Source organism: Moschus berezovskii, chromosome 21 (assembly GCF_049115385.1).
Source record: "Moschus berezovskii isolate FMDL1 chromosome 21, NW_MosBer_1.0, whole genome shotgun sequence".
NCBI lineage: Eukaryota > Metazoa > Chordata > Mammalia > Artiodactyla > Moschidae > Moschus > Moschus berezovskii.
In genome coordinates, this window is record NC_142480.1 from 59,730,746 (window position 1) to 59,802,834 (window position 72,089).

At 46.3% G+C, this 72,089-nt stretch overlaps 1 long non-coding RNA gene across 1 annotated transcript; it reads left to right on the top strand.

Annotated features, from left to right (window-relative positions):
• Positions 1-4,336: 4,336 nt before the first annotated feature.
• Positions 4,337-43,217, top strand: LOC129550237 (uncharacterized). The gene is made up of 4 exons (XR_008684795.2): positions 4,337-4,489; positions 37,919-37,980; positions 40,334-40,480; positions 40,900-43,217. It is a non-coding gene; the product is annotated as an uncharacterized LOC129550237 (long non-coding RNA).
• Positions 43,218-72,089: the final 28,872 nt, after the last annotated feature.

The following is a 72,089-nucleotide window of genomic DNA, read 5'->3' on the forward strand; positions in this document are numbered from 1 at the left end:
CATTGTTAACAACAACAAAACAGACAATGCCCTGAGCTCTGCCTTGATTCAGAGCTGAGCTACTTTCAAGATTTTTTAGCAGCACTGTTCATTTTGATGGGGTTTCTGGGCCATTTGAAATTCAACCTTTAGCCAGCCTGCTCATGGGGTATGGTTACAGAATTCATTTTCTGATTTACTATCCCTCCTCCTGTATTTTCTTTATTTCCTGATGGCCTCCCATGGGGCTAATCTTTTTTTTTCTTTTCTTTTATATTATACAGTTTTGTTCTCCCCACAAACGACTCAGTGTTTTTCCTGTTTCTAGTGATCACTCATTTGCTTCCTTTTTCTCTTTCCTTCCTTAAGAGACAGAGGAAAATAAAGAGCATGGGAGGGGGATTTCCAAATCATTCCTAAGTGTTATTAATTACTGTTACAAGGCAGGCGATTCTTAACTAATAACAAAGTTGTAAATTATCCCTGACTTCCAAATATTTCTCATTTGTCAGCTCTGATTGATGTGATTAATATTCCGTCCTTTGAAATAATTTTAGCCGCACTTACAATCAGCTCTACTCATGAAGCAGGGAGCAAATCATCACTCTCACAGGACCTTGCCCCTCTGCTTTTACTTTACAAGTGAAGGTTTGGTATCCATCCTGAGGTCCATGATTCTGGCTGGAAAGCACGCTGGAAAAGCTCATAGGCAGTTAAACTGCAGAAATGGAGTGGATGGGGGGACGGTACCTGTGTGTGTTCAGTGATTTATGTGTAATTTTGAAAACACTGTTGAGGAAATTAATTTTATTGAGACAACCAAACAGCTTCATTTCCTAGTTCTCCTAAACATTTTCCCCCTCCAGACTGAGGCTGAAGGAATGGATTTTTATAGGATTCCTAAACACAGTACATTCACCCAGGCCAAGCCCAATTTCTCCTTATTTTCCTCTACACCTTTTCTCAGAAAGACCTGGTCTACCCCCCGTCCACCCAATCAGAGATGGGGATTGCTGCTGGGGGGTTAAAGGTGTATGCTGAGCGTTGGGGGTCGAAAAGGTCAAAAGGCCTGCCCAGAGGAGAGCACCCTGAAAACCCCACCCTTTGGGAAGGGGGTTTCTATTTTCCAAAAGTCCTTTTCCCTTCCATCATCATATTCAGAATGCAATTTTTGAAGCTATCAATACCCGCTGCCTCCAATACCTCTGGACTTTTCATCTTAATTATATTATTAAGTGAAGTACTGTGCTGTCAGGGAATTGAACATGATTTATGACGTCTGCCTATTAAAGGATCGATTGTGAATATCGCTACTATCATCTATCAATATTCTTAGGCTGGGGGTATTTCTCGCTCCACGATTGTTACTTGTAATACCAAAATGATAGACTGCAGGATAAGACTATTTCTTCTTCGCAGGACTAGCTCTCCAGGTGCGGCGGTGAGTCAGCGTGGGGAGATCAGAAGCTCAGCGCGGCCCACCACGTCTCGCACCCAGAAAGGGTTTAAAGTTTTGTTTTGTTTTTTTTTTTTTTTTCTTAATGTGAATTTTCCCTCGGGTCTAGTAGAAGAAGCTAGAGTCGTTTTTTAGAGAAAGAAGTAACCTCTGCTGGTCGATATCAGGAGCCGGTGTTTCCGAGCTGCCCGGTGATTCGCAATGAGACCAGGAGCCAAACAAGAAAAAGAAAAAAGAGCGAATAAGGGACCCTTTTATAGGAGGGTGGCTGGGTGGGGGCAATCGAGGCGGGCGGGAGCAGTCTGAATATTTTGGGAGCAGGTACCCGGGTCCTGTCGATGCCCTTGGCCCAGGAGGTGTTCCGTTTCGGGGATCAGTCGGGGCTCTCTACCCCGACCACCCCGATTACCTGCCCCGCCTCGATGGAGGCGGGTGCGAAACGTGCTCCGGCCGAGCCTGCACGCGGAGGCCTTTTGTCTGCAGGCAGAGCGCAGCTTCTGTTTTCTTCCACCCTTGCGGGGCACAGCACGGGGTCACCGGCGAGTCTCACCCCTGGTTTGGCGGGGTGGGAAGGGAAGGCCGTGCAGGAGGAAGCCAGAGCCCCCTTCCCCGGCGCCGCCTGGGAGCGGAGGCCGGGGCGCCCCGGCGGGGTGGGGCGTGGAGAGCGGCCGGGCCTGCGCCCCGCTCCTGCCCCGGGGCGCGCCTGGGGCCGAGAGGAAGGCGGAGGCCTCGGAGCCAGTGCAGCGCCCGCGGCCCCGCGGAGGAGGCGCACCTCGCCCGGAGCTCCGCGGCGCCCGGGGCCTGGGCGGCGGGAGGAGGCCTCGGGCCTGATGGCGGGCCTAGTCTCGGCGCGCCCCGCGCTGGCCCCGGCCCTCGCCAGGCCTTCGCCCTCCTCACGGCCCAGTCGCCTTGCCTCCTGAATTCCAGCAGGAAGAAGTGGGCACATCAGTGGAACTCCTAGCCCTTCTTCTCCCCGGCTGGAGGTTGGGGGCCCCGCACAGTTCGTGGCCGCGCGGGGCCGGCCGAATGAGGGAGAACCACAGGCAGGGCGGGAGGCCGGCTGGGCCCGGGGCCTGGCTGCCCCGCGCGACCCCTCCTCTCCGGGCAGAAGACGCCTTGGGATCCCACCTCCCAGGCTACCTGCCTGCTCCCTCCCTCCGGGGCCCCCTGCTCTGCGGCCTACCCCTGACCACTGCGGGGTGTCCCAGAGGAAGGACAGTGTCTGGTACACAGCAAGCACTCAGTAAATATTAGCTGTGGCTCTTAGCATTATCAGGCACTTCTGGTTCCTCCGTGAGCATCACCTCTCTCATACACGTTTATTCCAGATCAACCACAGCACAGCCGCGGTCCCCCAGGCCTCAGCTTGTACCTAGATGCCCAACAGCTGCTTCTGAGCCCAAAGCCACAGCCCTCCACCCCTAACACCCGGGAAGAACACCCGGGGGCCTCCGCCCTTCCTCCCTCTCCGAGCGTGTTTGTCCAGGTCTGAATCACTGTGAACCCAAGAAACTGAGGCCAGAAGCAAGTGTTACCCGATTTCTATTGAACTCTGCCCGGGTCAGCGCCAGGAGATGGGAACTTCTATTAAATAAGAACTTCCTGGAAAAGGTGGTGTGGGGGGGGGATTTTTAAAGCAAACAAGAAAAAATGACGACCTTCAGTGTGGGGTTTGGGGGGGAGCAGGGGCAGGCCGAGACAGGAGGAGCAATAATAGTTGAGTCAGAAGCATCGGAAGGACACCCTTTTCTTCCAGAAACACATTCTTGGGTAAGCCTTTCATCGGCCTGGGCTGAGCTGTCGGAGACCTGCCACTAAATATACATAGGACACTTTCAGGCCGCATTTCATCTTACGACCTCAATTAAATATCACTCCGCCTTCCTGATTCTCCTTATTATCAATAATACCTCTAATATTCTTGTTATTATTTGCAAACGACGTTTGGGCGGTGGACGTCCCCTGGAACTGCAGCGGGAGCCACGCCCAGGAGGGCGCTCACCTGCTGCGCGGAGCCCGGGACCTTGCCCTCATCCGCGTCCCTTGCCTCCTCCCCACTCCCCCTAGGCTGATGGATATCCTTGGATGTGGAGCCCTTTAAAAATGACAAATGCCTTGTCAACACAGACCATCCCTCTCCTCCTGCTTTCTAATTTTTTTTTCCGGAGCGAAGAGGGACCCAGGCGCAAGCCCGGCGGCGCGGATTACACGGCCTGCGTTGTACCGTAATCGCCAAAACCTTGGCCCAATTTACAGCTAATAGATCTCAAGCGAGGGAGTCGGGAAGAAATCAGTGGCCTAAGGAGCTAGATTGGGGCTTTGGAGGGATCGGAAATTAAGGGACTGGAAGGAGGATGTGATTCACATTATTCACCGCTCCCCCCAACACACACACACACACACACACACACACACACACACACACACACACACACACACACACACACACACACACGCGGGACCAGGCGCCTCCTGGCTCGGCCTTCGCGGATGAGGCCCTTGGTTCTCCGCGGCCTGTGTCCCTGTCGCTCGCTTCCCTCGATCGGGACCACTGAGCGTCAGGGGCGCCTGCGATGCGCTCACACCGCTCGCCCACCTCCCGGCTTCTCCCAGCCCCCGGGAGGAGGCGCTGGCGCCCGGGTCGGCCTCTGGTACCTCCCCGCGGCGTCCCCGGAGCCCCCATTCACAAAGCCCCGCTTGGAGGAGGCCACACACACACACACACACATATACACACACACACACCCCGAAGAGGGGAGCTTGATCTTGTCTCATTGGTGTCTCGGGCCTGAAAGGAAAATCGTTTGGGTAAACAGCCAAGCTTCCAGGCTTAGCGCCCGCTCCCGCCCCCGCCCCCCGCCTCCCCACTCCCCTTCCACCCCGCCCGCCACCCACACTCCGCGCCGCAGCCGGGCCCCGAGCGAGCTCCGCGCCGCCGGCCGGGAGCCCGGGGCTCACGGGTTCAAAGGGCCGCTGCCCCGAGGGGATGCCCTCCTCGCTGTGCCCCGGGGGGCAGAAACGGACCGCAGGGCGGTGGGACCGGCCCGGGCCACGGTAGGAACCTCGAAACCTCCCGCTTCCCTAAGTACAGCGGGTCTCGGGGGAGGGCGCCGGGGAGGACTTCCGAGCCCGGAGGGACTGTTTGGTCAAGACTGAGCGGAGGCTAAGCCCCAGGCCCGGGCGAGCAGTCCCGGGCAGGTGTGCAGGTGTGTGCACGATCGCGGGCGAGGGCGGTGAGCCTCCGCAGGCCCCGTGGCGGTCCGCACACTGCGGGGTGATTACCGGGTCCCCACCTCCCTCCAACCGGGGCGGGGGGGCTCCTGGAAAAGCCTTCAATCTGATATTACGGGTTTTCCGAAGTTTGATACTTTCCAAAGGAGAGTTCTTCACGTAACTGACTGTGAACATAATTAATAGTTATTTAACATGAAAAAAAAGCAAACTTTATGGTGTTTAAAAGGATATTGCTCTGTCTCTGGTTCACACTCTTAAAACCTCGAAATCTGAAAATATCCTGATGAGATTATTAGACTTGATTATATGGTGACACCCCTCCCCTTTCCTCTGATGAAATTCCTCTCTCTCCTGCTTTCCTTTCTTTCTCTCTTGCTCTCTCGCTCTTTCTCCTTCTCCCAGTCTCAATCTCTCTCTAATCCAGGAGTCATTAGCAACACCCTCTGGCTACATGTTTTGCATCAGTGAAACATTGTGACATAGTTGTAATACAAACTCTGCCGCCTTGCACTGCATCTTGCGGTAGGAAGTGTAATAGCAATAAAAATCATTTTTCATCTCCAGGCATTATTCGGTGGGGGGGAAAAAAACCCAGAAAATCTGAATGTGAGAAGCCGAGGGGGAGGAGAGAGAAATGAAGAGAGGGAAGATAAAAGGAGGGAAGGAGAAAGAAGAAAAAGCTTTCCAGTTTAGAGACTTCCCAGAATTAGAGGCACATAGATTCAAGCCTATCATTTTCTCTGCTTTCCTTTCCTCTGTTTTCATCCTTGTCCCTCGGTGGACCCCTAAACCCTGATAGGAATTGTCTCCTAGTTCCCAGGGTCTCACAGCTACTCCCTTCTACCCCAGTGTAGCATGCCTCCCGATGAGAAAGCCCCAGGGGGCCCAGGGGCTGGGCCTCCCCTTCTCAGCTGGTTGGGGTGAGGAGTCCTCATTCAAGTCTTGCTAGGAAATTGGGGCCTCTTTCCCATTGGGTCTCTCAGGAATCCTTCCTGGCCTGATGGAGAAGGAACAACCACCCAGCAAGCCAACGTGGCTATTTTCCTGATGCAGCCCTATAATTTGCGAGCAAGGGCCCTCAGAGAGCCCCCTAATCTTCACTGAGGAGTGCTGGTTACAGGGAGAAGGAGCATTCCCTCCTTTGCCTGCCAGCCCTTAAAGAACTCACCCTGCCAACTCAGGGAGGGCAGAGTTTCCGGGAAAGGCTTTCTATGTTGCCTTTGCTCTGGGCAGGGAAATGCCGGGGCTCACCCACCACCACACACACGGTCTCCCCCTACACATAGTCCCCAGGCCAACCATCATTCTATGTGGAAGCCACCGAGTTCCTTTAAACAAAAACAAACTTACAGTCAAAACTAAATTAGAGAAAGGTCTGTACATGCCTTAAAACAAAGAAACCACACAAATCTTCACGGGGCCCTAAAGTAGATCCCCTCTACTTTTAACAGGAAAAAATCTTGTTTTGTGAAATATTTCACTAATCACCCTGTGTCTGGGGCTGTGCGCTTTGAAACAACAAATTCAACAAATACATGTGTAAGTGAGTTAAATTTTCTGTGTATTTTTAGTCGTGTGATCTGAAGAGTAGGACAAAACTCTTAAGTTAACAACCGGATAAAATAGGGTCAAACTTGCACCTTGAAGAGAAATGCTGTGTGATTTGCACTTCTTGCCTTTCCTGTTTTCACTGGCCTACAGGTGTACAAGTTAGGGGCGGCATTTTGTAGTTATTTTGTCAGCAGAGCCGAGGGTTGGGTGGGGGGCGGGGACAAGGTCCCAGTAGGCTGGCGACAGGCATGGCACAGCCCCTCTTTATGTCCATCTGATGAAAATGAGTGGATATGGGTGGAAATCGTAATTGGGAAGATCTGACTTCATAAGCACCCGCCTCCTGGGAGATATTCGCAACCGCCACAGCTGAGTGGCCCTGGAACACACGACGGCCCAAATCCGTGGCCTCCGAGAAGACACCGCTCATTTATTTCCTGTTTCCAATGAAAGCAGCATCACCATTTAGACTCGATGATGCTGTGTCTGTATATTTGCTCCCCTTCCTCCTATGGTTTCCCCTTTCACCCAGTGCAGAGATTGTCACAGATCGGTGGGAAGAAGGCCTCTGCGTTTCGGCTTGTCTTCAGGTTTAGATGATGCAGGGAAAACTCTTGGCGGTCCAGGGAGGCGGGAGGCTGCGCGGAGCGGCCGAGGAGTTCCCGTTTCCGCAGCGAGGTGGCGCTCCAGGGCGCGGCAGAGCGCCCGGCCGTCCGCGCCGAGCGCCGCGCGCCGCGGCCTGGCTCCCGCAGAGACGGCGGCCTGCGAGCGTCACTCCCGCCGCCTCCCTTTCGCCTCGGCGCCAGAAGGCAGGGAGCGCTCAGACCCGCTCGGCCTGCGGGTTCTCGGGGTGGGCGGAGGCCCGGGGCCGCCACCACGAAGCTGGCAGGGTTGGGGAGCGCGGCGGGGCCCCGCCGGGGCGCGTTTAGGGCGCCGTGGTCCCGGGAGCCCGCGAAGTTCGTATTCGCCGCGGGACCCGTGCGGGGCCGGCGCGGCGGCGCAGGGTCAGCTGGCCCGGTGAGCGCGCGCGGGGTCGGCCCGGCCCGGACACTGCGGAGGGTTAGGCAGCTCCTCCCCGGGCTCGGGAGCCTTCCTTTTTTCTTTTTCTTCTTCTTCATTTACACAAATACATATATTTTAACAAACAAACAAAAACATACAGGAAAGAAAATCTAACGCACTCCTTATTGGTTTGTCTCCAAACTAGGCAGTTTTCCAGTTTAATAGGTTTTTCCTTTTCCTGTCTTTTCCTTCTCTTTTTAAAAAAACTTTTCCCACCTTTGGTGTCCCCCCCCCTCCACTTTCTGATTTCCCTTCTTTCCCCCACCCCCAACCTATTATACTTATGAGAGCTGGTTCCTTGTGAGTTGGTAGGTGAGAGAGAGAGAAACACTAGCTCCAGAAGACCCAGCATTGGGCAAATAACAGCAAAATGGAAGAAAATATTTCAAATTATGTAACTATTTCCATCCGCACGATTTCGTTTCCACACTTGCTTTCCGTGGGTATCTCACAGCTCTAAGTCAAAGACGACGGGCAGGAAATGCCTTTCACCCTGTCACTCTCAACCTGCGGTTGTGGGGCCCATTAGAACAAGTTTGGAAACAATGTCAGAAATAATCATAGTCATAAATAGTCACGGTGAACAGAAATTCTATCCTGCCTGAACTTCCTCTGTGGTTTGCCCCCGGCCCTCTGGGACTCGGGCTCTACTCACAGACGGTAGGCTGGGCCCTCTTTTCAGCATTTCGATTCCCGGGAACCCTGCCCCGAGAGCTGCCCCCTTACCTAGGGGCTTTGGGTACCTGGCCTAGGCCCTGGCCCTCATCGGGAAGATTCTGTTGAAGCTGCACCCGGTCGCCAACTTGTCGCCAGATACACTTCTTTTAGTCTGTATTTCCGGCTCCCTCACCCTCCCTGACATTCTCTGGTATAAATGCAGGAAATTTCGGTCCGATTAAGGAGTCTACAGAAACTCAGAGGGTCAGGTCATTAGAATGTTAACGTGGCGACCAAGAATTATAAACATGATCTAAAAGTCTCTTCCAATTCATTTCTTCAAGTATTTATTTGAGTTAAGCGATGAAAAGTGACAGTTGTGAAATAGACAGCTTTTAAAAGTAATGAAGTCAGATGAAGCTTTAACCTGTCCATTGCGATAAATCAACTTTGAAAAAGACGAATGAAGAATATTACTTGGGCGCCTAACCACCAGCGTTTGCTGGGCAGGCTGCAGATTCTGAAATCGGCCTGCGATTGCCCTGGGAGCCATAGCCTGGTGCGGCCCTGAGACTGAAGCTTGGCCCTTGGGTGGCCCAGCAGTCCTGGCACCCACGCTGCCTGAAGGCAACACTTTGACGGGAATGGGTCTCTCTTTCCGCTTAGACTTGGACAGATTTCGCCACCGCGGTTTGTCTGGGCAGGTGACTTCAGCCCTCAGCACGGTTAGAAATTCAGAGGGGCCACCACCCAGGGGACTAAACGCTATGTATGAGAGAGATGGGTACTCAGCCCAGCTCCCCACCCAGCTGAGGGTGTCAACTTCCTCCAGCCGCGGTGTAGAAAGACCAGGGCCTGCCTGACCCCCGATATTACTAACCCTTTGGAACTGGTAGCAGAAGTTGGAAGGTGAAGAAGAGCAGAAAACTAAATTTCCAGGGGCCCTGGGTGGGTGGCGCTGGGAGCACTTCCGGTTCTCACTGACATCAAATGCCCTTATCTAGAAGGGAACCCGGAAGAGACAGTGACCCCCGGACAGGCATCCGGTGGTCTTGCGATGCAGAGAAAGGTCTTAATTCTGCACCTCCCCCAGTTAGCGGGTTGGAGATGCGGTTCTAAGGAAGGTGAACTGGTAGGGTGTTTTAAAAGAAAGTTGCCACATTTTCTTGGAGATCTCAAGTTCCCCACAACTGCAACTTTGGGCCCAGGCTTGGGGGGACTGGTCCCCTTCCCAGTGACTTCAACCCCCGAGTCCCTATCTTCCCAAAGTCTGAAGGTCATGCCGGGGGGCTTCCAGCCCTCTGGGTCTGCCAGGGTCTCTTTCCCCCAACAATTCTCCCGGGCGAGGAGGGCCCAGAGGTTTCCCACGTTTCCTTAGCCTGTCCTCTGCTGCTGCTTGGAGAAGAAGCCTGTCCCCCGGGGAGAGGCGCCACTCTGCTGGAGCGCCAGCAACAGGTCCCTGACTTTGGCCCCAGAACCCTCCTCCATCCTCAACTTCTGAGGTCAACTGGGAAACCTGGGAGCACCTCTCCCGTCTTCTGTCTCGGGGCCATCAGGAGCAACTCAAGGCAAATGAGGAGACAACGCCCGAGTTTGCGGGCAAGCGCCGGGCGGGGCGGCTCTTAGACATGTCCTGTGCTTCCCCCCTCCCCAGCCTTCACCCAGCTCCAAATTCCGACTCTAGTCCGGAGGCTCCGACTCACACGACTTTGAGGATGAGACTCAGGGGAAGGGAGAGGAAAGGGACCACGCGCTTCCCGGGGACAGTCACTAGCGACGTGGGGGCCACGCTGGGCTGGTGTTTCCATGCTGCCCACCCGGGCCTGAGACGCCCCCGCCCTCCGCGGCCAGGGGCCCGCTGCTGACCCCGTGCAGCGTCCTCTCCCCGCCTTCCTGTCGCTTTTCCTTCTCTGCAGACCACACCGTGGGGAAGGAGGTGCCCCACCCGAGCGCACAAGTCTCCCGCTCTCCGCGCGCTCGGCCCGCCCTCCAGGTCAGCCGAGCTGGAACCTGCCGGCTGGGACCCCGCCGGCCGCCATGCGGCCACCGCCCCCTGCCCGCCCCGCTGGCGCCAGGGTTCCCAGCGTCCCAGGCTGGGGCTTCGAGGGGCGCGGGGGCGCCCGGCCTCGCCGGGGTTGGAGGGTGGGTAGCGGGGAGAGCAACTCCCAGTTTCCGGCCGGGCGGAGGGGGCCGCTGAGACTCCTCCTTCTCTCCGCCCCGAGGCACCCGGCCGCGGCTCGCCGCGCGTCTCCGCCCGCCCGAGCGTTTCCATAAATCAGGCCGCTGGCAGGCTGCTAATTAGCTCGAGCGGAAAAGAATAGGCAGAGGGAGAGTCCAGGAGCGCTGAGGGGGGTGGGGGTGCCAGCTCGGTAGGTGGGAGATCAGAATTTCCCCAGGGCCAACCGGAGGCTCTGCGGGGCACGCCAGCAGCCCCCGAGGAGGACCCCTCACATAGCTCCTCCCGCCCTCCTCCACCCCCTCAAGCCGAGGCCTCCAAGCTGGGCCCTCAGATCACAAGCCCCCCGCACCGAGCGCATCCCGGCGTTCGACCCGGCCCGCCCACCCACGCCGCCGCCCGCTCTCCCACTCGCTGAGCCAGCCCCACGTTAATTAACTCTCCCCTCACCCCCTGCAATCTCACAAGACTTTTCACAACTCATCCCGAGTGTTTCCTCCTTAAACCCGCAGCCTCCGGCGGGAAACAGCTGCCGGGCAAAGAGGGAGCTGAGTCTGGAAGGAGGGTCAGCCCCCCTCCAGGCTTTTGGGATGGCGGGATGCTCCCAGGGATAGAGGATGTTGTGTGGCCTTGGACCAGTTCCCCCTCCCCCAGTGACTAGGCAAGGCAGGCCTTTCGAGATGAGAAGTAATAACTAAAGTTGGAATATTGATGGCTGTGTAAATTCAGAGCAGAGCACGCGGCAAGAGAGAGCTGCTGCTGTTTATTTCTTTCCTCCCCCACCCGTCTCCCAGGCCGCCTGGCTCCGCTCGCCCCCGCCTCCCCCCAGTCCTCCCCGCCCTCGGCCGGGAAGGGACTCTGCGATGACATCAGCCTCCCCGCCCCCGGCCCCGGGACCCCGGAGCGGAGATTGACAGGTGTCGCTCGCAAGGACAATGCCTTCCAGGTGTCACCGTCGCCGTCTCAGCCCTCCCCACCCGCCCTCTCTGCCCCCTTCACTTCCAAGTCGCCTGCCCCCCCTGTTTCTCCTCCGAGGGAAGCGCTCTCCTCACCCCTCCCCTAACTCCGCGCGTCTGGGCCTCGGGGCCTCGGTCTATACGGGCGGGGGGTGGCGGAACTCCGCCTGCTGCCTGCGGCGGGGCGGCCCGGAGATTGCCCCGAGCCCCGGGACGGGTCCAGGCTGCGAGAGGCGGCTCGGGCAAAGGCGGATCGGGCTCTGCTTTCCATCCCCATCTTCTCCCCCACCCCGAGACTCTCCACACGCACACGCACACACACACATAATGTAACAGACGCGAAGATAATCCTGCCATCTGGCAAATCCCAAATTTGGCGCCCAAGCTCTGAAAGCCACGGCAAAGTGACATCCGGGAGTAGGTGGCTGGCTGAACCTGCCCTACGCTCTGAAGCCGAAACGGGGGCACTGAGTTCCTCGCCGGCACCTCGGCTGGATCCCCCATCTCTGCCCTGACCCCTCGATTTTGTGAGGTTTTGCTCTTACAGTGGACAGAGGCTCTGGGAGTCGGGAATGGGGACACAGGAATTGCGAGGGGGGGGGCGTCCCAGTTCCCACCAACACTGCCTCAATGAGCTAAAACCCAAATTCAGCTTCATTATGTAACACCAAATGTAATTTATAGCTGGGCGGCCTGTCGGCAGCGATTTAGATCATTTGGCGATAAGGATCACACTTAGATTTCTTCAAAGCCAATGGGGGTTTTCTGTGTGTGTGTGTTTTAAGGAGGGCATTTGTGCTAAATTGCCCAGTGCTGGTGTGATAACTGTCAAAAGTTTGACATCAAAGGAGCTAATATTATTCAGTTACTAGAGACACTGTCTATCTAAATAAGAATATCTTAATTACTGCATGACAAAGGTAGGAAGGGGTCGGATCTGAAAAGGGGAGGACATTCAGACACTCCTTTTGATGCGCTATCTATATTAGACCGATGCGGGGCTCTTAATCAGGCTTCCCCCGATTTCCTTTCCTCTCCCCCGTCGGTCCTCTGAACTTTATAACTATATGTAAACACGTTGTCAGTGGGGACATAATCTTCTCGGGTTCTTATTAGAAGAAATTTCCATCCTTTCTCGTTCTAGATTAGCAGTGGAGTCCGCTCCATCAATGAAGGGACTAAGGTTTCGTGGACAATAATGTAGCAATTGTTGATGGTTTGTGACCCATAAAATGTGGAGGTGACTGTTCTGGCTTTGGTATGTAATTATGCAAAACACTTTCCATAAAGACTTGCCATTCGATCTAATGGCAGTCCCTGCGGTCTATTTCAAATAGGGAGGGTCTCTGTACAGAGAGAGAAAAGTAACATTTGTTTTAACACAGGTTTTATGGGGGGGATGGATAAATACAAACACATCGCAACTTCAGCCCAAAGTAGTTTTTCGAGTCGAATTAAAATAATTACGAGGGGGTTTAATAAGTTAATCATAGCAACAGGGCCTATCCAAACACAGAGGGAGGGGCGTTCAGGCTCCAGCCCACCACCTCCGCGACCTGGGACTGGGCTTGTGGGTGGCGACTGAACCTCCTGCTTCTGCAGGGTAGGGTGAGTCTCCATGTCATCTCGGTCCACCTGCGTGCAGGGCTGGGCTCTAAAGCTCACTCTGGGGCTGAGATTGGGGGAAGGGTGGGTAACGTCCCCACCCCAAAATCTTGTCCGCGGAATTATTCGACAGAGGGAAGTTTAACAAAGCAATCGTCTCCCAGGAAGCCCTCCCCCACACTCCCTCTGCCTCTAGCGCCCTCGGACCCCCAGGATCTGGGGCCCACAGAGAGCCTGGTGGGAGGGGGTGCGGGCCGGAAGGAGTGCCCGCATGATAGGGGTGAGATGTCTAAACTTGGCGCCCTGGCTCAAGACACAGCTCCGGGCCGACTCCCAGAGACTGAAAGCAGCACCTCTCCATGCCACCTGAGGTTTTGTTTTGTTATTCAAAAAGGAGAAGAAGAATCTAAAAAGGCTTGAAGGAGGAGAGGTGGAATGAGACACGAGGTGGTCACCGGTCCCAGCCCAGCCCGGCTCGCCGGCTACAAAGCAAACGTTTCTCTGTAATACCGCCGCCCCCAACCCGGCCTGGAGAGGCGCCCCCCAGACTCCTATCGGCTCTGCGTCCAGCTTCGCGGCCTCCCGGCCCGCCGCGCAGTGACGTGGCAGTGTGAGTTCCGCAGACGCAGGCGACAGGGGATTTTTTTTTTTCAAGGGGGAAATGATGATTAAAAGAGAGAATCATCTAAATATCAAAGTGACACATGGGGAGACCTGGAAAAAAATATTTAAGCTAATGAAAAGCAAATAAAGAAGCAGGCACTTAGGCCGGGAAATTAAATATTATGTTTAAGATGGTGCTTTTGTGCGGGCTTGAAGATTTCCGACTCATGTACACATAATAAACACTCAGGTTTGTCATCTGGAGGTGCAAATCTGAAAGATATTCCAACAAATGAAGTGCCGGCAGAGAGAGGAATAAAGAGATCGGCGCCTGTCAGGGGTCAGGCAGCCTGAGATTGCTTCTAGAGATCTTTTGAAAATTTCACACGATTGAAGGCTTAGGGGCTTCACTGTGCTTGCATTTCAAACTCAGATCAGTGGGATCACAATCAAAAATAGAGGTCTGGAAAAATTTGATGCAAAGATGGCCACGGGCTGCAGCGTTTCTCTCACTGGCTCACTCTTTCTCTCCCCACCCTCCCTTTTTTCTTCCCAAGACAGACACCCTGACATGGCTGTGATCCTTTGGATGACAGAGTTGTCAGAAAAGAAAGAGAAAATTTCATCTTGTCTCGTAACTTCTTTTCAGTCAAAAGGAATTTAGGATCTTATTTCCAATAAAAGAGAGAGAAAATGACCATTTTCTGGCAAGCATAGGACTCTAGCTCAAAAGAGTTTTGGATTTCATAATTAGCGATTTACTCCTAGACGTTTAGGTCTGGGTCTCGTCTTCATTTATCCAGATTATTAAGATGATTTCTCATTCAGCTTGTGTCCCTACATTACGTTAAAATTTCTTCCCACTGTCAATCTTATGCAAGTTCGGGTGGATAAACATAAGTATACACTCACACATATACATGTATGTACACACAGAACTTTGTTAAATCTGGAGATTGGCCTGGCCACTTCATATTCTGTGGAATTTCGTGCTCACTCAAGATTTCATCCAACCCGCTGGTTTGACAGTCCCAGCTGTAAAAAACTTTGTGAACAAGCAGAAGTCATGCCAGATATGCTAAAATGGGAGTCATCTAAAATGAATTTCTATTAGTTTGGCCAACTTGAGGAAGATCAAAAAAGAACGGCTAATTCATCATCAATTTGCCAGTTTTCCTATTTACCTAGCTAGCGTAGACAAACGACAAGGTGCTTTTGGGAAATAATCTAAATTATGGTTGGGTTTCATTAAGTCTGAGACCAAGATGAGCAGAAGTTAGATGCCTAAGAACTTCTCTTAGATGCATGCGTTAAGAGGAGTGACCTCACAGAGGAGGAAGAGGCCAGAGTAAAGAATGTCTCCTGTTCTCTGAATTACCAAGTCAAACCGTTTAAGAACATGTGTTCTTTAACAGGTGGGCAGAAAGGGAAAAGTGTTAAGAGTTGCTCTAACTGGTTTTACAAGTTCAAATCCTTGACTGCTCTAACTTCTGTCCACCCAAGCAGCCGCTGCCGGCCCCTTCTATTTGGAGGGCAGGGTCTGAACCGGGGTGGCAGCTGGGGAGGGGACCAGGCCTCAGCTGCGGCCACTGTCTCTCCTATACCAGGCCGAGGTGGGGGGCACTCGGCTGCGGACCCCCTGGATTTGGGAGTCCAGAAGAAAGGCGGGGGAAAGTAGAGTGCCCCTCAAATCTCACATCCAGACCCTTGGCAGACACTCAGGTTACCAGGGCAGAACCTCCCGCCCAGGAGGTTTGGGAGCCAGCCACCCTATATCTACAGGGTAGCGGCTCTTCTAGATCGGCATGTCCTGTATATATGTCTGGATCTTTTTTCCAGACCCACAGGAAAGGAATAGACAGCAGCCCTGAGTATAACTTCTAAACACTTGACCAGAGATGCAAACGAAGGGGAGCCTTCCCTTTCAAGAGGGCCGCCCCCTGGGCTCTCAATCTCGGCCATTCTCCGTCTCCTACGAGGGACCGAGGCTCCCAGTCGCGCTTTAAAAGCGGGGGTTTTGTGCCTTGAATACGTCGGGGCCCTGTCCTGGCTTCCAGGAGAAGCGCTTGAAAAAGGGCTGGCGGGCTAACGGACAGAAAGCCGGGGAGGCTGGAGAAGACCCTCGGCCGAAAGGAAACGGCGCCGCCTCCGAGCCGGAGCCGCGCCCGGGCCCCAGCAGGGCGACGGCCCGGCGGGGTGAGGGTTAGGCGGGGATCAAGGCCACGGCGGGAGCGCCGAGTGACCGCCATCCCCGCTGCACCAGGGCCGGAGAGGGCTCGGGGCGCCTTGGGTGGGACGTCGGGGGTCTTCCCTGCAGCTTGCAGAGCTGGCAGGAGGCTCCAATCAAGGAACACCACGAGGACGCGGTTTTGAGGATTGCCCGCTTTGCCTACCACAGAGGGCCTGGAGGGGAGGTGAAACTCCCGAGTGCCGGCCCCGCCAAGGACCCGCGCGGAGTGCCCCTTCAGCAGCCTATTAAACAGGGACTTTTAAGGGATGGATAAGAGGGTGGTCGCTCCAAACCACAGGCTGCGGGTGACCTCCGGATCCCCACGTTCTAAGGTCTGCCGCCCTGGGAGCTGTAGACAGGGGAAACCCGTCCTAGTCTCGCCTTGGGGGACAAAACAGGGGCGGCACAGCGGAGAACTGCAGAGTGCAGGTCAGAGGCTTCAGGGAGCGGGAAAGGAACCCGCTCTCTAGGTTTTAAAGTAAACAAAGCCGAAAACCGCCCCAGAGCCCCTGGTAGCCCCCGAGTCAGAGCTCGGGACGTCCAGGGTAGCGCGTGCGCCGAGCGGGATCATTCCGGGGCAAACTCTGGGCTGGGCCCCCCGCGCGCCTCGGCCTGTCCCGACGAGTCAGGAGACCCTGAGAGTGCACCCCTGTTCGCAGCTGCTGGACCCCTCCGGACAGGGTGGCTCTGGGGGGCGCTGCCCAGGGCAGGGAGGGCTCGGGGCTCAGAGGGGGAGCCCAGCGGCGCTGGAGGCTGCCGCGCACGACGGGGCCCCATTGCAACCCCTCTGCCAGGCCGCACGCTCTTGCCCTCTCCAGGAGTGAAACTCACAAACCTTTCCGAGAGCTGGGTAGGGCAAAGGGGAGCAACCAGAGGCATCTTCTGACTGTGTTACCACGAGCTCGGAAAACTCGGTGTTTCCACTGTTGGAAACCTCCCATGGTGGCCGGGAAAGGCCGGCCCCGCGGGGCGGCGAGAAAGCACTCGAATTCCCACGTTGCCGTCTTGGCCTTTTCCAAAAATGATTTTTTTTTAAATATGAAACTAAAAACCCCAGGCGAGGCAACGCCTTTCTTCCTCTTTTGATATGACATCCACTAAACAAAATCCGCTTTTAAGATGTCTGTACTCTAACTTCAAAGGAGCAAATGTTAATTTTACCTTTATTTAAATGGTTGCCAGGCTGACTTGTGAGGAGTTCTCCCCCTCCTGCGGCCCTCCCTCTAGATTTTAACATATGGAGTACTGTAATGATTTAGTGCCACTCCGGAAAGAAAGCAGCTCTTCCCTCCCGCCTCCTGCCTCCCCCAACACTTTGCCTCATTTTTGTTGATATTGTTAATTTCATGGACCGCTTCTTAAAGTTTAGCCGGAAATACACGGTGCCAGGACACAAATGGCGAGTGTGTGGGTTGTCTCCAGTGGCCTGTAAGTGGCGACACACCAGCAGCAGACCCCACGTCTCCTTGGGTGCCTGCAGACCATGCCATGTGGGATTTCGTGGGCACGGCTGCTCGATCTAAGCCCAGACATGAATATTTTTACTCCGCACTCGCCCGGGTGACCACACTCCCGGCGGTTCGCCACTTGCGCCTGGAACTCTGTGCCTTGAAGGCAAGGCTGCAGACTTGTAGGGAAACGCAGGGAATTTCAGGTGGTCTTTTTGATCCCACCTCCAGTTTTTGGGATCTCCTGCCAATTTCTCAGTGTGTTTCTGTCCAGATAGACTAAGCTCTTTGGAGTTAATTAACCTGTGGACCAACTATGATTAGTACACAGCGAAGAAAAGGCGGAAAGAGAGAATATTAGAAAGAGGACAGGGAGATAAATAGCGTGCGTTTAGCCCCATTCCTTTACACCGGTCGGCCACAGTTCGTTACCGACTTTCCAGCTGCGAGGACGCTGTGCGCCATTTACGGTAATTGAATTGCTGTTATAACACCTTTCAGGGGGACAGCAATGCGTTTCAAAAAAAGTTGCGCGCGGCCTGCGGCTACCTTTCCTGCTCTTGCTACCACCGGCCGCCCACCGGGTAGAGCTGCCCCTCGGGGAATGGGGACACGGGGCTCGATGTGCCCCGTAGGTGGAACAGCAGGGACCCGGACCCTGGTGAATCCAGCCCAGGCGGGGCACGTCCCCAGTCCGGCGAATACTCTGGGGTTGCCGGGGACCCTGCGAGAGCCAGAACCGAAGCCTAGTCTGAATAAAAGATGAGGACAGGACCTGGAATTGTAGAAACTGGGAAAAGCAACATGCGATCCAGAGTAATCTGGGCACCACCAAGGCCTCTGTCTTCACTCTTCCACTGGATTCGGATTCCCTGGTGCTGCCTGTGGCCAAGGGTGTTTCAGACAGCGGTCCCATGCCCTCTGCCCTCCCCCCAACCTTGGCATGGCGTCTCTGGGTACCTGCTTGCCCTGAGAAAGAGGAAAGTTTCCTGTTAGGGCTAGGAACCCGAGTTTGGGGGCCCGTGCTGAGATGCCCCGTCGTGTGTTTCCCCACCCCTACTCAAGCGACCTCCCCAGCCTCTGATTTTGGCCCCATGGGGCTGCGGCACAGCCTGGGAGGCCCCAGGATTCCTCACCTCCCTCTAGCCTCTGGCCCTCTTCCGCTTCCAAGGTGTATCCCTCCAACCCTTCTCCTGTCTCTCCTACCCCGCAGCAGCGGCCTTGCCGAGACCTCGGGGCCAGCCAGCTCTTTTCCCTGGTACCCTTCTCTCCAGGCTGACTCCTCTCTCGATTGCGATTACGACACAACTTTCCAGGTGGATAAGCAAACCTGATTCATTGGTTTTCCCTCTCTCCTCCTCCCCACCCCTTTCTGCTCCAGGATAGCCCTTGGCTCGGTGGCCTGGGCACTAGCAGGTTGGAAGAAGTGTGCGTAGGTGTGTAGAGTGAGCACAAGGGGGTCTCCCCGCCCTTACCCTCCGCCTAAGACCTCTGTGGCTGGCTTAAAAGAAACTAGGAAAAGAGAAAGGCGAGACCTAGAGGCTGGGCTGTGTTTCAGCAGGCCCCGGGAGGTGACCCCAGTGCGGCTGGGAGGGACTCGAGCACCGGGCTGCTAACCCAGGGGTCTGAGCCTCCTCTACCTAGTCAGCCAGAGAAACTGAGATACCAGTGGCCATGCTACCTCCCCCCTCCAACCACCCAGTGCTGTGCGGGGTGGGAATCAGGCTGAAGGAACTGTCCAGGAGGAACTGGGACTGAAACCAGTGGACAGAACGGTGTAGAAGGAGAAACTGCTCCTGGGGCGGAGAAGCAGTGCTGTGGGGTCTGGCCCTGAGCCACTGAGTGGGGAAAGCCTTATGGCCTTAGTTTGGGATTCACGGAACAGGGGAGTGTGTGTGTGTGTGTGTGTGTGTGTGTTTGAGGTGGTGGTGGTGAGAGGGATCCGTGGTGGGGGAGGGGTGGTTGGCATCCACCTTACTCATCACTGTGGCTCCAGTTAACCTCTTTCCCTGGGACATCTTCAGCTCCGAGCACCGCTCCCCACCCCCACCCCGGGCTTGCTAGACTCAACATTTCCTCCGGAACCAAAAGTCTAGTGCTCCTGGAGGCATCCAGCCCTGGGAGCAGGAATGTGCTCTGTGGTTCCTGCAAGGTGGGGGTGCATTCGCCTGACCCTGCCCCCAGCCACACACAACCCTTAGCCGCCTACCTCTACTTTTCGGCAGAACCAAGTTCTTTGGCTCTCCTGCGTGGGCAGGAGATGGGGTGGGGGGAATGCCCTGCCTCCTGGTCCTCCATGGCCTCCTGAAGCTGAGAACAGTTTGGGGTGGAGTTGGGAAGGGGATAAAAATCTAGAAGAACTCGGTAAAGTGACTTGATGGGGAGGCCTCGGGAGTGTTGGGAGTAAATGGACTCAAGCGTCAGTTGAGGGCAGGAGAAAAAAGCAGGTACCTCCTGTATCTGTAACGGGTACCCGCTGTTCTCTGCCGAGAACTACTCGTAGGCTTGCGCTTCGGCATCTTGGAGACGGAACAGGTGCGCCCCTGCCTCCTTCCGCTTCGAAGCGAGCGCGAAGAGGGTGCGTGTCAAGGGCGCTCGTTCTGCTCACCCAGGGTCGGTAGCAAGGTCAGCGGAGCGGGGTGGTCTGGCTGGTACGAGACTCCCCTTCACCTGGGAGCGAAGCCAAGGCTGGGCTTGAGAGCGATTGAGTTCCCGCTGCATTGTTCGGCTCCATCTACTCTCGCAGCCCTGTTGAAATCCATCTCCTTTGCAGGTTTGACCCTCCCATCTCTAGACTTTGTTCAGGAGTGATTTTGTCCAGATATTGACTTTTGCGCAGTAAAGTTGATTGCCAACAGCTAGAAAGATTCTTTAGGAAAAGGCATGGACCAAAAAAAGAAGAAGAAAAAAGACTGAAGCGAGCCCTGAGCCCTGCGCGCGGCTAAACACCGCACCTTAACACTCCCACCAGCGGCCCCACCCCACCTCCCCACGGACTTAGGAACTGCTGTTGTCTCCTCTTTGCTGCTAAAGAAACTGAGCTTCAGGGAAGTTAAGAACCTTAAGTTTAGCCCACTAGCAACAGACCAGGCCTGGATGGAACCGGGCCAACTTGTTGGAAACCAGGTTCCATTCCACACTGGATTTAGGAGATAAAGCTGCTCACTTGAAGGGTAAATGGAGCTTCTCTCCAGGACAAAGTGGTGCTTGGCCGGGTGATCTGTCCTTGACAAGGGGGTCAGGAAAGGGTTTTCTAGCAGGCTCCAGCCCGTGGACCACTCAGGTGAGAGGTAGCAAGCAGGTGGGCCAGCGATTCCCCTTCAAGGCACAGCCTGCTGCTTCCAGGGACGGGAGACAGTATGCCCCTGCGCTTTCTGTGTTTCAAAGGTGAATCAGGGGTGCTTACTGTGTTATGTGTGCCCACAAAAGAAGCTTGGGATCTTATCCCTTTTAAAGAGCTTATTAAAAGAGCACTTGGATTTGTCAGGGGAAGGGGGGAGAGGGGAAAAGGGAAAAAAGCACCTGAGATACTTGGGCATATTCAACTTGGGAGTTGGAGCACAGGTTGGTGGCGGCAAACAGTACGATTTGCAACATCAGAATAAACAGTTTCATTTCAAACATTCTGATACTTCTCCCAGTTCTCATGGGAAAAGACAGTGATGTGAACACAGTCATCAGAACTTCCCTCTTGCTAAGAAGTCCCATTTCCTCATGGGATCCCAGGAAAATGTTCTCAGGGTAGAGCAGAGAGTTGTCTAAGACTCAAAGAGCGTGAGTTTGGGCAAACTCTGGGAGTCGGTGAAGAAAAAGCCTGGCGCGTTGCAGTCCATGGGGTCATGGAGTTTGCACAATTTAGTGACTGAACCACTGCAGGTTACTAAGGAAAGCATCTCCCCCATTTTTCCTTTTAGTCTATCTCCATGCTCTTTTCATGGATTTCATGAGGAATCAGACTTTAGAACTGATTATTTTTTCAGTTAGAAAGCATACTATGCCTTAAACATAACCACAACAAACTTACGCAGTAGTGATGGTGGAGAACCATTAACTTTCCTACCAGAGTGGTGTGGGGAGTATTTGACTTCACTTTTTCTTCTTTTCTTTTTCAGTTTTTGTTTGTTTGTTTCTCGGTTTTCTCAGGAGGGTGAAGTGAATTTAAGAAAATACTCTCCTTAATGTCTCTCTCTCTCTTTCCATATACACATACAAGTTACATCTCCATGAGTCTAAGCATCCAATATTTTTAAGGTCGATGTAGGAAAAAAATCAGTGTACCAAGGTAGTCATTTTTTTAAAAAAATTCAAAACAGAAAAATGACAGATAATATTCACATCTTCAGCTTATAGGAAGGAACCACCTGCGTGTGTGTTACTTATTTGGAAGGAGATGGTCAGCTTGGGTCAGCCAGTCCTAGGGAAATATTGTTAATTCAAGATCCGCTGTGCCTACCTGGTGACACTGCAGGCATTCTGCATTTACAGTTTCCTGCATTTAGAGCTTCCTGGCTTGGGAAGTGGGTCATGAGTGTTGGGAGGAGGTGGAAGCATGGGTGGGCTGTGAGTGTAGCGTGGAAAACACAGGAATCCAGGAGGAGGAGGAACAGTGATTATCTTCCTGCTCACCATGGAAACTTTCTCACTTTTGCATTTACTTAACACCCACTTATTAAGCAGTTAGGATGTTCCCAGCGTGGTATGAGGCACTTGTGGACACAAAGAGTAGTAAGTCATGGGCCCTAGCCTGGAGGACTTTTTAAGTTTGCATCAGTGAGGCAAGCTAACAGGGCATAATACTCTCTGACAATGTGAACAAGGAGCTTTGAAAGTTTGAGAGAGAAGTGCTTGGGACAGATGTCCAATGTAGGTGATTTCATTTGGTATTCAAAAACATGGGAGGTGGGGAAGAGGAGAGAGAAACGGGAACTTCAGCTGGAAAGAGGCACAGAGTAAAGGCAGGGAGGGTCAGCCCAGGGTTCTCATTTCTCCGGGGGACAGTCAGGTTCACTGTTCCTTGGATTATGGAGCTTGTATGAAGAAGCTGGAGGTTTCTCCTATAGTTCTTAAGTAGAGTGTGTCTTCTGCCTCCCTGTCACTTTCATGGGGGAGGAGTGGATTTGAGAGGATTTTAGTCTCACTGATGAGCCACATTTGGATTCCCTTCTGGAGGGCATAAATTGAGCTCCTTGTCCCTTGGGCATTTACCTGAAGGTTTAAGACAGACAGAAGGACACACAGACATGGACAAGGTTGTGGCAATATCAGAGGAGATTAGTATAAGGAGGGTAATTACCAAAAAAATCCTGCCAGAGTGAATCCCTCACTTTGCACGAGTGCCAGAAGAGTGGGTGCCACCGGCTTCTTCAGTGCTCCGCTTCTCTCAGAGCAGACGAGACATGCTGCTCTGGTTCGCTCTCTGTGTGTCTCTCCCTTGGGGCTGGAAGCCCCTCAGAGGCTGGGAGTTGAACTGTTTCACTCACGGTCCCAGCTCCTGGCACGGTGCCAGGCACATAAAAAGAGCTCAGTCCCTTCCGAATGAATGAACGCTGCAAGTGTAAGGATGTTGGCTTTTAGTCTGTGTTCATGACGGAGACTCTGACTATCTTTTTAGGTTTATCTTTTTGGGTTTTTAATTGTGATCGCACAGAGTAATCACTGGAAAACGTTCTGATAATAACTCGTTTTTATTCATGGTGGAACTAGCCTGTTGAAGTGAAAGATTTGAGCACAATAGTTATTAAACTGTGCCCCCTGCTTGACCTTGGATACTCACTTACAAGACACTCAAGAGCCACAAATTGAAAAAGCACTGTACTAGAGGCTTCACATCAGCGTTGTCCAGTTTGTTGCTCTCCTTACTCTCAGCATGAGGGTTTGGCTTAACTGTTCTCTCTGGGCTGGTCTTCCTACCGTTCAGAGTCATGGTAAACTTTCATACAACCAAAACTCACTTTTGGCATACGTTTTGCTGCTGTTTTTGTCGTTTCTTGTATAACTTGTACATTGGCCAAGATACTTTCATAGCTGGACTAAAGAAAGGTTAAGATACCTTCTTCTTCCCAAGGCTTCTGTACAACTTTTAGATGACCCAAGGAATGGCAATCATCTGGGTTCTTAAAAGTCAATATCTTATGGCCGCTTACTCAGGGAGAGGGCAAAATCTATGTTGGAAGCGGGATTAATCTAAGATGTTTTGATGCCCTTCCTTTGCACTGCTGCTCTGTGTTAACATTCTCCAACATAGGCACCAATTAGATCTTGGAAACAAGCATGAAGAAAAGCATAAAATGAGATCAAAACATGATCAGCTCCCTCTGAATTCTACCTTATGTTTTAGCCAGTCTATTGGCTCCTTGGCTTGGAGTAATTTCAAATTCCCACTGACTTAGTGGCAAGACATCTTCTCATTCTTTTCTAAATACACTCTTCCTTTAAAAAAAAAAAAAATCCTCCCCACCATCTTCTCTCTTGTGAATTCTCTTTTTAGGATTCAAATTGCAAAGAAATTCATAAGTGAAATAGAATCCATTTTTGAGCACTATGTTCATTGTTGTTCCTAGCTCAATGGAGCAGTAGAATACTTCAGTAAGGAAGTTTATAGTTTTTTGGTTTTTTTTTTTTTGCTTTGAGTTGAGGAGGCTGTGTTTTCCTTGATAATCATCTCAGGGGTACTGTGTCTTGGTACCCAGTCAGCTGAGGTACAATACAAGTATCATCCAATCTTGATTACATTGCTCATAAAAAGGCAAATTGGACCTCTCAGGGCAAAGAGAGTGTCAGACTCTCCTATTAGCAATATCAAAATACGATTCCAGAGAATCCATGATGAGAGATTCAGATACGATTATATGATACAAATGCAAAGGATGGGAAATCCAATTTTAGGTCAGTTGTCAGTGCTTGGCATTCTGGTGGCTCTGTGAAGATTATAGAAAGTACAGACTTTTGAGATTCTGAAAGGAAACCAATATGTTATAGTAACCTCTTCCATCTTGGAGAACTGTGTTCACATCCGTATGCCTACAGAGAGGAATCTAAGTAATTATTACAACTAACATATCAATTTATTATTCTCGATGTGTGCATTCCTAAGAAATAACAAGAAATTATAAATTTATAGATTAAAAAGATAAAAATCATTTGAATTTAAAACTTGAGATGCTAGTACATTTCCTTTTGTTTAAATTATGGCTGCCTCAAATGAACCTATGTCTCACAGACATAGAAAGCAGACTTGTGATTGCCAAGGCAGCTGCCTGGGGCCAGGGGCTTCTATATTTTAAAAGAATATATAAAGGCAAATTTAATTTAGAGATTTTTGTTTAATATCTGTAAAAAACTACACTCCTATGTAGGGACCAGGAGACTTCCAGCCATATTGCTTTTTGAGTTACAGCGGAATTTTGATGAAAACGTGACCTGCACTAATTTTGTGTTGCAGGATGGGGGCAGGGTGGGGGATACTGGGGAAATGAACCCATTTTCAATAGGTTTCCCATATTTGTCTACATTTGCTCCTTTTTATCCCCTTTCTGTACAGGATGGTGTTTTAAAAAATTAATGCACATTTATTAAGAAGGAGCTGAGAAGGGCTGAGATTTTGAAGTCAGAAGGTACAAAGTATTACATACAGAATGGTCCTACTGTATAGCACAGGCTTCCCGGGTGGCTCAGTGGTAAAGAATCGGCCTGCAATGCAAAAGGCACGGGAGCCTTGGGTTCGATCTCTGCATCAGGAAGATCCCCTGGAGGAGGGTATGGCAACCCACTCTGGTATTCTTGCCTGGAGAATCCCACGGGCAGAAGATCCTGGTGGGCTAGAGTCCATAGGGTCACAAAGAATCCAACACAGCTGAAACAACTGAGAACTCATTGTATAGCACAGGGAACTATATTCAGTACCCCGGGATAAATCATAACGGGAAATAATATAAAAAAGATTGTATGCATGTGCAAAACTGAGTCACTCTGCTGTCTGGCAGAAATTAGCACAGCATTGTAAATCAACTGAACTTCAATAAAAAATAAATGAAGACAAATAATAAAGTATGGCTGCCGGTGCTATCTTTATTGACGCAAGAAGGTCTGTAATAATCTTCCATGGTAGCCAATGAAAAATGTCTTCCCATGCTGCCAACTTGGTGAGCATAAATTACTGGGAACTTTATATGGAATAAATTATGTTCTTAAGCCTTCTCAGATGTGCAGCCAATAGAGATTTTAAAGCAGAAAATGAAATGCAAAATTGAGCTCGAAGGGGCATTTGTTGTGTTTGGAACCCTCTCTGGAGTAGCTTCCTCTTTAGCTCTGGGAGGGGATTATGGGCACTGCCTCCCAACCCCAGGCTTTCTCAGCCACACGCGGCTCTTTAGAAACCTGCATGTGGTTTGCTTCTTAGATTTAAATGAAGCGATGTGGACCATTGCAATGTGGATGTGGCAGTGGGCCCTAGGAAAATAAAATGAAGAACACTGCTTGAGTGACAGACAGGCAAAGAGGGAAAGTGTCACTGAACCCAAATGTGCCATTGCCTGACTTGCGTGCTTTTGTTGAGAACCCTGTGCTGCTATCTTTTTTTGTACCACCACTGTAAGTGCAATTCATGGGTACTCTCAAATCCATGGTGAGTTTAATTGATTTGTGGCTTTCCCCACTGCTGACGATGAAGTGGTGCTTTGGCTGTTGAAAGGTGAGGGGGACTTGATTTCAATGCAGAGATGAGATGAGATGCAGCATTCTGTAAACTGACAGATGGAAATTCTGCTTCAGAATTCATTATTTGACGTGGAAGATAATGGTGAAAATTTGAATCTTTGAAAGAGTGCAGTGGGTCAAAATACAATCAGACCATTGAAAAGTTAAATGAATTGCACTGGGAAATACATTTAGATGGCAGCTTCTAGATTCCCTGATGATCTTTCTGATAGCTTTTTCTATGTCATCTTAAGTTTCCCTCATTCTCTTTGAGCTGTTAAGGTGCCTAACTAGAACTTTGGATGCATGCATGTATGCTAAGTAGCTTCAGACATGTTTGATACTTTGTGACCCCTTGGACTGTGGCCCACCAGGCTCCTCTGTTCATGGGATTTTCCTGGCAATAATACTGGAGTGGGAACTTTGGGTCTGTGTTTACTCCTGACACATGAATGGAAAATGATATTTCTCATCTAAAGATCCCAGATATCTTGAGGGATTGATGCTTTCTGGGCCTCCTATGAAAAGGTTGTAACTACATGGCTATATCTAGTTTGTTAGCAGAAAATTAAGTTACAAAATAGCACACGTTAATTGTAATTAGTCAAAAAAATGAAAAAGTTATGAAAAAAATTTTTTTAGCAATTTCCTTTCTAATGAACTTCCCTCTATGGTTTTCAAATTGTATACATGGATTCTCTGATGCTTGTCTTTGAAGGATGGAACCTATTTCCCAGAAATGACATAGAACTGCTTTGGAAATTAGGCAATAAAAAGCAATGGTGGCTTCTGATTTGGGTGCCGGCTCTCTCTCTTTTGGATCTCTGGCTCTGGGAAGCCTACCAAAAAGGTCTGCAAGGGTAGGAACTGAAGTCTCTGCCAAGAGCCAGTAAACCACTGAGCCTGCCAACAAGTAGGAGAGTGAACTTGGAGCCAGATTCTGCAGCTCCCGTCAGTCTTAAGATGATCTGAGCTCCAGCCAATAGCTTGACTGCAACTTCACAAGAGATCCAGAAGTAAAACCACTTCACTAAGCTGTTCTCAGATTCCTGAGTCTCAGAAACTGTGTGAGATCACAAGTGTTTATGCAACTTGCCAAGTTTGGGGCTAATTTTATACAACAATAGATAGCTTGTACATCATTCAGAAGTAAGTTACATAGTGTCTGGTGCTGTCTAGGAGGCTAAAAAATATTTGTGGAGTGCGTGAATTAAAATGAATAAATGAAAAGTTGAATTTAGATCCTTCCCTAGCATTCCCTATTATTTAACAACCTTTTAACTAGCTTCAGAGTGTTTCTAGGATAGGGTCTCTTCAATTATTAAAAGTTCAGTCATTCAACAAATATTCATGGCTGTTTGTTTGTGAACGACTCTTCCACTGTGAAATATTGTGAGCCCACTGGAGCATTTGCCAAGCTTTTAAAAAGAAGTAGCTCTTTCTGTTTAAAACAGTTGAAAACTAGGTTTGGGGTTGGGGAGACACAAGTCACCAAGAAAAGTGAAGGATTAGGAGAAGGACAAAATTTATCTCTACACTGACAAACTCAAGGTATTCTTAGGTGAGAATGAGACCATCACTGAATCGAGGGGCATAAATAGTGTGAGACGTTCAACAGTGAGTGTGGACAGTGAGGGCACGTGTGGCCTCTCATCCTCTCTGGGGTGTGATGTGTGCCCTGAGCTGCCTTTTGGGTCAGATGACCTGGCTCAGAACCCCACCTCTTCCATTTACCAGTTGTGAGAACTTAAGGAACTCATTTAATTCTTCGAAATCTCATCCCCACATTAAGCAAGCAAAGAGTATGATGCAGGATTTTAAAACAGATGAAACTGGTGAAAGGTTTAGTCCACTTCTGGGCATGTAGTCAATCCTTTAAAAATTGTTATTTCCTTTTCTTGGGATGAGTCGTCATGTCTCCTACACGGTTAGGCCACTTTCCTGCCCACATGAACCTCCCTATGAGGTTCTTTACCATGTGTGACAAGTTGAGATCATCTGAAAATATGGAGTCACGGAGTATAATTAGGACATGGTTGGGTTCATCTACTGTTCTAGGAGGAGCCTGGTGAGATGAGATAAAGGGAGCGTGGATTTAAGGATGGACACTATGGAAGATGCGGAACACTCATGCTGTTCTTTCTGCTCCACGTGGCTTTCCACTTAGGTGTTCTTTCTTCTTAGGCTCTAGCTCTTGATTGGTTTCTTGAAGAGACCAAATGCATTTGGAGGCTCCTCCTGCACCATCAGTGTGGCCTTGATGGTTGGTCTTGCATATCTCTAAGTGGTAATTCTGAGGCTTGAGCTACCTGGGCCATTGCAGAAATAGTTCAGCCAGAAGATTTCAAGGCTGTTTACTGAGAGACAAGTCAAGAAGTGGTTCTCGCACTCACCGCTGGCTCTTTCACCTTGTCTTGGCCATGCTTGAAGTCATCTGCGTTTGCCCGCGTATTCTCTTCTTTTCTCTTAATCTTGTTAAGTTTTGTCACTTGGTCACTTACTTCTTGTGTTCTCACCCATCCCAATACTCTCCCTCAATTTCCCCCTCTCTCTTCCCCTTCTCTCTCCTCCTACTCTGGGAGGAGAGAAGAAAACCCAGAACGGGCCTGGAGGTATGCTGGTTCCTCCCTTTCTTCTCTTCTTACTCATGTTGTATGCTTCCATTGCAGAGGCACTTTGGAATTTGCCCAGCAAGTTAGTTCATAGGTAGAGGCCACTAGAATATTATTCAAGCCCTTTGGGACACATCTGAAAATAAATATGATGAACAAATTAAATGTAACATCTAATGATATTAAAGCTACATTTCTGTTCTGTTCACCATTTTTTGTTTTTTTGTTCTGTTCACTTTTGTATTAATGTGTGTTTTCCAAGTTTAACTCCCATTTGTTTTTGATATTTAGTAAGATAAAACACCTTTTAACTTTTTAAAAGTCCTGGTGGGAGGAATTGGAAAGCATAATCGAGAAAATTCTGTAGAATGCCCCCTCCTAGGGGCAGAGAAACTCCATGGAGCCTTTCCTTATCTTTATATCTCTAGCTCTCCCTGCAACTTATAAAGAAAAATATCCTAGAAGATCTGTGGGATTCATAGCTTTTTTTTGCTCTAAATCCATTATCTCAGCATAGAAAGCATATTGCATGGCAATTGTATCAATGAGAGTTTAGAGAAAACGTGGAAATTATTTTATTTGTAAGGATAAACTAGATTATGCTGCTGTAACAAATTAGCACTAAAGTATTAGTGATTTAACAGAACAAAGGCTTTTTTCTACATATCAGTGGCAGGTTGGCAAAGGGATTCTGTTCCATGTACCTACACAGAGCCCAAGATGAGGGAGACTCTACTATCTATTTCTGGACCATCCTGAAATAATCCCTGGAGAAGGGGATGGCTACCCACTCCAGTGTTCTTGCCTGGAGAATTCCATGGACAGAGGAGTCTGCTGCGTTATGGTCCATGGGATTGTAAAGATTTGGACACAGCTGAGCGACTAATGCTTTCACTTGAATTAGTAGCATCCTCTGTGACTGCAGAAGCAGGAGAGAGACTGAAAGGCTTCATGACCAGAAGCAGCATTTGGTCTTTCTTCTCATACTCTGTTGACCAGAACTAGTCGTCTGGTTAAGCATAACTGCCAGGAGTCTGGAAAAGATAGTCTTTTATGTGGTTGGAAAGCAGCAGAAAGCCAGATATGGGTGAGTGTCCATGTTGTCTACCACATTACAAATTTAATCCCTTCAGGAAAACCAAGGACTAGAAGGGGCTGTGTCCTAGGTCACAAAATAAGCCAGTGACAGAGTCAGTACTAGAACTCAGCTCTTTTGGTACTGGCTATTATTTCTGCTGTTATTTTTGCAGTAATTAACTCCTTCCTCTGTGGGAAATAATGGCACACGGATAGTGGCACTAGTGGTAAAGAACCTGCCTGCCGACGCAGGAGATGCGGGTTCGATCCCTGGGTCAGGAAGATCCCCTGGAGGAGGATAATTCCATGGACAAAGGAGCCTGGTGGGTTGCAAAGATTGGGACATGACTGAAGTGACAGTACATAGCATTGTAGAGGAAACGACCAGGTGTGAATGAAGGGTGATGACCTTGCTGTGATTTTTAAATTATCCTTTTCTATCATATGCCAGGCAAAGTTTATTTTCTGGTTGTGGCTTAGAGGAGTTCCAGGCCATATCTCACTAGCAGAGAGTTTTCTTTTTCTTACTTAAGCAAAAGTATTTTTTTTTTTTTACACTCAAGTAGTAACAATATCCTGCATGTACTTAGACAGAAACTTCTGAAGTCATTTTCAAGTATCTTTTCTCATGTGCTTTACACATAATGTACAAGAAATAAGGAGGTTGCATGTCACTGACTTAATTTTACAGATACCCAAGGCAATGAGAATACACATACAAGCTCACACAGCCAGTTAGTGGTGACCCTGGGGCTAAAATTCAAAGCTGTGATTTTCAAAACTGGTACTGAAGTACAAGCTGCTTTGCTTCCATCCTCTTTCCTAGCATTGTGGATTTCCTGGTGTAAAATAAATAGTTAGGTTACTTTCTCTAAGCTTCAACAGCTTTTCCGTGGTAGGAGGAGTAGCATAATTTGACTCTTACCTTGGATGTTTTTGCTAGATTCTTATGTTGAGAAAAATATAACACACTTTGACATCTGGAGGATGTTATATTGAGGCTTAACTTATGTCTTCAATACTCTTCTGAAATACAAAAAAAATTTTTTAGCTCTTTTTGTTTTCCTTAGTTGGGAATAATAATATAACTAAGACATGGGATTAAAAGAATGCCTCTCATATTCCATATACTATCCGCATGTTGGCTGTTCCTTATTACTCAATATTCTGGGATAATCAATAGCAAAGAGAAGTATGAAACAAACGGAGTAAACTCAGCTCTACAATTTCTCTTTTTGTATCTACTTTCTATTCCTTGGAAGATATCTGAGTACTGATGGTCAGTATATGTCACACAGAGAAAGTTTGTACAGCTGATACATCTCCTTGGGCTAATGGTTGCAACTAATAGAAATCATAATGCTTGCTTCCAGTTGCAGCTAACAGAAGCAGGGTAGAAACTGACTTGATCAAATAAATAATATATTACCTTTGGTAATGGAAAAGAAGAGGGAAAAGCTAAATGTGCAAATAATACCCCTAGGAAATTACTTTTTTATCTTTTGGTTCTGCTTTGTGTTGACATCATTCTCAAGTAGACTCTTTTCAAGTGGCAGCAAAGACGGCCACTAGTGCCTCAAAGATTATAGCTTTGTAATTTAGCTTGTTTTTTTTTTTTTCTTGGTAGTTGTTGCATCAAACATTTCAGGGATAATAACCATAGGTTTGATTGGGTCTCATGCCCAGAGTTGGAAAAGTCACCATCGTTTTGATTGGTCAGGTCTCAGTTATCTTTCAACTGCTGGACCCAGTGGTTGGAGTCAGCTCTATTTAAACCTTAAGGACTGAGATACAGAAAAGAGGTGGTATCTTAACAGAAAATCCAGCTTCTATTACATAAAGAAGGAATGGATGCTGGGCAGAGAAAAATTACAGATATCTATTCCAGTACTCAACTATATTCTCGAGTACTTAACAAATGCAGGAGAGAAAAATAGATTATTACCACCAAGGGTGTTATTTTATGTTGAAAGCAAAGAGAGCTAGAATGCTAAGGACAGGTGGAAAAATCTGATAGATGAAGTCAGATCTCAAGTTACCTTCTTCTCTTTAACACTACAGTCTCCCAGAGCTTTACACATGTAATAGAAGTTGATAATAATTTTCACAATTTTTTATAGAAAAATATATTGTGGGGGGGAAGGTCTATTAGCTATAAAACAAAATTTTTAAAGTTTGTAAGTGATCAGTCTTCTCCAGGTAAATAAACATGGAGATGCTGGTCTATTCTTTAGACAAGATCGCTTTTCAATCCCTAGGCTCCCTGTTATTCAATTGCATTTACCTTTGCTTAATTTGTAAGCAGTGCTGATCCCAAGTACAACTGCCTTCAGAAGAGGAACCTTATCTTTGATGTTCTAACTTTCTAAAAATGCCAGTTACTGGTGCCCCAAGCCTGGAGTGCAGTTTTGGGACAACCAGTTCCTTCTACAAATCATGTCCATTTATCTCTGTGGGCAAAGTCCATCATTTTCATCTGCTTGTCATATCTAGTTTTGGTGGAACTCAATTGCAACCCTCATACATAAAATATTCCCTAAATACCAACTAAATAGATATAAATCCATCAACAGGCTATGCTTGTAAATAAACTCTATCAACTGATACTTGTATAGCACACTCCTGCTTCCTAACTTCTTGCATGTAAACTATCTCACTTGATCATCATGAGAGCTCTGGAAGGCAGGAAGGACAGATAAGAATATTACTTTTCTCCTATCAAAACTAGTGAAACAGAGATGGAGTGATCTGCTCAAACTGATGACTACTGTGAGTTTTTGGAGTCCAGACCTCAGATTTTTCCCACTACATCTTACATCTGAATTTGTGTGAAGGCTGTAGTGTTCACTGGAAGGTTCGAGAAAAAACTCAGGAGTCAAATGAACAAGGGTTTTAAGACTGACCGCTGATTGTTAGTTGTATGACTTTGGGCAAGTTTCTTAGTCATTTAGCCTCAAATTATTCAACTGTATTGTTTTAACCATTCCATACTTCATAGGATTCTTGTGATGATTAAATAAAATAATACGTGGACAGAGCTTAGCAAAGGCTCTGTATGTAAATTCACGCTTCAAAATTCTAGGTATTGCTCTCATCATATGTCTCTAAATGCTTATTTAACCTTCATTCACAAAGGGAAATAAAGATTTGAATCATTCATCTGGATTGCTCCATGCTTATGCCTCTATTACGGAGAAGGCAATGGCAAGCCACTCCAGTACTCTTGCCTAGAAAATCCCATGGATGGAGGAGCCTGGTAGGCTGCAGTCCGTGGGGTCGCTAAGGGTCGGACACAACTGAACGACTTCACTTTCACTTTTTACTTCCACACATTGGAGAAGGAAACGGCAACCCACTCCAGTGTTCTTGCCTGGAGAATCCCAGGGACGGGGGAGCCTGGTGGGCTTCCGTCTATGGGGTCACACAGAGTCGGACATGACTGAAGTGACTTAGCAGCAGCAGCAGCATGCCTCTATTAACTGCATCTTCTAGGTATGGGTAAAATGTGAGAGCAAATTGCCTGAATCAGTCTTTGACCTCACCATTCTTGCATCTAATTTCTTGATCTATCTTTTTTGCCTTTCTGATCATCCACTAAAAGCCAAGTGTTTGTTATTTGTACTCAACAGATTATAAGGTTAATACTATCCTGCATATTCTAGGAGATAAGTATAAACTCTGCAATATGATTAAACAATTTAGACTAATATAAACAACCACCCATTGGAGCCCTGTTTTTCAGACTAAATAAATCTCAAAGAAAGTTATTTCTCCCCTTTTACTTTGTTTTGAACTTGTCCCAATTCAGGCTGCATTATAGATTTTCCCAGTGTTTGTTTTATAAAAGGTAGGACAATTATTTCCATGCAGCCCCAACATGGTTCTTCTGTAACACCGGCTTTGAATATGATAGCCAAAACATCCATTTCTTTTGAGCAGAGCCTCATCAGTGAGTGATTTTGGAGAGTAAACGCACAGGGAAATAGGAAGCATGTTCCTGAAAAGGGGCAGGCTTTCCTGTTGGTCCTGATGCTATCTTTCATCTCAGTGTGTCAGAACTGGAGCTCAGCAACAAGGAGCACTGGTCCATGGAGGATCCAACTTTCTGCCAAGGGGGAGTTTCTGGTCTAATGATGGGGACAGAGAGTCAGCAGAAAATAAGAGGTGGTGACTAAAACAGGGGGGCTGTGAGCATGTGGACAGGAGCATCGAGCATAGATTTGGCATGGGGGCGATTCTCCAGCATGATGACATCCTAGGACAGGGCTGGAGGATGAGTGTGAATCAGCCACATCAGGATTTGGTGGGGGAGAAAATAGGCAACTATTCTGGGCCAAGAGGAGATGCAAGGACTGTGAGGAGTGAGCAAATTTAGCAGGATAAAGGAGCTCAGAATTTAAGGAACAAGCTGGTTTCCATGGTGGCTCAGAGGGTAAGACATCTGCCTGCAATGCAGGAGACCCAGGTTCAATCCCAGTGTCAGGAAGATCCTCTGGAGAAGGGAATGGCAACCCACTCCAGTATTCCTGCCTGGAGAATTCCATAGACAGAGGAGCTTGGCAAGCTAGGGTCTATGGGGTCACAAAGAGTCAGAGATGACTGAGTGACTGCTACTTTCACTTTTCACACTGGCAGGAGAGAAGGCAGAAAAAGGGTTAGGGACCAGAAAGAGGAGAGAGTATAACCTTGGAAACTTCTCCCATTCCTACACCCAACTCCACAAAGGAAGAAATGACCTCTGATGTCCCATTCTCTCCCAGGGGAAGATAGTGAAATCAAAGTTGCTCAGTCATGTCCAACTCTTTGCTACCCCATGGACTGTAGTCCATGGAATTCTCCAGGCCAGAATACTGGAGTGGGTAGCCTTTCCCTTCTCCAGGGGAACTTCCCAACCCAGGATAGAACCCAGGTCTCCCATGTTGCAGGTGGATTCTTTATCAGCTAAGCCACAAGGGAAGCAGGGAAAAGATGATTCCCTTTAAAGCCCAGATTTTCAAGGGATTGAAAGAAAATAACACTGACTGAACACTCTGTGATACACCAGACACAGTTTTAGTTACTATAGATCCATTTAAACAATCCTGTGACATAGGCACTATTGTACCCACTTTATACATAAGGATATTGGGACAAGGGGAGTGAAATGAACTGCCCAAGGCACTCAGCTGATGGCTTCCTTGGGGCTGAAACTGAGGGAGCCTGGCTCCAGGGAATGTCCCCTCCACAAGGAGTGCTTGTAGCAGTAAGCTATCCCGTGAGTCAATTCAGGAATTCCTCTAGAGCTTCCAACAGTGCCATATCAACTATAGAAAACTCTCCTGAAATTCATATATGGCATTTACTCTTTCATTGTTGAAATTTTTGGTCAGGACAATGTTTTAATAAGACATGGTTATGAAAATAATGATGTTCTTAAGCTCAACTTATAACTACTATTGCAAGTTATGGAGGTTTATCATGAAAGAACTTCCAGACACCTTTTATCTTTACTTTTGCTTTTTTTTTTTTCTAACATGAGTAATGAAACTAGACAGGTCACTGTCTGTTAAAGTCAGTAACATTTCCCGGTTTCCAGGAGGTGACAACGATGACTTTTCTTTGCCTTTCCAGCATGGCTACACTTCATTGAAATTCAAGATCTGCTTTTATTATGACTTATTCAGGATTTTATTTTACTTTGCAATTTTTTAGCACAATTTCTCTCTCTCTCTTTTTTTATTTTTTATTTTTTTGTAGATTGTATTATACTCTTTTGTCCCCAAATGAAAATGCAGGCTCCAGCTATACTTCCAACAATGGCTTTTTGGGTGTCTTGTTCAGAAGTTTGTATGTTAGGATGTCAAAAGTACAATATGACTTTTGATACATGGGTTGTAGCAAAAAGTGAAATTCTAGAGAATACATTACAATTTCAAGAAAAAAAAGTTTAAAAAGTGAAGCAAATTTCACAAGAAAAGCTAATTTTAAACTGAGATGCCTTTATCCAGGGGTTTGTTACTGATCTTCTACACGACAACCTCAGAATTAACATTGCCTTGCTAACATTTCTAGTGCATGTATAACTTCTGACTAAACTCTATGCTCTATCGGGAAAAAGAAAGTCATGCTTGCTAACTGTTTTCAAACTTGGCAGATTTACTCTGAGAGTACTAGTCAAGCAAATCAGATTCAAAACCAAAAGCATCATGTCATATTTATAGTATCACAAAAATGTTTTTATGAAAAATATTTTAGGGATATCTAAAATTATTTCCTGGAATAGTTTTTTTTTTCTCATTGTTTTAATTTTTGTCCCTGTCAACAAACATTTGTCATATTAGATCAGATCATTTGAGCTTTGCATCCTATTTCAATGTTTCTTCTAGGACATGTGAGCATGGGCAAACAGTTTTTAATTATCCTGATCAAGTGTAGGGGACAGTTTTTTGCTGACCCCACTTGTAATCAACTGTGATCTTCTAGAAGCAGGTGAATTGATTGCTTTTATCTTCCCCAACTAGTCAGAAGAGTGGGTCATATATTATCCTACCCTTTGGAAAAATGCAACGCAGTGATTGATTTTATGACTGCCGGTGGCAGCAAATTCCTCAGAATGAATTCTACCAGGTGAAGAAGTATTTCCTCTAACTTGCTTTAAATTTCCTTAGCATTAACTTCTCTGAGTGGCCCAGTCTCTTATGGGACAATGTAATAAGGATTTATCAGTTTTACTGCCCAGTACCTATCTTTAATGCCTAAGTAAATCTCTCTTATTTTCTAGCCCTGACTCTGTAATTTTAACTTTTGAAATCTCTCGTCATGAGTGAATCTACCCTGCACTCAATTTCTTGCCCTACTCTGAAGCTCTGCCATCCCTGAACTACATACCTGCAGGTGAGAAAGTGAGAAATAGAGACAATAAGGCCGATGAACATGTAATATTCTCCTCCATAATGCTGTGGTACTGTGCTCTCTCATATCTACCTTCTCTGCACACAAAAAAGGTAAATTCATGGAAAACAATGAAAAGTTGCTTTGAAAAATTTTTATCTAGTTCATATCCACATACAGTGCAATATTCTCTCTTATAGCTTATATCACCCTGGGATATTTTTTATCCTATAGAGAATGATCTAAAGGGGCTTCGACACATCTTTGTTCTAATTTCTACATCCCAAGGATGGTGGGTGGGTGGGGGTCAAGCCTTCTTTTTAAAATGCTAGGCATCTATTTCTTTAAATAAATGGAGACCTCAAGTATTAGTTACTCATGAAATCAAATGATAATACAATGTCTAACTACTCAAACTCCACATTTTTCTCAGATTTTTGCCAGGATACACCTCATCTCCACCTGCACCCCCAAATATTATTTCTAGTGTCTTAGTTTTGTAATGCCACTGTCAAGTTGGACTTATCTGATGACAAGAAAAATTGTGTAAGACTTTCAAGCCCTAAAACATATTTTGTCATTTATTTACTGAGGTGTATATGAGAGAGACAAGATGCTTTGTGCTTGTTGAATAAACTGGCTTTGAAATTGTATATTTAAATCATGGAGGCAGGACCCAGAAGGACCAAAAAAAACCACATCAAATTGGAATACATGCTGAGGCAAGGGTGGTTTTAATTTTGCTTTGCTTAACGGTGTTTCCATGAGGAGGAGATGACAGAGGAGGAAGAGAAAAAAGAGAAGGGGAAAGGCCATGAGAAGGAGGTGTGACAAACCAGGAATGCCTCTGCAGGGGTGCTCTTTTGCCCTTTCTCTCAGTTCTTCCCTCCCTTCCTTCGTCTCTCTCTCTCTTCCTATCTTTGCTCTCTTTCATTTCCATCAAAGGTTATTGAGCACCCGCCAATGTACATGTGGTACTGGGTTCTGGGATACAATAGTAAAACAGAAATAGTGTCTGAACTCAGAGCAGGAAAACCGCAGTCAAGAAGCGGTTGCATGAAGTGCCTGAGAAGTCATACCATCCGAGATGTGAAGACTTCCTATGGGGAGCTGTGTTCAAACTGATGCTCAAGGGATGTGCAAAAGCGAGCCAGAAGAAGACGGAGTTGGGAAGAGAAAAGGTCATCTGTAAAACAGACGGAGCTCCTGGCACACGAGGGAAGTCCAGGCAGGCAGGGAGGGCTGGGTTGCTGCAGGGCAGGGCGGGCTGGGTTGCTGCAGGGCAGGGAGGGCTGGGTTGCTGCAGGGCAGGGTTCCAGGGAAGAGTTCACTGGTGAAGAAGGACACCAGGGCTTCGAGGGGTGGCAGGGGAGGCAGCTACTGCTTTGGAAACAAAACTAAAGACAGTACCTGGGAAGCTATTTGGGGGAAAGGTGTTCTTTTCCCTAAATCTCATCAAGATTAGTTTGAGTTCAAATAATTACATTATGTCTTTTGAAGTAGCTTCAGAACTTCAGAAAAGAGGACATTAGAGATTCAAGAATATACCAAACATTTGTACCCATGCATCCCCCTCCATAGATAGGGACCTCAATATGGGATATGGGCAGCCTGGCAGACTAGCTGGGTGTAATGGCCTTTACTCTCTCTGGAAACTAGCAGAGGCTCACCTGGTGCAGACAGATTTTTTTTTTTCTTTTTCTTTAAGGGCACTCATTTCAGCATCAGGCACTTAACAGCTGAGAGATACCGCAGAAAATGCCTTTCCAGGTATGTAGTACTTTTCATTCTCACTTGCAAACTTTTTTTTTTGGCTGGTAAAAGCCACAACAGTCATAAAAATGAATGTTTTCGCTTTCCCACACAGTGGGAGGATCAGTCTGTTGATCAGTGGAAATTAACGATCAGAGTCAGGAGCACATTTGTGTCAGCTCTAATGAGGTGGATGCAATGGCAAGCCACTCCAGTACTCTTGCCTAGAAAACCCCATGGATGGAGGAGCCTGGTAGGCTGCTGTCCGCGGGGTCGCTAGGGGTCGGACACGACTGAGCGACTTCACTTTCACTTTTCACTTTCATACATTGGAGAAGGAAATGACAACCCACTCCAGTGTTCTTGCCTGGAGAATCCCAGGGACGGGGAAGCCTGGTGGGCTGCCGTCTATGGGGTCACACAGAGTCGGACACGACTGAAGCGACTTAGCAGCAGCAGCAGTAACGAGGTGGATAAGCCTAGAGCCTATCATACCGGGTGATGTTAAGTCAGAAAGAGAAAGACCAATATTGTATATTAACACATATATATGAAATCTAGGAAGATGGCCCTGATGATCCAACTTGCAAGGCAGCAAAGGAGATGCAGACATAAAGGGCAGATTTTTGGATACAGTGGGGGAAGGGGAGGGTGGGCTGATTTGGCAGAGCAGCACTGAAAGATATACATGACCACACGTAAAACAGAGAGCCAGTGGGGATTTGCTGGGAACCCAAAGCCCGTGCTCTGTGACAACCTAGAGATGTGGGATGAGGAGAGAGGTGGGAGGGAGGGATCGTGTGTACACCTATGGCTGATTCATACTCATATGTGGCAGAAACCATCGCAATATTGTGATTATCCTCCAGTTAAAGATAAAGTTTAAAAAATGAAGGTCAGAGTCAAGATCCCCCTGCCCCTCCTCCTACTGGTGCAGAAAATTATCGCTGCGACTGCACCTGAAGACAAAAGGCCCAGTGCACCTCCATCCATCCGTCCATCCACATCTCCATGACTGACAGGAGACCAAGGGCCATTCAGCTTCAAGTGGAAAAGACACCTTGCTAGACTAGGCCTCCTGGGAGCCCAGCACAGTTCTGCCTCGTGGAGTTGTGACTTACTGCACATCAGGAAGGCCATTTGAGCCCGCATACTTTTCATGAATGAGCTCAACATCTCAGTTTACCGACATGCTTTTCTATCTTAGTTCAGCCCCTGATTTTGTTTTTGTTTGGCCTAATGAAGGCAAGTGGTTAGGAGACATATCCAAGGTACAGGTTCTAGACTGCAAATGTAAGAATATATTCTGAAATTTGGTTTGGAGAGTCAGTGCAGGGTCTGAGACCACCGTTCAGGTTCTGACCTTAATATTCTTTTATACCCGAAAAATTAAAGCCAAAATTTTCATACCAAAAACATTAAAAGTTGAAGCAGAAGTTATATGCCAAATCATTAAAGAGGCATGACTCATCCATGTTCTCACTGAGGCTGACAAATGCTTTGGGTACAGAGACAAGCAGAATGGGACCAGGGTCTTCATGCTTTTGGTTGATATAGTGTTTAAACATTTGAAATCATGTTTTCCTCAAAGGATATTTGGGAAAAAACTCTTTTGCTTAGACATATTTAATGCAGTTAGTTGATATTTAAATTTTAACTTAAAAGGGATTTTAAACTGAAATTGTTTTATACGGTACTAATACTAGCTATAATACTTTACTATACTATACTTATGATTCTAATACTATACTAATGGGCTTCCCTGGTGGCTCAAATTGTAAAGAATCTGCCTGCAATGCAGGAGATCCAGGTTTGATCTCTGGGTTGGGAAGATCCCCTGGAGAAGGGAACGGCAACCCACCCCAGTATTCTTGCCTGGAGAATCCCATGGACAGAGGAGCCTGGGCGGGGGTGGGGAGGGGGTTCAGTCCATGCGGTCACAAAGAGTCAGACAAAACTGAGTGACTAACACTTTCACTTTTCTTACTAAGTCTATATTTATATCTCTCTATCTATATTTGGGGGAGAAGAAGGATAGGGGTCAGGATCATGTGTGTGTTAATTCATATTCAAAGAGGCCAATCTGATATTTTGAAAGACTATGTCCAATTTCATCACTAACTGGACAGGCACATTTGTGAAATACCCCTTTGTGAGGCAGGAACATTACTGTGCCCCCTGGATCCCAGAACACTCTTAGAACTTTTTCCTGAATCTTCTACAGAGAAGGAACTCAAAACACACTTGCTGAACTGAATTAAATAATGGAGCAAGCACAGCTGGTGGCTAAGGATACTGAAATGCTCAGCTCGCACGTCCATGCCTGAACCCTGCTACTCCTAACTTCTTTCCTGCCTATTTCCTGTTCCAGATGGAAAAGTATCCATAACTGGGGTAGTTGACTCAAAATAGCAATGATGACAACAGTGCGGTAATGACCTAGATTGAGCACTCGCTATGCATCAGAGGCTGTGCCACGCACTGTGATTTTCTGTGATCCTTGCAGCAGCTGGAGGAGGTACGTTGCTATTATTATTTCTCTTTCATAACCAAGAAAGCCCAGGCTTAGAGAGGAACTGCTCAATGTCATGGGACTAGTGTGGGGTGGAGCCAGAGCTTCAAGTTGTTTTCTATGGTCTGATTCTTGATACCATGCTGTTAATCATTTCTCAAACTCACCAGGCCAGACCTTAAAGCACAGAAGGTTCTCCACAATCTAGAAAGATTTCCCTGTACCTCAGAACATCCAAAGCAAATTTAGAGTGGGAGAACTCTCCTTGGGGCCAATTCTTGCCTTCTTTCCTTTGTTCTTCCTTTTTCTCATGACTCTATTAAGCTCTGCCAGGCGCTGCAAGACACTTGAGTGGGTGTGGGAGGGCCGACTGAGAAAGACTCTGCTCGTTCTGATCTTCTGCCCTCTTCCTGTTCTTCCCACAGAACTGATGGGCTAAACAGACTTAATGCTTGGCTGTCAGCATCCCTGTGGAAGACTCCAGCAGACTACAGTTCAACTTTTCAAACCTACCTCTTTGAAATTCCTAAGTAGGAGTCTGCGCTCTGTTGTCATATTTCAGTTTTACAGTTTCTCTGAAATATTTTGATCCAAATATGTCCTTAGTGTCATGCTTTATTAATGCGAAATGACTCATATTAGTGACTGCTTGTTCTTGAGCCATATGCCCTGAATAAGTTATCGGGTTTCATTGTTTACCCTAAGTTTAAAAAAAAATTCCATGTGCTCCGACCTCGTGACACCTAAACCCTGCTCATGCAGTTAAAACAGGAAAACTAGTTATCTGATATCATGAAGGCAAATCAGCTTGTAGAAGCCCTCAAATGTTTCCATTTCCACTGCTGTGAAGGCATTGTGGGAGCCATGGATTATTCATCAAGAAAGCACAGGAGAGAATTTCTTGTTTGTTTGTTGATTTCCAAAGTAAACCCAAGTATGAAGAGATACAGCTACGGTGCCTTTACTTTTCATTGTTAGCACATATCATTATGTCATCCTGGAAGAACTGCCCAAAGAAATAGAAAAAAAAAATGACCATGTGGATTGCTTAATGGCCCTCCTCCTGCTTGCCTGCAGAATCGTCTGAGAAAGGAAAATACAAACGCATTAGTCAGGCCCTCAGGGTTAGAAGGCTTCTCACCACCAGCAGTGCCAGGTTAGCCTGGGCGTCTGCGGAGCAGGCTTTGGCAGGCCACCAGAGAGAGGGCATTTCATAATCAAGAACTTACCTGAGAGGATTCTGAGCCAACAAGACAGTGTTGGGAGTCAAAGGCTAGGGAAGAAGGAGCGCATTTATTCTGTGGACCAAAACCTCTGCACTTAAAGACATTTCCTTTCTAGTTTTGATTTCCTTTTATTTTAGCTTCTGCACATTTTTTTTTCCTCACCAGATTTCACAATATATCAACTGTTCTGTCTTTGGTGACCTGACTGAAGTGTTACACAAATCCATCACTAAAGAGTATACTGGCTATACATTGGGTGGTGGTGGTAGTGATGGAAGAGACACTGGTTTTCCTAATAAGATATAGGAATAACAAACATTTATTGAGCACTTTTACCAAGTGATATTAAGACATGCATGAGACAGCTCAGGTAATCCTCTGAACCCTAGCATTTGGGTACTATTACAAGCTAATTTCAGTTGAGGTAACAGAAGCATGGAAACGTTAAGTAATTTACCTGAAGTCACAGAGCAAGTAAGTCACAAAGGCAAGATAAGAAGCCCTGTAGCTTGATCAAGTTCATGGTCTTAAGAGAGACTCTTTGTTCCTCCAGATGGTCCCAGCTCTTCCCTTGGGGTCCACCAGGAGCTGTTGGCAGTGCCTAGGTCCCCATGTTTGCTTAAGGCCCTATTATGCAATAGGGCCTACGACGAGTTGACTCACTGGAAAAGAGTCTGATGCTAGGAGGGATTGGGGGTGGGAGGAGACGGGGACGACAGAGAATGAGATGGCTGGATGGCATCACCGACTCGATGGACATGAGTTTGAGTGAACTCCGGGAGTTGGTGATGGACAGGGAGGCCTGGCGTGCTGGGGTCGTGGAGAGTTGGACACGACTGAGTGACTGAACTGAACTGAACTGAATATGTCATTTAAAACTACAAGAGACACATTGGGTTGAAAGACAGTTTGGCAATTTCTTATAAAACTAAACACACTCTTCCCATATTATCTAGCAATGATATTTATTCATAAGAGTTGAAGATTTATGTCCACACCAAACTTTGCATATTGAGCATATATAGCAGCTTTATTCATAATTGGCAAGACTTAGTACTTTTCAAGTTGTCCTTCAGTAAGTGACTGGATAAACAAACCATGGCACAACCAGACAGTGGAATGTCATGTGACAATAAAAGAAATGAGCTTGTAGACAGACATGGGGGAAACTTACATGTTCTCTATTTAATTCCAACGATATGACATTCTGGAAAAGGCAAAACTATACAGCAGTAAAAACCCCAGATGTTTTTAGAGGCTTCATGGGGAGAGAAGGACAAATAGGTAGAACACATTTTTTGTTTAATTTTTTCTCACTTTTAAATTTATTCATTTTTAACTAGAGGATAATTGCTTTACAATATTGCGTTACAATATTTCTTCCATATATCAACATAAGTCAGTCAAAGGTAGACACGTGTCCCCTCCCTCGTGACCTCCCTCCCACTCCCCGCCCTTCCCACCCCTCTAGGTTGTTGCAGAGCCTCGGTTTGAGTTTCCTGAGTCATACAACAAATTCCCACTAGACAGCTATTTCACATGTGGGAATGTGTGTTTTTCCACGCTGCTCCCTCCGTTCTTCCCGCCCTCTCCTTCCTTCCCTCCTCCCATGTCCGTAAGTCTGTTCTCGATGTCTGCGTCTCCACTGCTGCCCTGCAAACAGGATCATCAGGACCAAGTTTCTGGTTTCCATATATATGTATTAATGTGCGATATTGGTTTTTCTTACCTACTTCACTCTGCATAATAGGGTCTAGGTTCACCCACCTCACTAGAACTGACTCAAATGTGTTCCTTTGTATGGCTGAGTAATATTCCATTGCGTATATGTATCATGACCTCTTTATCCATTCATCTGTTGATGGACATTTAGGCTGCTTTCATGTCCTAGCTATGGTAAACATTGCTGCGCTGAACATCGAGGTCCAAACACAGGGGATATTTAGGGCGGTGAAACTATTTCCTACAATGCCTAATGGTGGATACATGTCTTTATACGTTTGCCAAAACCCACAGAACATGCAACACTGAGTAAAGCCTAATGTAAACTATGATCTTTCGCTAATAATAGTGAATCAGTATTGGAGCATCAATTGTAACATATGTACCATACAAAAGCAAGATGGTAATAGCAGGGCAAGTTTGGGAAGCAATATGAAGGGATATGCAGAAACTCTTTATACAGTTCACTCAAATTTTCTATACATCTAAAATTCCTCCAAAAATGTATTAATTTAAAGAAAGGATTTTGGTGAACTTGGATGGGAGGGACTGGGAGATAGGAGGAAGTGTTTTCGCCCTTTCCTACATTTTACATGTCTATTCAAGGTAAATTAAAATTTAAAACCCAGTAAAGGAAAGCACAGGGGCTTCCCTGGTGGCTCAGACAGTAAAGAACCTACTTGTAATGCTGTAGACTTGGGTTTGATTCCTGGGTTGGGAAGATCCCGTGGAGAAGGGACTCACTATCCACTCCACTACTAGGCCTGCAGAATCCCATGGACAGAGGAGCCTAGCAGGCTACAGTCCATGGGGTCACAAAGAATTGGACACGGTTGAGTGACTAAGGAAATAATGCTCCACTTTAGGTATGATCCTGAGGCTATGGTCTATTCTGAATGGTGGAGTCCTGGGCTCCTGTATCCTTGATCCAACAAAGGAGCCATGCTCAGGAACCACCTGCTTGGACTGAAGGTGGCTGGGGTAGAGCCAGAACGTGTTAGGTTGGGAGTGATGATAGGTCTCCTTGCTGCCCACTCTGCTGCTGCTGCTGCTAAGTCACTTCAGTCGTGTCCGATTCTGTGTGACCCCGTAGACGGAAGCCCACCAGGCTCCCCCGTCCCCGGGATTCTCCAGGCAAGAACACTGGAGTGGCTGCCCACTCTGGCCCTGCTCAAATCTGCATGTTCATCAGAGATTTTGCAGAGCCCATTCTCCTGGGCTAGTTTGTATCCTGAGCTTGCTGACATGAGACAATGCTTGGGAGAAAGAGGCGAAGAAAAACAAAGTGGGATGCGAGGAATAAAGAACAAAGAGAGAGAGAGAGGAAGGAGCAAAGTAAGAAAGGAAGCGGAAGGAGAATGTGATTTTGGTGGGCCATTCTGAAGCCTGGTATAGCTTCCTACTAAAGGTCTGGTCTTGGCAAGTAATGCTGGAGAAAGAAGGAGGGGTGTCTTCAGGTTTTTCTAATAAAAAAGAACAGGGCTGGAATTTTTCCTAATCTCTCTCAACTTCAAACCTTGGAAGGACCGTTAAACCAAAAAGGGGACGAGCTCATGTCTGTCGCCATCTCCAGCATCCTCACCACCAGGCCTGGTTGATGCCATTAATCACACAAGGCGTCCATCTGTGTGCCTGTCACTTGAGCTGCTCCCTGTGGTCAGAAAAGCAGATGACAGGCAAATGCCAAACTCTTGCTTATGTGGGTGTTCAGTGGTAACTCTGGGTGGAGAACTCACTTCCCTCTGCCTACATTTTAATTTTCATTATTCATTACATTTTCTCATTTGCTTTCCAGAAGGAGGCAGTTATGTTTGGAGAGGATGGAATGAACCCAACTCCATTTGGCTCTTTGCTGAACTAAAGACATGAGAAGTTTAAATATACTGGGCAGTTGATACAGTAGAAACACACTCACACACCAAATCTCATAGAAGGATTCAAGTATAGGGGCTATCTGTACAAACTGGTTTTCTATATAATCATTTAAAGAATGTTTGGTTTTATATATAGAATCAGCTAGGTCAAGGATTTTATTTAGTTGTGTTACATGTAAATGATTTACTATTGGAAATTTCCAGTTCTTACCAATTCCCCATCTTTCTGGGAGATTATACCAATGAACTCTGAGGTGTAAGGGACTCTCCCAAGCTATGGAATATTATTTCCCACATGAAATTTTATTTCAGTATATGGGTCCCCCAAAACCCTAATAGCATTGAATTATTGACTCAATGGATTCTCAGGCGGCTCAGTAGTAAAGAATCTGCCTGCCAATGCAGGAGATGGAGCAGACATGGGTTTGATTCCTGTGTCAGGAAGATCCCCTGGAGGAGGAAATGACAACCCACTCCAGTATTCTTGCCTGGAAAATCCCATGGCCAGAGGAGCCTGGTGGGCTGCAGTCCATGCGGTCACTAAGTCAGACAGGACTGAGCGATTGAGTACACACACGCACATTGACTCAATGTGATATTCCCAGAAAACCAGGATTGATGACTCCTTCCCAGGCAGTTTTCTGAGAACTGTCTGACTCTTTCTGAAGCTGCTAGAGGTTGCTGGCTTCAGAGTCCCTTTAGGTTCTTTCAAGATGAATCTTTAAATGGCACGTGGGTCCATCCTTATATGCAAGCTCCAGAAATGTTTGATTCTATTTCTAGAAGTGGATTAATGATAACCATAAGGAAACAATACAATACATTCTAACTCTACAATCTCCTTCAGATTTTGAGACTCATTTTGGATCAGTGAGGCAGCTTCCCTGAGTTTTATTTCACCCACTTTCTTCATCAGAAGAGGTGGACTTGAGCTCAAGTCCAATTGGTACAATTTCTGATCCCAAAGCAATGGGTCAAAATGAACTAAAAATTAATGTCAGACTTGCAGAAATAGTTCATTAAGAAGAGAAGGGAAAAGTTAGAACCAAGGAAAAGGATTAAAGAATCTTGCAACTGGAACACTAAATTTTAAAGTCTGGAACAATTAAACATTCTTACTAGTAAAAATTACCCCAAATTAAATGTAAGTCTCCAGTATCAACAACAGTGACTGCTTTGGTCTCACAGTCTGAGGTCTTTTACCTTTTGTTTTCTTTTTTAAAAATCTTATACCAAACCTTAACTTTCATATTTGTGAAATTAAAGGTTAAACAATAAAAAGCATCAGAGTTTGAAGTATTACAATGATTGCCTTTTTCTTCAAGAATATGACTCATGTACTGTTTTATAATAACACTCAGGAAGTAGAAATTATTTGCATGAACAAATAGCTTGGGGTTGTAGGGATTATGTGTGAAAGTGAAAGTAGAGATAAATACTTTTACAGGTCTGATAGTCTTCACTTAGGTATAATACAATAAAGTATGATATTATCCACTAAGGACAAGAACAATACTTTCTACTTTGAGCCAGGTATCACCAGGTATGATTCGTGCAGTTTCTATTACCTCACATTCAGTATTAAACACATGCAAGTCATCTGACCTACAGAGGAGGGGGTGAAAAAAAAAAGATCCATTTTGTTGAGAAAAGAAAGATATATGAAAGTAATGCTTCCTTAAAAAAGTGTGAAAAAACACAACTCTCGGCTCATCTTACTTGTTGAGACTGATAAGAGCATCCTAAGCATCTTTCATGGATTTTTATTTGTGCATTTAGAGCGTGATGTGGGAAAGCACAAGATAAAGCCGCAGAAGAGACACAGACAGTTGCATATGGCGCCACTGGGAACCACAGGGTTTCAGCCAGCTTACATTCACAGACTTGAATCAACCTTTCTGCCTCCAGCGTCTCCATTTTGCCCCCTCCCCACCCACACATGTGCAGACATCACAGGCGAGAAGGAAGTCTATTCTCCATAAACAACTCGCTCTTTGGCCACTCTCTGAGAGTGCCAACCAGGTTGCCAATTCTGATGTAGACACCTGTCCATTTGGAACAGGAATGAAAACAGCCACTCATTTCCTAGAAACCATCAAACACCCTGTCAGGGAACAACAGCTCTCTGCTAACTGCAATCTGGGCAAGACATGAACGGGTCACGTCGATAGCCAATTACCAATCCTCTGAGCCACTCAGCTTCCTTCAGATTGATGCAAGTTCCTGATTCCTTCACTGCAATATAGTTTGAAGAGGGTTCTCTTTTAATCACTGTGATACTAAGCTGCTAAAACTTTATCTTGAGCAATAGGCTTTTTAAAACACTGCTATGCAGAACTTGCAAATGCAGGTACAAGGCAAACCATATTTTAAGGTAAGTGCCTGAATGGTGGCATCTTCATTGTTCAAACAACAACAAAAGTGATTTTTAACCATATGGCTATTGGACTCTGGAAATTTTGCATAATTTCAAATACAAGTGTGGACATTTTCCTGTGTGTGCGTGTGCACGCGCGCACACGCTGGAGGGCTCTTAGCTCTTTATCTTGTTCTTTGTCCTTTGTCCTGTAAGACACTGGCTTGGTGTCTCTAAGGATGACACCCTCATGAATCCTGGATGCAGACTATTTTAGGTTAGTGCTGCCTACGACTTTCAGATGAAATGTCACTACTGAAGTGAACTTTTGGAGAAGCCTGGGTCCCCAGTTTACGAGCTCCTCCCTGGCGGAGGCTGGAGACTAATGTGGGTTTAATGTTGTTATGAGCCGGGCGGCTGAGCGGGGTAACAATACGAGTCTGTTGGACATGTCTTCTGGGTTGTCACGTTCAATTTGCACATGACCTCCTGGCCAAAAAATGGGAAAGAAGTGGTAGAATGTGGGACTGAAAGCTCATATTATTGCTTTGACAGCTTCACTCATCTAGAAGTAATGCAAAATGCAATTTATATTTATACACTCTGACCTCCTGCGCAGAGAGGGAAAGTATCTAATGATGGGCCGAGGTACTGGAGGAAGAAATAGATCTCAATACAGCTGGAATTTGTCTACATTTTTGCTTTTCAACCATTCAATTACAGTCAAAAGATAAATGAAACACGAACAGCGCACTGGTGAGGTAGTGACACAATTATTTTATAGTGACTGGGTTCTGGCTTTGAGTCTTGGCAAAGGTGGCCACAACACGCCTTATTTCACTGGAGACAGATAATCTGTCTGCTCCCACTGGACAAAGGCCCTCTGCTTGTAGGTGCGTCATTACGCCCATCAGAGAGGAAAAAAGACACCAGCGAGTCAGTGACACTCCAGATCTGCATTTGGAAATTCTTGAGAGGGGCTGACACGTTAATCCTATTAACCAAGATAAATCAAGTCAGGCCTGGTGGTAACTGGGGCATTATTCACTTTCGAGTGGAAAGAGGCAGTAGGCAGAAAGCACCATTTTCTTTTGTGCATCGGGAAATATACTGGCTTTTACATGCCCTCAAATAGCTTCCTTCTGAATAGAGTCCACGAGCTAACTGGGGAGAATGGGACTATAATTTTCAGGATCTTCAAATATGTCCTGAGGATTTCAGAACAGGGTTTTAAATCCATACTGTTTCTAGGATCTATGGCCTCATATTCTCTCTAAAAGTAGGACATACAAGGAAAAGGAGTCTGGCCCTGTCCAGAGATTAAAAGGGACAGTAATCATTACCTTCATAAAGGCAGCAGCTCCTGCATGGCTGATGGCAAACTACCACTTGAACATGTTTGTGTCAAAGGTTATACAAGAGACCCACAGATCAACCTCGAGACATAAACAAAGAGAAACGGGAGACTGCAATAAACAGTGCACTGGAGTATTCCTACAATGACGGCTAAACAAGTGCATTTGTCTATATTTTTGCTAATTTTTTCTTAACTTTTATTCATTGGGGGATAAAGGGCTGTCACTGCATAAGTTTTCCTACGTGTGTTAAACTTCTCCCCACTACATAAGTTCTGATGCAGAAGACAGGAAGGCATGTTTTTTCTTAACTGAACAGAATGTTCTGTGTGGAGAAATATCAAATAACATAGAGTCTCAAATCAAATCTTTCTACTTTCCCTCTCTTATCACAGTTTATGACACAAACTCTCCACCATTACTTCCACCCCTAGGGAAAAAAAAAGGAGCTCACTTGCAGAGTTCAGCTGGTCAATTTCCGCAGGTTTCCTTTAGGGAACAGAATGTGTTTTGGGTTTTAAGATATTGTTTCTAAGGTTTTACTAGCTTCTCAGTACAGAAAAGAATTAGCAGAGAGGGTGTGAATTGGAGAGAGATGGACATAGGAAGTCTGGAACCCAAGTCACAGGACAGAAGCAGGGTATCAGTCTCTTGGGGATGCTCTGAGGAGGTAGGGTATCACACCTGGGGTAAGTTAAGTAGAGGCTGTTTCTGCTTGTCAACTGGATGAGAATAATCTCACAGCCCCTCTCCAGTTGTGGGTCTTTGAAGAGGAGTTTTGGTGTTGGACATGGGGCCCAGAGGTCACAGGGGAGACCATCTCCATGGGGACACCATCTTTATGAGGAAACTCCTTACTTCCTTGTTTAAACAAACTTGGGACAAAATGGCTTCCCTGGTGGCTCAGCTGGTGAAGAATCTGCCTGCAATGCAGGAGACCCAGGTTCGATCCCTGGGTTGGGAAGATCCCCTGGAGCAACCCACTCCAGTATTCTTGCCTGGAGAATTCCAAGAGGGGCCTGGAGAATCCCATAGACAGAGGAGCCTATGGTCCATGGGGTCACAAAGAGTCAGACATGACAGAGTGACTAACATTTTCAGGACAAAATAAAGCACCAGGAAGACAGCTGGTGGATTTCTGGTTTGGTCCTGCTTTCCCATGTACCTGCCCTCTCCCCACACTGGCTTTCCTTCTGGGTGCCATGACAGCCATTGATTCTCCTAGGACGAACTGAAAAATGGCTGGACACCCTGGCTCCATCAGCACGTGAGGGCATTCCAAGGTGACTTTTCTGGGGTAGGCAGGTAAGAAGAAACGGGCAGCTCTTTCTAAACACACAATGGTGGCAAGGAAGGGTGTTCCAGAGATTTGGGAAAGATGCTAAGCTAGAGGTCTCCTTCAGGGGCACTCATCCTCGCTTGGAACTCCACGGACCTGGTGGCCTGCGGGACACAGGACACGCCAACTCCTTGTCCTTTGCAGGTGGCGGCGGCTGGGGTTGGGTGGTGCAGAACTGGGTCCTGGGGAGCTCCTCATTTCTGCTGAGATGAAATGGCAATGCGTGTGAACTCTTCACGTTCACCGGCTGGAAAGGGAATCTAGAATAAACCTTTCCATTTTGATTTCAGGCTTCTGAAAACAGTTATAAGATGAGACCGACTAATTAAAGACATGATTTCAACCAGTTACATGACCAGCCACGTGAAAAGCTCATGGGATGCTGACGGAAGTGGCCTGGGCACCATTCTTCTATCTGCTCCCATCCTGTTCTGTTCCTCTGGGCAAAGCCCCCTTCCCATGAAAAAATGAACCCCAAAGTGCAACAGGGCTCTTCTCACGTTGAGATACACGTCTTCGCAGCACGTGAGCGTGCAGCCTCCAGACCCAGAAGACTCTGTCTTGCTGTCAGAGACGCAGGGGGCCAAGCCCGGGAGCTGGGAAGGCGGGTCCGCGGGACCCGGGTCCTCGGAGCTCTTCAGCGCGGGGCCCCAGGTCCCGGGGCCGGTCCCGCAGGAGTTAAACCCGGAGGCAGACAAAAGGGAGGCGGCCGCGGCTCCTTCTCTTGGCTCTCAGTTGAAAATAGAACGGCTGCCCTCTGGACTTTAACTCCCGCCAGAAAGGGCATTTTATTACAGGTTATGACAAGTTGCCGAGAGACACGCAGAACTCAATGAGAAGGATGAGAAAGATGCTGGAGATGTTTGGGAGACAGAGCGGAGATGGCTTCAAATGACAGCTGTTAGAGAGCTCGAGATGGAATCTGCGGGGCCGGCCGCGGGCATGGGGAGGTCGGGTCCCCGCCCCCCGCGCCGCCCGAGACCCCTGCGACCTCCCCTCCGCCTCCTCCCGCAGTCGAGCCTCTGCTGCGACCGACCTTCCCAGAAGGTTCGCTGCAGCCGCTCCGCCCAACTTGGCTACTGTGCGTTTTCCGAATCCATGCAGGGAAATCTGCACTTTCCCCCTCCTCCTCGGGTTCTGTTTCACTCTGAACCTCTGGGAGAACAGGGATGTTCCTCTGATAACCTGTGTGGTGTTCAGTACACACTTCCACTTTCGGTTTTTCTCGGAGTTTACCTCTTCCCATCTAGTTAACACAGAAATAAAGGACCTCAATCGGAGAATTCTATTTTTTTTCTGCCAGGTGGGAGATGCGCCTTTGAGGTTTTTGCTTAAGTCAGCTCCGCAGTCCTAACAGCTGCTCAGGGTCCCGCTGACCCGAGCTGATTCTGCAGAATGGGGAACACAACCCCCTTCTCCCCGGCCGCCTTTCAGATGCTTTTCATCAGTCCTCGCCCTTGGAAAATAATTCTGTCTCCCTGAGTGCTCAGACCTGCAGAGCCTTGTCCGGCTCTGAACTCGCGGTGGAATGGAGGAGCTCCATCAGAACAGAAAACTAGCGCCCCAAATGGAAGTGGCGCTTGCCAGATGTGGGTCGGTCTGAGGGTGGCGGCTGATCTCCAGGAGGGGCAGTTATCTAGAGAATTGCAGGAGGGGATGAGTGGGGGGCAACGTATTCCCAGAAGGGAGAGAAGTTTATCTAAATTCCATCTCCAGCACTCAAATTTAAGGAAGACGTGGTTAGTAGTTTCAGAAGCAAGCCTCCCTACAAAGTGCAGTAATTTGCAGGATTTGAACTCAAAGCCAGAAACAAGAAACTTTCTGGCAGAAATACGGAGCACACTATGGCAGATATTTAAAATGACAGATCTTTTTCTTCCCCTTTCCCCCACCTGCTTAAAAAAAAATATCTAAGGAAATAAGACGTGGAGGACCCTCTGAACCTCTGTTATTGAAGAGGTGAGGGAGCAGATAAGCCACAAATACACACCAAATATGTAGCTGGTATCCCTCACCATTTCCCATCCCGTGATGGAGGGCTGGGTCCCCTCAAGTGTATGAAAAGTAGCTCAAGTGCTTGCCTGATGGTCCAATCGGATAAATGTAACAACGTCTTAAAATTGGAGAGAGGCAGTTTCTTGGGGTGATGGTCTTGAACATACATGCCTCCTCTCCCCCAGCACCCACCCTGTGCCACAGACCCGTGCAAACACAACCGTTTTTCTCACCTCGATCCAATCTTTTACTGGAAGTTTCTTGCAGAACTATTTTTCCTCCTCATGTCAGTGTGCCTGATTTTTAGAGACTTTGCTTCTTGACTCTCCCCTGGAACTCTCAGTAAAGCCTCCCCACCCCTCAACAACTTGTCTCAGATGCACAGACAGACCTCTACCTCAAATTTGTGACAGAAGTTGGAGAAAGTTCATATGAAAACAGCTGAGCCTGCAGAACAAGTCCTGGGTGCTCATCATGTGCAGAGGAACTGCTGCAGAACTTACACCAAGCGTAAAGAGCCTTGAAAATGAGTGGGAAAGGCCCCTGGAAAAGAGAAACTTTGTGTGACATGAAGTCGCAAGATGAACAGAATGAGAGATGCTAGTCATTTTTCTGTCATCATGAGCCATAATAGTACCTTGAAGATAAAACCATCTTTCCCCAGAGATCTACTTATTTGTGTTATTTTTGTTTTAAACTTCTTCAGAACTTAAAAAAAAAAATAAAACCAGAATTCTTGTTCTTCAAATGACTGTCCATTGGAAACTCATTGGCTACACTTTTTGCGGAATTGTAGGACTCTTTTGGTAAAATATTAACATAGCAAAAAAATTTTAGCCCTCACAATGGAAAACCTTCCTCTAGTGTTTTGGTTTTAAAAAATTGGTAAAGAGAAATTGTAAACGAAATCACCCCCCTGGCTTGGTCCATGTAATTTGGGAATCCTCACAAAAATGCTGGAGGGAGAGGAAAAATGCAAATTGAGCTCAATACCTATTCTTGCATTTGGCAGAGTTTTAACAGATAAGGATCACTCCTTGTTTCTTTTTTTCCTCTCTCTTGCTTTCTGGAATGGGGTTATATATCAATTCATCTTTCAGAATCAAACTCAAATATGCTTAAAACTTCGTGGATTTTTATACATTCTTTTCTGTATGCTCTGTTCCCCGACCCCTTTCTGAAAATAGCAAATTGTTGAGAATAGAAAGAAAAACTGCACATCTCAAACTTTCCCATACACCCTGCTGAAAAGAAAGAGGATAGAGAGATGCAAGTAGAAGGAACATTATGTCTCCAGCAACACCCCAGAAAAAAATTATAAAAATAAGAAAGGTCATCGGTAAGTTAAAGCCAGAGCTGTCACCTGTAAGTGAAACTGCCCTGCAGAGGTGTTCTGTATTGTGGCCAGGGGCCAGGAGAAAAAAGAAAGGAATCTCTCCTTGGGAGTGAATGAGAATGAAGGTACTGGTGACGGGGGACAGAGGACAAATCTGTAAGAGATTCCCTAGGGATACTTTTTTGTACCTGTCTTCGTAAATCACCCTAGCAGCTTGGAGAAGATCTGGAAAGCGAGGCGAGCAAGGTGAGATGAGGAGCTCGGAGGGAGGCTGAGCGCGGCTTCACCCCTTTGTGAGATGTGCAGGGGCATCTCTTTTCACAGTTTTCCTCACTTCTGAGGCTGGAACAATAAACTCAAGTGGCCGCCCCTCAGCTCCTGTCCATCTTCTTTAGCAAACCTGACATAGTGGAAGAAATATGACATGTGAATTATTAAAGAGGAGCTAGTTGACTTTTAACCCTGATTACCTTTCTCAGACCCCATTACCTGCAAGTTTATCTAGCAATATACTGCCAGAATTACAGGGCGTGCCAGGCAGGGGGAAGAGAGGAGAAAGCAAAGCTGGGATTTTGTGCAGATATCAGGGAAAAGCAGAATGCTTTACCTTCCTATTGATGTCACTTTAAGGGATGAGTACTGTTACAGGAAACAAACCACTCCTAGTCCAAGAAAGAAGTCAATTTCTCTGAACCTGAAAGAGACAAAATTTAAAGAATCCAGCATTGCCCCTCTGATTCTCAGGTCCTTCTGGCCGAGCTTCCCAGGACTTTAATTTTTGTTACCTTTAACCTGATTTAAGTGAAGTCTTAACTTTATGAAAGGTAATCCTATAACCGGCTCTTCTCTGAATCCTCTTCCTCCTCCCCCTCCTTTTTTGGATACAACTTCTGTTTTTGCTCTGTTGCAAACACTTCTCAAAAGGGAAGCAACATTGTTCTATATGCTTTTAAAGATACCTCAAAGACCTTAAGTTGAACTCTTTCAAAACTTTAGAAAACATCCAGAGACTATTTAATTTAGGCAACGGATATTATAAAAATCAGCAATAATCATTCAGGCATTCAAACAAAAGTTTCTCTGTACTAATTAGGCAACCATTATTCTGGGGGGCTTGAGTAACTCGCCAGCTGCTGTTAGGCTAAAACAGGAAGGAGTTTTTGAAGACTTAGGGGTGTCTTCTTTTAAAATGAACAAGAGGAGAGTTGGAGTCAAAATAATAATAATAATGATTGCTTAGTGCTTTGGGCATAGATTTGTGTGTCCTGTTGCCAGGGTGAAGGCAATAATTGAATCTATCCCAAATCTGAGTGATGGAGTAGTCAGAAATGACTCCACGTGACAGAAGAGCCAGGAGGCAAGTGATGGATACTATTGTCCAAACGTGACCCTCCATTAACACCACCTATCAGCATCTGGATCCTGTCACTGTGTCCCAACCCGGAGCCAAGAGGGCTGCCTGGCATATTCCTAGCGCTTCAAGGGCTTGCAGGCTGCGCCAACCCTGCATCAACTAAATGGATGGGAAGACTGACCCAAACCTTGCTCTATCTCCAACTAGCTTTATTACCCCTCTCCAGGCCCATTGTTCGGCAGGTGCTGGCAATTTGCTCCTTATCTCGCCTCTGTTTATGAGGGCTTTTTATTAATAACAAAGGGAGAGATGGTATTAATATTAATTAACACAATAAAATGAAACAGTTTGGAGAATCCACCAAAGGAATCACCTCATCGTCTAATTGGAGCTGGAGAGAAAAGGGGAGGAGGAGGGGAACGGAGGGGAGTGGGGGAGGTGAAGGGGAGGGGGAGGGGAAGATACAGATGACCTACTGGGTGACAGGCACAGGTTGGAAGGGTGACATTTTATTGTAAGCCTCCCAATGAAAGGAAGAAAAGGAAGGGACCAGTCAATTTAATGCAGGGACCAAGAGTGCAAGGGTGTTGCTAAGAGACAGGGATGCTGCTAAAGTTCTATCAGAAGCACTACTCTGACCTTATGCAAATAGAGGCAGCCAACGCTTTGTGGAGCGGCTGAAAATTCCACCCCCTGTGTCACCAATACCTGGCATCGAGCCTTTTATTCAAATGTTCTCTAAAAACACACACAGAGGATGTGACAAAGCATGACACATTTAGGGGCTGTTAAAAACACACAGACAAAATGGGGGGGGGAATAATCATAATAGTCATAATTTTTAAAACCAGGGAGGAAAATCAACATCAGATCTTCCTGCGGAAATGTCACCCATCTTTACCTCCTGGCACTATCATTTCCTTTAGCTGAAAAGTAACCTAAAGATTCAGAAATTGTCTTCTCTTTGCAGAAATGAAGCTTATTAAGCACCACCCTGGCTTTCAAAGTAGTGTCTTAATTTACACCCCAGGGGTGTGGGGAGAGGATGGTGTGTATATGTGGGGGGAGTGGGCCGGGGGTGTGAAAGCCCGGTGCAGACTGGAGAAACTGCATCGCACGCCCTCCTCCACAACTAATAAAGTAAGCATGCTTTCCCTTCCGTTTTTACGATCCACCCTAGGACAAGTGTTAAGTGCAAAAGGCCAGAGGTTTGGAGACCAGTTGGGTCTTCCAGGAAGTTGACTGTCCTTGCAGTTGTATAAAGGGGGCATCGCAACGGGTGCCACTGGGGCACCTGCGGTTAATCGGCCAAGGCAGGGTGGGCATATATCCCACGCCACACCCCAGCCCCAGGCGCCCCACGAGGCGGGACTGGGCCCGGATGCGGGAGAAGATGCTGGCCCGCGGGGTCAGGGTCGCAAGGCGCGGCTGCGGTTTCCCGCCTGCCCCCGCCGCTCCACCGCGCAGCCCTGCAGAGGCGGGGACCGAGCGGCCCGCTAGGCAGTGCGGCCGCCGCGGGCCTGGGGTTGGCGCCTCTCTGGGCCCCTGCAGGCGGCTGGACCGGGGTCAGGTTTGTGCAGCCGCCCATGCAACGGCCCAGGCCAAACCTTCCCTCTCCATCTGCCTTCCTCTCTTCCTCTCTTGAGTCCAAATGAGCATCTGCCCTCCCCAGCCTGGTCACACACAAACACGAGGAAAAGGAACCTCGGTTCCCAGGCCAGTGGGAAAACCACTGACCTTAAGGGTGGCAGTCCTGAGACGTTTCAGACAGGCGACGCTCACAACTCTTTGTGGGGACTTTTAGTTCTCTGGGGCCACCGCACCCCCACCGCAGCAGCTTTGGGAACGTCTGGGGCTTTGGGCCGGTGGGGAGGGCAAGCTGGGAGCAGAGAGCCCCCCCGACACACCCGGGCCAACCCTGCACCCTCCACCTAGGACTGGCTGCAGCCAGAACCCAACGCCATCACCCGGAGTCTCCTGCTGATTCCTCCCTCCCCTGCTACCCTAGAAGGAAAGAGGCATCTGCGAGCGAGGGCAGAGCACACACGCACACACAGGCACACACACACAACTTTGCAGACTCGATTTAACCAGCGAGCTTTTTACCCACTCCGTTCCCTCCCTCACTGCTGACTTGAATATTGATAAAATGCACGCCAGTTCACGTCTTTCTGGAAATTGCTGCAAATGAATACATTTAACGACTGGGGTGGGGGGGGCGTTTCCTGGCTTCTGCGGGCGGTAACTTCCCGGGTAACTTCTCCTTAGGACCCTCCCACCTCCCTTCTTAATGGTGGGCCTTTTCATAATGGGCACACTACTATTAAAATTTCATATTAGCAGTGTGTATGGTGAACTTTGTAATGGGAAATTCAATAGCTGCTGTAAATATTAATGGAATATGAAATGAAGCCACAGCCTCGACCAGCCCTGGCAGTAAAACCCGGCGAGCATGTGGCGGCCCCGGGGCGAGAGGGGCCTTTCGTCTTGTCGCGCTCGTCTTATGACATTAGCGTGGGGCTTCCCGCGCCGGCGCGGCCTCAGAAGCCGAAGTGCTGGGTCACCCTTGACAAATGTCCCCGTGTCTCGCCAACAGGCCCCCGCCCGGCCCTGCCACTCCATCTGCCCAACAGGCCCCGGGAGAGTGCTTGCTGGTGTCAGTTTCAGGTAATGAACTCTGGAAAGCGCCACGTACCACCCCCCCCACCCAAAAAAAATTACAGGATCCCAGCGCCTCCTCCAGCATGGGCAGCCCCGGGTGCAGCCAGTGCAGGACGGGTCCTCGCCCGGAGATGGAGGGAACCCCAAGCAAGTTTGGCGGGATGGAAATCAGGGTCAAGGTTGGCCGGATCCATACCTCGCGTCCTCATCCCCATTCCCTCCCCGCCTCCCGCCCAGAGGACCCGGCTCAGCAAGGGAACCGGGGCTTGGTAGGGCGCCTGGGAAGGGACTCGGGGAAGCCAGTCCAGGCCGCGCGTTCGGGTCCCGCGTGTTCCCGGGGTATCGACGTGTCCCCACGTGCGCTCGAGTGGCAAAGGCCGCCCGGGCGATCCAGCGACGTGGTGGGGCCGGGTGCTCAGGGGGCGGTCGGTACTGATCTAAGGGCGCTCGGACTCCAGGAGCTGGGTCGCCAGTGCTGCCCCCGGGTTCGGGCGTGCGTCTTGGGCAAACCGGAGCGGGGGGAGCGCGTGGACGCCGGAGCAGCGGCGCGACCGCGGCGGCCGCCGGAGCCCAGGTTGGATCAGTTCCGAGCGGCCGTCGCCACCGAGGAGGGTCCGGGGAGGCGCGACGCGCTGACAAACGTGGCCGTCAACACCTCGGGCTGCCCCGGCGAGTTATTCCAGCAGGCTGGGAGAGGTTGGCACTTTGAGTGGCAGGCGACGCCTTTCCTCACTCTCCGTTTGTGGTGGACCGACAGCACTTCGGAGAGCTTAGCTTTAGATGGGACATTAATCTTGTTAAGAGATAACCTGTCAGCGTCGGCCCGGGCCTTTCTCTTTCTCTGACGACGACCCCATCCTTACCCCCCCACCTCCCCCGGCACCCCGACACTCCCCGCCTGGCCCGACACAGGCGCCCGTGGTGGCGGGCCCACGCGGGACAAGGGGACGCGCCGAGGCTAAACGGGGGCAGGACGAGACGCCCCAAGAAGGTTCAAGTCAAAATCGACTTAAATGACAGCCGAGCCTGGGTCCTGGCACCTTCACCACCCCACCCCCCGCCCCCATCATTTTTGCTTGTTTGCAACTGGGGAGAGGGGAAGAATTGATAAGAGCGGGGAGTTTGTTCTCAAGTCACCAAGCACGCAGGCGAGACCCCCTGGCTGCGAGGAACTCCAGGCAACTGTCTTCCTATTTTCCTTCGACTGACCCCCGCGTGTCATCGCTGTGGAGGCTTCCATCGCCTCCCCGCTTACCATCAGCCCTATGGGATCGCTTTTCTCTCCCGTTCCCCACTTTTAACTGATTTCCTCCCCAGTTATTCCCCCCGCCCCACTTAATCCAGGATAGTTTCTCATGCGCTCCAGATGCAACAAACTGCAGAGCTGAAATGAACTGAAATAAGAACGGAATTGACATCGCGTTGGTTGGTTTTGCACCAGGGGTGTCACTGCGGGAATAGTTGCAACAAGGCATCCGCGTTTTCCAGATCCATCGAAAAGCTTCAGGTGGGGTTTTGTATTCTCACCGAGCCTCTGAACAGTTCTCCCACCCTCAACCGCTGTTCCTTGTATCATCCCAGCCCCACCAAGTTAAATAGCGGTGCCTCACTGTTTCTCTTCTTAAATCTTCTTCCTTCCTCCAGGATAGTGCATCTTTTCCCTCTTGCCCTTAAAAGAGTTGCACTTTAAAAGAAGATTCAAAAAAAAAAAAAAAAAGACAAGAAATGGATATAGGTTTTGTAAGTGTTAAATAACTTTCTCAGCGTGTATTAAAGGAAGATTGTATTTTATCAGCAGCTGATTGATGCAGCCCTATGATCCTGTCGGTTTGTCTATAGTATCATATTTATTTAACCTGCTGGGGGACTGTGTTCAGGGGCAGCCTGTTCACGCTGACAAGAGCATGCACATTACACACTACTCCAGGTATTTTGATTGATTGTTCCCACCCCAAAGCCTTTGGTTCATAATTTAGCACAGCAGGTTTTGCATCACAGACTAGGTTTCAACAACAAAAAAATCCTCTAAGAGATTTCAATGAACAACTACCGCCAAGAAACCTTTCTCCACCTGCAACCCCCAAATATTTTAAATACCTCCTGAGATGGTTCAGTTGGTATAATTACAGGGCACACAACCTTTATTTACCCCGGTTCCCTAAGTGTGATCAGATTATTCATTTTAATTTGTAGCTGGACCAACATTTCCTTAACTGTGGGTGGCACGGAAGTGGGGTAGTGGTGGTGAAAATGTCAGATAGTGTGGGCTTTTCTTTTCTTCTCTTTGGCTTTCTTCCTTTCAATAACAGGTTTGAAAAGTGGAACAGTAGAGAGACGAAATGGCTCTTTTGCACAGTCTCCTGAGGTTGCTTTGGGAATGAGTTCATAGCATCCTTTGGCAGTAGACTAGATTTTTACTACCTCTAAATGTCCCCACTGTACCCTGTGGTTAAGGCAAGATTTTTTAATAAGTGATGTCCTGTTCAGTGTTTGGAATAAACTTCTTAATATTTGTGTCCTTTTCAAATAAATAATCCCAATGATCTGGGCACATCCTAGTGGTTCTGAAATTTTTGATCTGAAGTTAGCATTGCCTATTGAAGGACACATGAATAATTACTTCCTATGTGGTTTCTTATAAAAAGGAGACTTCCCCTTGACTTCTTTTTTAAACTAACAGCAACAGAGTATACACATATGTGTACTAACTAAACTAAGCTTGAAAAACAATATCTATGTTTTGCTACAATGAAATGGGACATATTTTTTGTGCATCTTCTTGGATTTTTATATTCTGGTTAGCAATGGTTTTGTGTGTGTGTGTGTGTAAAAGCAAACTTTCAAAATGTGTGTTATTTTCTACTAATAGAGATGTTGTTTGTTATGCTTGCTGTTTTTACATTTGTCCTTTAGAAACTCTTGGAATGACTCCTGAAGCCTGGAGAGGCAATCTTAGCACTGTATCTCTTTGTCCATTAGAGTCTCATTTTGTTGTTCTAGATCAGATGAGAAGATGTTTACCAAAGTGGTTTACTGCATATTTACATAATGCTGCACTGCTGGGGTGGGGGTAGGATTTAAAAAAGATGTCAAGTGGATAGTTGCCCCTCAATAACGCAATGCATTTAAAGTGTGTTTCCCCTTCAGCTCTTAGGTTAACACTGGGGAAAAATTATGTATTTGGTGATGTCAGGGATTCCAACATTTATAATTAACACTTTCTTCCCCATCCATCTATCCATTCATCCTTCACTTTTCCTCATTCTTAAATATGATTGCTAACAAAAGTGTTCCTTTTGGCTTGATTGTATACTTTATAATGATGGTAGAGAAATTAACCAGTGTGATCCGCACTTCCCATTCCAGTTAATACTTCCTTTTATCGAATGTCCCTTTTATTTGGAACAGGTTTAGAAGACCCTGACGGTAGATCTTCCTGGCTGATAGCATCATATTCAGCAACAAATTTTTATCCCTAGATGTTGCTATCTACCTTTAGTTGATGCTTGATGACAAAAACCAAAGTATTTACAAAACTCCAGGAGATGCATCTTTCTGCTGAGAAAAACAGCCATCATCGAAAATCAGTACAGACACAATATCCGGAGAGTAGGAGAAAGGGCAGGCTGACAAAGAAATATGAACCTCCGACTCAGCGGCAGCCAGGGCGTAGGAAGGCAGACCAAGCAAGGTGAAGAAAAGGCCAATTTGTTTGTGATGAACCAAACCTACACATTTTAATCACTTGAGCTAGGGAGTTTTGAGATAGCTTGTAAATCAACTTGGAGCCATGTTTCCAAAATGTTTTAGTGTTGCGATGGTTTGCATTGAAAATAAATCTTTTAAAGCCATCTACCACCATGTTTCTTCAATAGAATGTACATTACTCCTGACAAGGAAGAAAATACTTTTACATGTAGACTGTCTCCTGGGGACGCAAATAAATTAGGTCCTACTTCTTTTCAAGGGGCCCCTTTAACCATGCTCACACACTCACAGAGAGACACATATATTAATACAAAAGAACTTTGAAGTTTAGTCACTTCTTAGCTGTGCTGCTGCTGCTGCTGCTGCTAAGTCGCTTCAGTCGTGTCCGACTCTGTGTGACCCCATAGATGGTAGCCCACCAGGCCCACCCCCGCATCCCTGGGATTCTCCAGGCAAGAACACTGGAGTGGGTTGCCATTTCCTTCTCCAGTGCATGAAAGTGAAAAGTGAAAGTGGAGTCGCTCAGTCGCTTCTGACTCTTAGCGACCCCATGGACTGTAGCTGTGCAGCCCCAGACAAGTCACTTCATTTCTCTGCCCCTCAGTTTCCTCATCTGGAGAAAGTATAATAGTGCCTGCCTCAGGGATTGCTGTAAGCAGTGTGTTAACATGTGTGAAGACTGTAAGGAGTGTGTTAACATGTGTGAAGACGCTCTTAAAGCAATGGCGTCGCACAGAGTCGGACACGACTGAAGTGACTTAGCAGCAGCAGTAACAACATCATTACTGAAAATGATAGTTTTACTGATGGCCACCTGGATTGTTGTGACTGTCCTCCAAATTTGAAGTGGTTCTTTAAGGCATTGTGTTCAAATCTGCATTGTACTGAAGCGCAAAATTGTCCCCAAACCAGCAAAGTGATCACTGTGTTTCTGTTTCCCTAGGCCCCAAACACACTAAGGAGCCTTTCACGTAAATGCCAAGCTAAAGTGCCACTCCAGGGCATGGTGGGTACTGCCACTGAAGTGTTTGTGCATCGAATAACAAGAATATGCCACCAAAAGTCTGCAAAATGGCAAACATCTCTCCAGCCACTCTGGTAAGGCTGTCAGCATGCCCTTCATCATTTTATCTTACATATCTAAGCCCTTCAGAGCTTATGTTAATATCCTCTGGGTTTCAGAATATGGTTTTTGTACGTGCTGGCACTGTCCTCCGTTTGACTGTTGAAGGCAAACAGAAAGTGATGTTTCCTGATACTAGGTTAGGGTATTGATTAAAAACTAGAATCTTGATGAGAAGGTGAATGGAATTAAATAATAAAATTCAGGGGGGTGGAGGATTTATCCACATGTCAACTTCTGAAATTTAGACAAAACCAGTTTCAGTGGGGAATAACATCAGCATTACCTCCACCATGGAATATCTGACTTTTTGTTTTTGAGCTGATCTAGTGCCGCTTCAGAGAGTAACTTGAAATCAGAGCTAAAGTGAAATCAGAGTGCTTGAAAGGCTGCTAACAGCACGCCCCCCCACCTTCTCTTTAGGTTACCCCACATGGAGACAGAATTTGACTTGCCTTTGTTACTGTTAGATCACAGAACCTCAGATATGAATAGTTTTTATTTTATGCCACTCACCAAACTAAATCATGCAAATACGGCGGACAGGAGCTAGTGTTTTCTTACATGTGTTAACACTGACCTTGCCACTTAGAACCACACCCCTCAATTCCCTAAATCACCATTCCGTATCCCTTTCATACCTTTTCTTTTCAACCTGCTCCACAGTGTAAGACAGTCTTTTTCCACTCTACACACACTGAAAATCCATGAAGTTCTGGCAGCCAAACTTTTCACGAAGTTAAGAGTCCAATAAACAGGCATGTACTTTGCTCATCCACTGAAATATTTACTCCTAAATGGCATGTGTCGTCGACCTGCTGCTGCTGCTAAATCACTTTAGTAGTGTCCGACTCTGTGCGACCCCATAGACAGCAGCCCACCAGGCTCTGCCATCCCTGGGATTCTCCAGGCAAGAACACTGGAGTGGGTTGCATTTCCTTCCTATTTAATTAAAATAGTGAATCTCACATGTTTAAACTCAGCTTCAGTGTTAAGTATCTTCACATCTTAATTAATTTACTCTTTTAGGTCAGAGAAAGGTAACTTTACTGTAATAAACATAACTTCCAATATATCTTTTCATGATCGTTCTATAGGGCTAGAAGGACACTTTGGTTTTCTCATTTTTGGACTAATAATAGCTTCAAAGTTGCCTAAAAGGTACTAAACAAAGATATTAGAATGTCCCCAGAAAGGAAAACACATCACAGTGATCTGTGGTTTCCTGTCCACGAATGCTGAAATTTAAGGGAAAATATACATTCTTTTTTAAACATTGCTCCCTTTGAGATTTGCAAATAGTTAAACTAGTTTACACAGTTCTCGTTTTTTTAGCCTTCCTTTTAAGTGCAGCTCTTAAGTAAGCAGACACTTTAACTTGCCTCCCTATTAGACAGCTTTTTCTTTATTGGCTTTTCATAGCACAGCTATCAAAAATGAGATAATGCCCAAGATCTGGGACCTAATCAGCCTTCTAGCTGAGTGTAAAGAGCCTGGAGGCCGTTTAAAGGTAGCTCTGGTTCTGTGTGCCGGCCTACTGCAGTGTTTGCCCTGCCACATTTTGATGGAGAGGGTAATGTGTTTGCTAGATAAGGCGAAGGGGACTAGCCAAAAAAGCAAGGCTCTGTTTGATAAACCCTGACATATTTAGCCATTTTTCACACACATGAAAGGAAGCTTTAAAACCCCAAGGAAAATAGAGGTGTCCATTCAGGCACACTCATGTTTATCGAGACAAAAAAGGTAAATAAAGAAAATTGGCATCTTGTAGTCTATTAATTAGGTCTAGAGCTTATCATTAAATTGAAAAGCTGGATAAAATACAAGTCTATTTCTTGTAGTTGTTATTTGATGTGAAAAATCAGTTCTTTAAGTCAGTGTACTTTGGAAGGACAGTTATTTTGTTTGGCTTGCCTTGCCCTGGTGGAAGTTTTGAACTCTGTATAAAGGAGTTGATGAATTGAAGTTAAACTTTTAGAAGGTTGATCTGCATAGACTTGAGATGAGAACTCAGTCTGAAATCACTGTTAACATAGCATGATGACGTTCTTTACAAAGTGACTTATAGCCTGAAAACAGATTGATAAAGCCAGAATGAAAATATACCTTCTGACATCCAGTACTTATAATTAGGCTCAGTTCTAAAACTTCAATTAAAATAAGTTCATACATGGTGATGTTTTAAAGTAAAATAGCTTTACAATCTAGAATAATTAAAAATGCTGGAGGTGGACTACTGATTGCTTTATAATAATTCCCCTTTTCTAGAAGAATAAAGGAACAAAATATCAGGAAGTTTCACAAAATAGAGCTATTTCTCAAAATAAGGATTTTAATGATGTGAATATAAAGATAATTTGGGGCTCGATTTTTAGGCCGTGATCACTTTACATTAATTTAGGAGGAAATATGAGTTTTAAATCAACATCTTAGTAAAATTTTTCTAATTTTTTCCTTTGGGAAAGGTACCTTTCTGGTTTCTTATTTTTCCAAATCAAAAATATTTGGAAAACTGAAAATATGGCCTCAAAATATTAGTTCAGCTATAGAACATTTTAAAATACAATCACTTGAATCTTTAGAAATGTAGTTCTTCTATATACTAATCATTTAAAACATTTTTATGCCTTAGTGTTAATAATCTATATGAGTGTATATTTTTAGATGAATTTAGTGTCAACTAGGGATTAATGTGAATTAATTAAATTGACTGTATCTTCTTTAATGAGAAAAAAGGATTTAGTTTTAATACAATGATCTTAATAAAGCTTTTCTGTACTTGTCTGTATTTTCTCAACATTAGGAATTACTTTTATTAGAAGGTGAATTAATTCAATAATGGCAGAGTGGCAAAACACGAACTAAAACAAGTGATTGCAAACTCACTGTTATTGTTATGGAGATTGCATAATCAAACCAAGTAACTTTCAATTAAAAAGGAATCAATTTGTGTAAGCTATTTAAAAGTAAAAACACAAATTGGAGTTCACATTTAATTTTCTCTTCAGTCATCGGACAGAATTTTAAGTAGTATCTACAATGGAAGGCAAGTGTTCAACAAGCATGACTCTTTTCTCCAAAAAGTGAAAATTCACATCTCCGAAATCCTTTTCCAATAAAATTACAGTCCCCAAAGATGCAGAAATCTGTGAGGTCTCTGAGGCTAACTTGTCAGTACATTGACAAAGAGACACAGAACTCCAAACACATGTCCGGAGTGAACAAGGGCTCATGACACCTCCGTTATAAGATGTGCTAACTCTCTTCAATCGTGTCCGACTCTTGTGACACTATGGACTGCAGCTCACCAGGCTCCTCTGTCCATGGGATTCTCCAGGCAAGAACACTGGAGTGGGTTGCCATGCCCTCCTCCAGAGGATCTTCCCGGCCCAGGGATCAAACCCATGTCTCTTATGTCTCCTGCATTGGCAGGCGGGCTCTTTACCACTAGCGCCACCTGGGAAGCCCCTCTCATATGAGATAAGATTCAAAAAGAAGATGAAAACCAGTTGAACACACCAGACCACCTTATAATTCTCATCCTTTATTTTGAGGGGTACTCATTGGAATTATGGGCTATGTTCTTTTCAAAATTGAAATTGCATTTGGTTATCACTATATTTAGAACAAAGATGGACAAGGACTGGCTGGAATATAGGGACTAGCAAAAACAAAACAAAATTGAAGCCTAAACCAAAAACCAAACAGAACAATCTAGGCTCTTTTCCCTCCCCTTCCTTTTTTTTTTTTAACATTCCCAAATGCAACCCTCATTTTAATGGTCAAAGCTCATGTGTAGTGGCTGCTACCAGCTCCTCTTGCAGGCTGTCCTTCCCCCTATTCTGTTAGGACTCTTGTGTTTAAAAATCTGACAAGGTAATCTCCCAATCCCTGTGTCTCCAGGTGACTGTATGCAGTGGGTTATACCTTCAGCAAGCTGTTCCCGGCGTCTCCCAGGGTGCATCTTTCAACCAATCAGATAAAAAACAGTCTAAACAAGATTAGGCAATGCTTTGCTTCTTAACCTTAAACATGAAAATATAGCATTTTAGACCAAGAATCTCCCAATTAAAAAAAAATATTATGCCCAGATCTGGCCAATGAAATGTCAAACCACTCCAGTATTCTTGCCTGGAAAATCCCATGGACAGAGGAGCCTGGCAGTCTACAGTCCACAGGGTCATAAGAGTCGGACATGACTAAGAGACTAAACCACCACCACCACTGGCCACTGAAAGTTTCCAGGCCTGTAAAGAAAAGATTGAGGACAGGAAGAGATGGGGACAACAGATGATGAGATGGTTGGATAGCATCACCCGCTCAATGGACATGAGTTTGCTAACTCAATGAGATAGTGAAGGACAGGGAAACCTAGTGAGCTGCAGTCCATGGGGCTGCTACGAGTTGGACTTGACTTAGTGGCTGAACAGCAACAAAGTTTTTACTAGCATGACTGCTTCGGTCCCAGTTCTGGCTTTGCCAGAAACAGGTAGAAAACAGTCACTGCAGGTAGTGGATTTCAATTCCATAAGCAAGGGCTTTCCAATAATTAGATTAGTTTCAGGACATTACAAAAATGATCATGTCATCCGTCAGGGGTGTCAGAGGGAGGCTGCTTGGATTATGCTGGGGCTTCACAAATCAGTGTTTCCTAAAACTGCTTGCATAAAATGGGAAACTTTAAATATCCACATTACAAATACATTAGAAACATCTTGTCTTTCTGCACAGACATAAGCATACCATTTACAAGTGTAATTTCATGGCATTTGTTAGAAAGGAGACACTTTGACTATCTAATACCAAGATGGAATGCAGTCAGTGTGAGAGCAAAACTGTTGCCCTTTTTGATTGTTTGCTGCGAAACTCAGCAAATCACATTGTGTCTCCCTTTTCCAAAGAGCATTCCGATATGAGAGGCATCTGATAAAAATGCATATCAAGGATAATCACAAAAGAAAAAATATGCAGAAACATAATACAGAAAGTATCTCAAAAACTAACATCCTGGCCCAAATTATTTTTTCTTTTAATGAATAATATTGTAATAGTAGCTACCACTTATATAATACGTTATTCTGTTTCTAAATTAATTGCAAACTGATTTCACTTAAACTTTCTGATACTAAGGTTACTTTTCTGAATGGGGGGGTGTTGAAGTTGAACTAGATCAGGTTTGGTCAAGCCAAATGCTTACAGGGATCCAATGGGAACTACAGATGGATAATTCAGAGCCAACCAGGTGTGATGTGTGAGAGTCATGGGGACTGTGCAAACTGGGGAGCAAGGTCCTAAAGAGAGGCCCTTCCAGTTGATGCTTGTGAAATGTGGCCTTGTGGAAATGCATGATTCAGTTTTACCACAGCTTTTGATTTTTTAAGATAACATGGAAATGCAAAATGGCTTAGTACTTGCTGGATATTCACTTGTGGATTAATTTAGGGAGTCTCCCAGACCCTTCATCCCCTGCTTCTTTTATTTCCCTCCTTCCCTGTATTTACATGAGACCTTAGGATGTTTGTCGTTATTGTTCTTCACTAAGTCATGTCCAACTCTTTGTGACCCCATGGACTGCAGCACCCCAGGCTCCCCTGTCCTTCGCTGTCTTCAGGAGTCGCTCAAACTCAAGTCCATTGAGTCGGTAATGCTCTCTAACCATCTCATCTTCTATCTCCCCATTCCCCTCCTGCCTTTGATCTTTCCCAATATCAGGGTCTTTTACAGTGAGTCAACTCTTGGCATCAGGTATCCAAAGTATTGGAGCTTCAGCTTCAGCGTCAGTCTTTCCAATGAATATTCAGGATTGATTTCCTTTAGGATTGACTAGTTTGATCTTGCAGTCCAAGGGACTCTCAAGAACCTTCTCCAGCGCCACAATTTGAAAGCATCAATTCTCTGGTGCTTAGCTTCTTTATGGTCCAACTCTCACATCCATATGTGATTACTGGAAAAACCATAGCTTTGACTGGATGGACATTTGTCAGCAAAGTGCCATCTCTGCTTTTTAATATATACTGTCTAGATTTGTCATAGCTTTCCTTCCAAGGAGCAAGCATTGTTTAATTTCATGGCTGCTGTCACTGTCCAAAGTGATTTTGGAGCCCAAGAAAGTAAAATCTGTTATACTTTTCCACTTTTCCCCCTCTATTTTCTATGAAGTTATGGGTCCAGATGCCATGATCTTAGTTTTTTGAATGCTGAGATTTAAGCCAGGTTTTTCACTCTCCTCTTTCACTTCATCAAGGGGCTCTTTAGTTCCTCTTCACTTTCTGCCATTAAAGTGTTATCATCTGCTTATCTGAGGTTGTTGATATATCTTCCAGCAATTTTGATTCCAGCTTGTGATTTATCGAGCCCAGCATTTCACATGATGTACTCTGTACAGAAATTAAATAAGAGGGGTGACAATACACCACCTCGACCTATTCCTTTCCCAGTTTGAACCATTGTTCCATGTCCATGTTGCTTCTTGACCTGCCTAAAAGTTTCTCAGGAGACAAGGAAGGTGGTCTGGTGTTCCCATCTCTTGAAGAATTTTCCAAAGTTTGTTGTGATCCACACAGTCAAAGGCTTTGGCGTAGTCAATAAAGCAGAAATGGATGTTTTTCTGAAACCCTCTTGCTCTTTCCATGATCCAAAGGATGTTGGCAACTGGATCTCTGGTTCCTCTGCCTTTTCTAAATTCAACTTGAACATCTTGAAGTTCACAGTTCATGTACTGTTGAAACCTGGCTTGAAGAATTTTGAGCATTACTTTGCTAGCTTGTGAGATGAGTGCAATTATGTGGTGGTTTGAGCATTCTTTGGCATTGCCTTTCTTTGGGATTGGAATGAAAACTGACCTTTTCCAGTCCTGAGGCCACTGCTAAGTTTTTCAAATTTGCCAGCATATTGAGGCAGCACTTTCACATCATCATCTCTTAGGATTTGAAAAGCTCAACTGGAATTCTGTCACCTTCAATAGCTTTGTTCATAGTGGTGCTTCCTAAGGCCCACTTGACTTCGCATTCCAGGATGTCTGGCTCTAGGTGAGTGATCACACCGTCGTGGTTTTCTGGGTCATGAAGATCTTTTTTGTATAGTTCTTCTGTATATTCTTGCCACGTCTTGTTGATAGCTTCTGCTTCTGTTAGGTCCATAGCGTTTCTGTCCTTTATTGTGCCCATCTTGGCATGAAATGTTCCCTTGGTATCTCTAATTTTCTTGAAGAGATCTCTAGTCTTTCCCATTCTATTGTTTTCCTCTACTTCTTTGCATTGATCACTGGGGAAGGCTTTCTTATCTCTTCTTGTTATTCTTTGGAACTCTGCATTCATATATATATATATAATATTGCTAATTAAAACAAATTAGAAGCAAAGGAAGCAAAAAGGAAATGCAGATGGAGTATGACATGGCATTTCATAAAGTCCTGTTCCTTTACTAGTAGTGGGTTGTGAACTTGACTCTGAGCTCTTAAAGAAAAGATAGTCTCTTAGACACTGAGGATACCATGTTACGGGGTGAGCTATGCCATAAAAGGCAGAGAAGAAGCAAAGTGGATGAAACAGTCTCATTTCCCAAAAAGGGCCCTGACCTTGTCTCCATCCTTACTACAGGATGTCCTTTTGGGTTTGTGACTACCTGAAAAAAATACTGAGGATGTTCACAGATCTATCTACACCTAAGATCCATGGACAAATGATGGGTGATGCCAAAGAAGAAGACTTGTTGCAGTTGATCTAAAGTAAACAGCATGGGATTATAATCTGAAGCCTGGGATCTTGTCCACTTGATTCCATCTATGATTTTTCTGGCATAGCACTCCAGGTGGGTTTTTTTAGTTAAAACAGTGCCATCATATTGATGACAGTGCTTCAGGTTAATTGCTTTAAGTCAAGTGTCTGATCTTGTCCATCACACACTTCAACAGTTAAGTCCTTCTTTGGTCTTTCATTTGTTTTAAGGTTCAGTAAATTTGATTGGTTGAAACATAGTGAGGGCTTCAGTGTAGATGATTTCAGAGGAAGAAGAAAAAATAAGAGCCATGGAAAGAAACAAGATAAGCACAAAACAAGAAGCTTTTTGTTGCTGTTGTTGTTCAAGGGCGAAGAGTACATCATGAGAAATGCTGGACTGGATGGCTCACAAGCTGGAATCAAGATTGCTGGGAGATTTTTGATCACAGCTTCAATTTCAGTGTTTGTAATTGGGTTGTTCATAATTTCTATTTCTTCCTGGTTCAGTCTTGGAAGATTGAACTTTTCTAAGAATCTATTTCTTCCAGGTTATCCATTTTATTGCCATATAGTTGTTCATAATAGTCTCTTAAAATTCCTTTGTATTTCTGCACTGTCTGTCAACCTCTCCTTTTTCATTTTTAATTTTGTTGATTTGATTCTTCTCTCTTTTTTTCTTGATGATTCTGGCTAAGGATTTGTCAATTTTGTTTATCTTCTCAAAGAATCAGCTTTTAGTTTTATTAAGCTTTATTAATTTTATTAAACTTTATTAAGTTTTATTAATATTCAACTTTATTTAGTTTTATTAAGCTTTCCTATTGTTTCTTTCATTTCTTTTTCATTTATTTCTGCTCAGATCTTTATGATTTCTTTCCTTCTACTAATTTTGGGGGTTTTTTGGTTCTTCTTTTTCCAGTTGTTTCAGGTGTAAAGTTAGGTGGTCTATTCAGTGCTTCTCTTGCTTCTTGAGGTAGGATTGTATTGCTGTAAACTTTTCTCTTAGAACTGCTTTTGCTGCATCCCATAGGTTTTGAGTTGTCGTGTTTTCATTGTCATTTGTTTCTAGAAATTTTTGATTTCCCTTTTGATTTCTTCAGTAACCTGTTGGTTATTTAGAAGCATGTTGTTTAATCTCCATATGCTTATGTTTCTTACTTACAGTTTTTTCTTGTAATTGATATCTAGTCTCATAGCATGGTGGTTAGAGAAGATGCCTGATATGATTTCAACTTTCTTAAGTTTACTGAGGTTTGATTTGTGACCCAAGATGTGGTCTACCCTGGAGAATGTTCCATGTGCATTTGAGAAGAAAGTGTATTCTGCAATAGAATGGAATGTACTGGAGATACCAATGAGATCCATCTCATCTAATGTATCATTTAAGACTTGTGTTTCCTTATTAATTCTCTGTTTTGATGATCTGTCCACTGGTGTGAGTGGGGTGTTAAAATTTCCTACTATTGTGTTACTGTCAATTTCTACTTTTATGTCTGTTAGTTTTTGTCTTATCTATTGAGGTGCTCCTATGTTGGGTGCGTCGATATTTACAATTGTTATGTCTTCCTCTTGGATTGATCCCTTGATCATTAGGAAGCATCCTTCCTTATCTCTTGTAATCTTCTTTATTTTAAGGTCTATTTTGTATGATATGAAGATTGTTACTCCAGCTTTCTTTGCTTCCCATTTCCATGGAGAAATGCAAATCAAAACTACAATGAAATATATCACCTTACACGATTCAGAATGACCATCATCAAAAAGTCTAGAAACAATAAATACTGGAAAAGGTGTGGCAAAAAGGGAATGCTCTTGCACTGTTGGTAGGAATGTAAATTAATACAGCCA